Raw genomic sequence first — 60,948 nt, forward strand, 5'->3', positions numbered from 1 at the left:
CCATGAAGTAGAGGAAAGATATTTTTTAATGTATTTAACGAGTATTTGGACTTTTAAAACCCACCCTTTGCATTGAAAAGTCATTCTATAATGTTTCTCAGCTGGAACTACAGGTGATATTCTACCAGTTTCTTTAATAGAGTACAGTGGTACTGTAGAAGAATGTTATGAATTTTTAATGGATTTAAAATTTTCAATGGGTTTAATGGATTTAAGCCCCTTTGAAAACCCGTGAAGTAGCAAATCCGCAAAAGATGAACCGTGAAGTAGCGAAGGATTATTGTAATTCTTAAAAACTAATTTAAGAAGTAATAAAAGTTTGGACTGGGAAGGCCTTGCCTCTCTCTGAGCTTTCACAATACGTGGCCAGACCTAACTGTAGTTTCAACTGGAAAACTGAGCATCTAAGAGAAATCTAAATCCAAAAATGCTAATAAACTGTAAAAATCTATACGCTGTCCACCGGAGATAAATTCCTTCTGTGTCCAATCACACTTGACCAATACAGAATTCTATTCCGTTCCACATGGCACTCTGGACAGATCTGCTATCGACAGATACGTAGAGATAAGCAGCATTTCCTCATCCTTCCGTAGAGGCAATAAACAAGGGAAAAAGGAAACGAAAACACCAGGATGTTTCCTCCATCAGCAATCAACAGCTAGATAAATAGGGCTTAACACAGGACAAATAACCAAGCAGTTAACCATACCCTAATCAAGGAACCGTCAACTCTGACAAACAGTAAATGACAGTCTAATCAAGGAACTACCAAGGAAAAACACCACGCCTCCCACCAACACATGAAGCTGTTGTATATAAACAGAAAGCAAACCCTCCTTCCTTCTAGGACTGAAGATGTTACTTAGTTGGGTCATAAAACGTCTGCAGGAAAACAACCAATCTCAAGAGAGCACCAAGGACCCCATATCCCTCTTCTTCCTCCTTCCTCCTCTCCGCAATCCCCATTCCCTCCAACCACTGATGATGTTACCTAGCTGGGTCATGAAACATTTATTTATTCATTAATTAGATTTGTATGCCACCCTTCTCCGCAGACTCAGGGCGGCTAACAACAACAATAAGACAATATAAGCAAATCTAATATTTAAGTTAATTTAAAAACCCTAATTTAATAAACCAATCATACAGGGGAAAGCAAGTAGGATGCTTGGCTGCATAGCTAGAGGTATAACAAGCAGGAAGAGGGAGATTGTGATCCCGCTATATAGAGCGCTGGTGAGACCACATTTGGAATAATACTGTGTCCAGTTCTGGAGACCTCACCTACAAAATTGACAAAATTGAACGGGTCCAAAGATGGGCTACAAGAATGGTGGAAGGTCTTAAGCATAAAACGTATCAGGAAAGACTTCATGAACTCAATCTGTATAGTCTGGAAGACAGAAGGAAAAGGGGGGACATGATCGAAACATTTAAATATGTTAAAGGGTTAAATAAGGTCCAGGAGGGAAGTGTTTTTAATAGGAAAGTGAACACAAGAACAAGGGGACACAATCTGAAGTTAGTTGGGGGAAAGATCAAAAGCAACATGAGAAAATATTATTTTACTGAAAGAGTAGTAGATCCTTGGAACAAACTTCCAGCAGACGTGGTAGATAAATCCACAGTAACTGAATTTAAACATGCCTGGGATAAACATATATCCATTGTAAGATAAAATACAGAAAATAGTATAAGGGCAGACTAGATGGATCATGAGATCTTTTTCTGCCGTCAGTCTTCTATGTTTCTACATAAAGACATACCATGCATAATTTTTTTGTAAGCCTAGGGGGAGGAGAATATCTCAGTTCCCCCATGCCTGATGACAGAGGTGGGTTTTAAGGAGCTTACGAAAGGCAAGGAGGGTGGGCAACTCTGATCTCTGGGGCGAGTTGGTTCCAGAGGGCTGGGGCCGCCACAGAAAAGGTTCTTCCCCTGGGTCCCGCCAAACGGCATTGTTTAGTCGACGGGACCCGGAGAAGGCCAACTCTGTGGGACCTAACTGGTCGCTGGGATTCGTGCGGCAGAAGGCGGTCCCTGAGGTAATCTGGTCCGGTGCCATGAAGGGCTTTATAGGTCATAACCAACACTTTGAATTGTGACCGGAACCCGATCGGCAACCAGTGCAGACTGCGGAGTGTTGGTGTGACATGGGCACATCTGCAAGAGAAGAACCAAGCACAGAAAGCATCAGGGGCCTCACAATTTTAGGAGCTCCTGCTTAGTCCAACAAACGATGCAATTTAGTTAAAAGAGCATGGAGCAGATAAGTCGTAGTGAATTAAATAGAGACCACTTACTAACTGCAGGGGCAAAGTTGAATTTCAGTCACAGCTCCTTATGAAACAGCTAATGTGGATACACCTTATAGGACATTGCTATGACGATGCACAAAGGTAAATTTTGAGGGGATTTTTCCACTCGTGTAGTAAGGGCCACAAAGCTATGGTGTGAAATTAATAATAATTAATAATAATTTATTAGATTTGTATGCCGCCCCTCTCCGAGGACACGGAGCGGCTCACGACAACGATACCCCATGTACAAATCTAATGTTATAAAAAAACCAATTAAAAACCCTTATTATAAAAAGAAAAACAAGCACACAACCTAACAGACCACACATAAAACCATAATAGCTAGGGGCATATCAGTTTCCCCATGCCTGGCGACAAAGGTGGGTCTTCAGGAGCTTTCGAAAGGCAAGGAGGGTGGGGGCAGTCCTGATCCCTGCGGGGAGTTGATTCCAGAGGGCCGGGGCCGCCACAGAGAAGGCTCTTCCCCTGGGTCCCGCCATACGGCATTGCCTTTCGTAAGCTCCTCAAAACCCACCTCTGTCGTCAGGCATGGGGGAATTGAGATATTCATTCCCTCCAGGCCTATACAATTTATGCATGGTATATTTGTGTGTATGTTTGGTTTTTAATAAGGGTTTTTGGTTATTTTAAATATTAGATTTGTTATATGTTGTTTTATTACTAATAAATAAATAAATAAATAAATAAATTGTTTAGTTGACAGGACCCGGAGAAGGCCAACTCTGTGGGACCTAATCGGTCACTGGGATTCGTGCAGCAGAAGATGGTCCTGAAAATATTCTGGTCCGATGCCATGTAGGGCTTTATAGGTCATGACCAACACTTTGGAAACTGATTGGCAGCCAGTGCAAGAAATTGACTTCCGGTCATCCTTGACTTTATTTCATTGTTGTTGTTGTTGTTATTTACAAAAAACAGTAATATGCAGCAAATGAGATTGATATGCTGGATTTTGTAACACAATATCACAAGTCGAACAGTTCCCAACTTCAGGTCTAGGACTGTGTGATGTATTTTCGTATGATACGCGCAGATCCAAGTACAGTGGCCTTTTGCAACCGACAGATCGTGGTTTTGTCAATGTTTATTGTTTTCAAATGCCGGCTGAGGTCTTTTGGCACAGCCCCCAGTGTGCCAATTACCACTGGGACTACCTGTACTGGTTTATGCCAGAGTCGTTGGAGTTCGGTTTTAAAATCATGATATCGTCTAGTTTTTCTTGTTGTTTTTCATCAATTCGACTGTCACCTGGTATGGCGACATCAACGATCCACACTTTTTTTCTTTTCCACAATCGTGAGGTCCTGGTGCACTGTGTTCCAAAACCCTGTCAGTTTGAATTCGAAAGTCCCAAAGTATTTTGGCATGATTGCCTTCAACTACTTTCTCAGGGTTATGACCCCACCAGTTCTTTACCATTGGTAAGTGGTAGTTGTGACACGGGTTCCAATGGAGCATCTGGGCCACATAGTTGTGCCTCCATTTGTAGCCTGTCTGTGCGGTTTTCTCGCAGCCTCTGAGGATGTGATCAATTGTTTCATCAGCTTCCTTGCAAAATCGGCACTTTGGGTCATCAGCTGATTTTTCAATCCTGGCCTTGATTGCATTTGTTCTGACGGCTTGCTCCTGGGCTGCAAGAATCAATCCTTCTGTCTCCTCCTACAGTATTCTATCAGTGAGCCATAACCAGGTCTTCTACTTACCAACTTTCCCTTCAATCTTGTTGAGGAACTGCCCATGCAAAGCTGTATTGCGCCATCTGTTGGCTCTTGTTTGCATTGCAGTTTTTTATATTATTATTATTATTATTATTATTATTATTATTATTATCATTATCATTATCATTATTATTATTATTATTATTATTATTGTCAATCCAACAAAGCAAACTATGCTGGATTTCGTATTTCCTCATCAGTCGGGCGCTTCCCAAGCACCTAGGACTGCGTGATGTAGTGGCGAATTATGTTTGCTGATCCCAGTAAAGCGGCCTTTGGCAATTGACAGATGGAGATTTTGTCAATTCCGATGGTTTTCAAATGTCCACTGAGATCCTTTGGCACTGCGCCCAGCGTGCCAAATACCACTGGGACCACTTTCACGGGCTTATGCCAGAGTCGTTGCAGCTCGATTTTTAGTTGTTGTTGTTGTTGTTGTTGTTCTTCTTCTTCTTCTTCTTCTTCTTCTTATTATTATTATTATTATTATTATTATTATTATTGCTATTGTTGTTTTGTTGTTGTTGCTGCCGCTGCTGTTGTTATTATATTATTATTATTACTAGTACTACTACTATTATTATTACTAGTACTATTAATATTATTACAATATTACTATTATTATTATTATTATTATTATTATTATTATTATTATTATTCCCAGTCCTCCAATATTTTCAGGCCAACCTCTTTTTTATTTCATTTTTTTAAATGGCAAGAATACTCAAGCGGCTTACAGCTAAGGAATTTTTCCAGGCATTCACCGCACAAAACCTCTGGCTGGAATAAAGGCTTTTTGATGGCCGACTGAAACCCTTCTTTGGTTTTGATGAGAAATGTCCAGTTCTCGGCCATGAGGTGGCACCATAATTCATCTGCTCTGTTTCCCTTTTTCAACCGATCTGGAGCCTTCCTTCAAAAGTGAAGAAACATCTTGAGAGTTGTTTCCTAATTTTAAGACGAAGCCACCCACTTCCTCCTCCTCTCTGCACAGCCCTGCAGACTAATATTTTCTCTCCCCCCCCCCCCTATTCTCCAGCTCCTTGACACTACAAGAAAGCTCCTTAATCTCCTCTGGTGTGTCTAATCCAAGACCAATCTTGGAATGCGTGAAACAGCTGCAGGAAAGGGCATTGGCAGCTGCTTTGATGCCCTTCCCTGCCGAACGGGGCAAAGATCTCCTAGCTACGGATTAAGATGTTATTTGTGTTATTGTTCTTCCATTGCTAAGTTGGGTTTGACTCCTCGCGATCTGGCGGTCCCTAGAGTGCTGGAGCTCCCTTGAAGTCCACTGTCTCCTGGATCTTGCCAAGTTTCAAATTCCTTGTGTCAGTGATGCTACCTAAGATGCTACCGACCATCCTCCGCCATCCCCCTTCTCCTAGTTGCCTTCCATTTTTGCAAGCATGTTGATCGGCGGTGAAATCAGCGGTTTGGAAGTATGCTACAGAGGGCTACAGAAATCCCAGCGGCAGAATCCCACAGAGTTGGCCTTCTCCAGGTCCTGTCGACAAAACAATGCCGTCTGGTGGGACCTAGGGGAAGAGCCTTCTCTGTAGTGGCCCCGGCCCTCTGGAATCAACTTCCCCCTGGTGATTCGAACTGCCCCTACCCTCCTCGCCTTCCATAAAATGCTGAAGACTCACCATTGCTGCCAGGCATGGGGGGATTAATCTCCCCCCTCCTTTTTTCGCTGACCTCTATTATGTTTACGTCCAGTTGGCCTGAGTGTGTGTGATTGTGTAGTAGATAAGGTTTTTTTTATAACAATGTATTTTAAACTAGTTTTTAAAAAATTTTTAACATTAGATTTGTATTTATATTGTATTGCTGCCTTGGTTTTCTGAATTTGGTGTTCTTGGTGCAGCTGGCCTCACTCCACGGAAACGTTCTTGCGTGGCACTTTGGTGGCCTCCCGTCGGCAGCACCGCCTGGGTTTTCTGCGACTTGCCCAACCGGATTGAAGTAGTTGCTGAGTGAGCAATAGTGTTGACTTTGTTGTAGGGCCTGGCGATAATGGTGTAAACCTGGAGTGGCCTCAATTCAGTAACCGGGCGGAAACGGGTCCAAAGACGGGCTACAAGAATGGTGGAAGGTCTTAAGCATAAAACTTATCAGGAAAGACTGCATGAACTCCATCTGGATAGTCTGGAGGACAGAAGGGAAAGGGGGGACATGATCGAAACATTTAAATATGTCAAAGGGTTAAATAAGGTTCAGGAGGGAAGTGTTTTTAATAGGAAAGTGAACCGAAGAACAAGGGGACACAATCTGAGGTTAGTTGGGGGAAAGATCAGAAGCAACGTGAGAAAATATTATTTCGCTGAAAGAGGAGTAGATGGTTGGAACAAACTCCTAGCAGACGTGGTTGGTAAATCCTCAGGAACTGAATGCAAACACGCCCTGGGATAAACACAGATCCATCCTAAGATAAAATACAGGAATTAGTACAAAGGCAGACTAGATGGACCAGGAGGTCTTTTTCTGCCGTCAATCTTCTATGTTTCTATGTTTGGCAGCCAAGTTTGGCTTCATAACCGGCTTGGGGAGTTGAAGGCTGAGCTCCATCATCATCATCGTTATTATTTGGCAGCCAACGTCAAGCAGCCTGTTTGGCATCCGTGCAGAACAGCCAAGGTGCCTCTTGGAGAGGGTCCAAGGGCAGGAATTCATATGTAAACTGTAAACACGTTGGTATAGTTCTGCTCCAACGTTGCAGAACGAGGGACAATCCTCCTGTGTTTTCCAAAACATTGAAGTCCAATTTCTGGCCCTTTGCCAGTGCAATGTCACCCCCTCCCTCCCCCCAGCAGGAAGTTTGTACTCTTTTTTTCCCTATGGATATCCGTAGTTTTAGGAAACACAAAGGGGGCCAAAGGTCTAGGGCTGAAATGATAGCCACCTTCTGGTACAGTGGTGCCTCTACTTACAAACATAATTCGTTCCGTGACCAGGTTCTTAAGTAGAAAAGTTTGTAAAAAGAAGCAATTTTTCCCATGGGAATCAATGGCAAATAAGGCGTGCGATTGGGGAAACTACAGGGTGGGTGTTTCTCCAAAGCACCCGAGGGCAGGACAAAGCAGGGGATGGAATCTTCAGCAATGAGAGAGCCAATCCGGAATTAAGGAGATTGAGAATAATCGAGCAGCGGAACAGCTGGCCACCAGAAGTTGTGGGAAGTTGAAGAAGGGACTGAACAGCCATTTGTCTGAAATGGTACAGAGTCTCCGGCTCGAGCAGTGGACTGGACTAGAAGACCTCCAAGGTCCCTTCCAGCTCTATTCTGATTGATTGACTGACAGTGAGAACAATTAACCAGTGGAACTGCTTGCCACCAGAAGTTGTGGGTTCTCCATCACTGGAGGATTTTAAGAAGAGATTGGACAGCTAGAAGACTTGCAAGCTTCCTTCCTTCCTTCCTTCCTTCCTTCCTTCCTTCCTTCCTTCCTTCCTTCCTTCCTTCCTTCCTCCTTCCCTCCCTCCCTCTTTCTCAAATTTCCTACCTTTCTTCCTCTCTCAAAATATTTTTCTATCTATCTTTTCCCCTTCCCCTTCCTTCCTTCCTTCCTTCCTTCCTTCCTTCCTTCCTTCCTTCCTTCCTTCACCCCTCCCTCCATCTATGAAGGTTTTAAAGAAGAGACTGGACAGCCACTTGTCTGAAATAGTTCTGCTTGAGCAAGGGGTTGGACTAGAAGACCTCTAAGGTCCCTTTCAGCTCTATTCTGATTTTTAAGAAGAGCTTGGACAGCAATTTGTCTGAAATAGTATGGTCTCCTGCTCTAGAAGACCTCTAAAGTCCCTTCCGGCTCCATTGTTCTGTTAGTCTGTTAAATCCAAAGAGGGCCAAATAACTAGGGGGAGGTGACTTGATAGCAGTGTTCCAATATTTAAGAGGCTGCCAAAAAGAGGAGGGGTGTGTGTGTCAAACTATTTTCCAAAGCACCTGAAGGCAGGGCAAGAAATAACAGACGGGAGAGATCCAATTTAGAACGAAGGAGAAATTCCCTGGCAGTGAAGGGCAATTAAACCAGTGGAACAACTTGCCACCAGAAGTTGTGGGTGCTCCAACGCTAGAAATTTCCAAACAGACATTGGGCCAACCCTTTGTCTGGAATGAAATCAGGTCACCTGCTCGAGCAAGAGGTTGGACTAGATGACCTCCAAGCCTGTGACTCTATGCGAAAAGTGAAAAACTCAAAACTTTCGAACTGTCTGAGGTCACTCTAAAAAAGGACAATTGGTGCTTCCTTGAGCCCCTGGATTAGGGCCCAGCTATCCTGTTTGTTTTGTCCCTACTCCTTCATCCGGACAGGTCTCTCTCTCTCTACTCAGCCCCTACTACCCTCTTACAATTTTCCACCACATTGAATGGCCGGAAGTGGCTCATTAAGTCTGCAAGATTTGGTCTCTGTCCTGGTTTGAGGCGACAGGACTGCCCTCTGTCATCGGCTGCTGGTCCCTTCCTGAGATTAATTAGTTGGACGTGATTGGTTTTAAATGTGGTTCTTCTTTTTAAAAAAAGAAAAGAAAATTTAAGCAGTAGACCCAGGCCACCTTGCTTTTAGAAACATAGAAATGTAGACGATTGACGGCAGAAAAAGACCTCCTGGTCCATCTAGTCTGCCCTTATCCTATTTCCTGTATTTTATCTTACAATGGATCTATGTTTATCCCAGTTTAAATTCAGCTCCTGTGGATTTACCAACCACGTCTGCTGGACGTTTGTTCCAAGCATCTACTCCTCTTTCAGTCAAATAATATTTTCTCACATTGCTTCTGATCTTTCCCCCAACTAACCTCAGATTGTGCCCCCTTTTTCTTGGGTTTACTTTCCTGTTAAGAACACTCCCCTCCTGAACCTTATTTAACCCTTTAACCTATTTAAATGTTTCGATCGTCTCCCCCTTTTCCCTTCTGCCCTCCAGACTAGACAGATGGAGTTCACGAAGTTTTATGCTGAAGACCTTCCACCGTTTTTGTAGCCCGTCTTTGGACCCGTTCAATTTTACCAATTTTTTTTTGTAGGTGAGGTCTCCAGAACTGGACACAGTATTATTCCAAACGTGGAATGCTAAATGCATTTAATGCTGACCTGAAATGGAACATTTTCCCTGTGTAGGATCAAATCTTTTGCCATCCAGGATATGCCTTCAGGACTATATCGCTAGCCGCAAAAGGGCGTGCACCCCGTGTTTAAATGGAGGAAGCTTTGATCCAAGTGCAAGGCCCATGCCCAGCCAACACATACACACACAACGAAGAACAAAACAAAGGCACGCCTTCGCCGGACAAACATGTCCCAAATTATGATAATCGCCCCACCAAACACCTGGGTGTAACCTTCCACATAACTGTTTGCTCACCGAATCGTTCCTTCTCCCATTCCCACCCGGTTTAATTCCTCCGCCTTCTTCTTCTTAAGAATTATTTTGCAAAGCAAGCAGCCCAGGATCAAAGCAGCGAAGGTTTCCGTCCAGCCTCCCAATAATTAGGGTCAGCGGCCAGACGTGCTAGCAGCATTGCGCTGAGTGGGACATAGCTAGGATGAGACTCATTGCAGCTTGAGGCGGGACAGCACAGAGTCAAAACAGCTGTTAAGCAGGTGCAGACGTTGGTGATAAATTATCTGTATAGTTGGTGATGCATTATCTTTAGGAGGCCTGATGTTTGATGGGAACTCGGGAGGGGGGATTCGCATGAAGGAACAGATTCTTTCTTTTTTCGGGGGTATAAATGTTTCCTTTATTTTTCTTCCCATATACTGTACCAGTGTTTCCCAACCTTGGCAACTTGAAGATATCTGGACTTCAACTCCCAGAATTCCCCAGCCAGCATTTGGGAAACACTGCCATATACAATAAAACAACATGAGCAATAAAAAATACAGAATCAATGCTTAAAATAATAATTAATGATATTTCTTTGATACGTTAAACATTCAGAGAGAGAAAAATGCTAATAATACTTTCAATGTATACTTTTTATCCTCTTCTTTGCTAAGTTAATTAAAATTAGCTACAGATGAGATATATTTCGTCTACAGATAACCATATAATGAAATCTAGTTCCTTATATTCCCTTTTTCTATTTATAATAAAACATAAACATCTTAACATCTTAATATCTAATTTAATCCTTTCATCTCTGTCTTAACTCCTTATCCAATGCTGCCATCATCAATCCTTATTTCGTCATCTGGGTCTTTAATAGATTAAAATTAAATCATCATGTATTTCTTCAAAAGTAATTGAAAGAAAATACTTCTCAATTATTTTTAGTTTCCAACTATTCATAAAACTTTCCCCAGGTCTTATAGTAATCACATCCACAAAGCATTATTTCGCGGGGTTCAAGGCCATCCTATGCCCACCCACCCGGGCGGAAGCGGGTGGGGGACTGGCCACGCTGGCACAATCTGAGTGGGCAACGGGGCTGTCACTTCCTGGATTACAGGTCTTGGCTCGGCTCTCCTTTTTTCCCCTGCTGCTGCTGCTTTTTCCTTCTTTCCTCCTTCCTGGCCTCGGACGAGCTTCCCTCTCTCCTGCCCCGGTCACAGAACGAATTCAGTCGTAAGTAGAGGTACCACTGTACAGGGAAATTTGCTGGTTCGTACTGGTTTGGTGACTCTTCGTGCTCATGTTTGCGAACCAGTAGAGAAAGTAACTGAACACTAACATCTGGTCTCACGTATGTCCAAGGGTGAGCTACTGCCCAGACCCGGGCGGTGGGGGAAACGCAATGGGGTAGCAAAAATGGAGCTCCACCCTAGAGCCCCCAATTTGGACTGAGAAATGTTGAAAGAAAATGGTAGTAAAAATTTTGATAGCCCTTCACTGCATGTCTCATAAAACATAAAATAAAATAACCTTTATTGTCATTCGCACACACAAAACTGTGGCAACCATTAAAAATGAAATTCTGCTGCCTGCTCTCAAAACATTTCATTCATTCATTCATTCATTCATTCATTCATTCATTCATTCATTCAATTTTTATGCCGCCCTTCTCCTTAGACTCAGGGCAGCTTACAACATGTTAGCAATAGCACTTTTTTAACAGAGCTAGGCTATTGCCCCTACAATACGGGTCCTCATTTTACCCACCTCAGAAGGATGGAAGGCTGAGTCAATCTTGAGTCGGTGATGAGATTTGAACCGCTGACCTTCCATTCTACAAGTCAGATTCAGTGACCTGCAGTACAGCACTCTACCTGCTGCGCCACCCCGGCTCATTAAACATATAAGTATACAGTGTTCCCTCGATTTTCGCGGGTTCAAACTTCGTGAATAGCCTATACCACGGTTTTTCAAAACAAATTAATTAAAAAATACTTCGTGGTTTTTTTTTCTATATCATGGTTTTTTCCGCCTGATGATGTCATATGTCATTGCCAAACTTTCGTCTGCCATTGCTGATTGGCTGAAATCTTGGCCAATCAGCATTGTTATCGCAAAAAAAATTATTATTGTTAATAAATAATTATGTTTATAAATATCAGGATCACTAAGTGTCTTATTCAATGGTGAGTACCAGTAATAATGGTGAGTACTGTATATGTTTGTTAAGGGAATGGGAAATGTTAATTTAGGGGATGAAAGTGTTAAGGGATGGCTTGTGATACTGTTTATAGCCAAAAATGGTGTATTTACTTCCGCATCACTACTTCGCGGAAATTTGACTTTCGTGGGCGGTCTCGGAACGCATCCCCCGCAAAAATCGAGGGAACACTGTACTGCTCAAAACAATAAAGGGAACACTTAAACAACAGAATATACCTCCAAGTCAATCAAACTTCTGTGAAATCAAACTGTCCACTTAGGAAGCAACACTGATGGAAAATCAATTTCATTTTGCCGTCAGCGCATTCAACTTTGTACAGAGCAAAGTATTCAACGAGAATATTTCATTCGGATCTAGGATGTGTTCTTTGAGTGTTCCCCTTTTTTTTTTGAGCAGTGTATATACTATAGACATACAGAGATTTATATCTACACCCTAACATATAAATACATATAAATGTTAATCACTCTCCATCTTGAATACATTGTGGAAAGAGGAAGTTTGAGAGTTCACAAGGCTGATAAAACTGGGGCTAAATCTTGATGTTCCGCTTTGGGGACCACGAAACAAGGGAAATGAAGAGGACGTGTATCAAGGTTGGAAGGGAACCTGGAGGTCAGCTAGTCCAACCCGGGCTACAGCAGGAGACCTATACTACTGCAGACACATGGTTGTCCGATCAGTGAATCCAAAAACATCCAGGGACAAGCCTTGGTAACCCACAGATGGTTAAAATACACTTCCTGGATGTTTGTTTGTTTGTTTTATTATTTATTTATTTATTTTGTCCAATATACCATGCACATTGAAGAGAATAAACATGTAGCAATATATACCAAGGAAAGGATAGAAGAAAAGATTGACGAATAGAGGAGGAGATATATGAAAGGAAGAAAAGATGCATGAGATATAGAAACATAGAAGACTGACGGCAGAAAAAGACCTCATGGTCCATCTAGTCTGCCCTTATACTATTTCCTGTGTTTTATCTTACAATGGATATATGTTTATCCCCGGCATATTTAAATTCAGTTACTGTGGATTTACCAACCACGTCTGCTGGAAGTTTGTTCCAAGGATCTACTACTCTTTCAGTAAAATAATATTTTCTCACATTGCTTTTGATCTTTTCCCCAACTAACTTCAGATTGTGTCCCCTTGTTCTTGTGTTCACTTTCCTATTAAAAACACTTCCCTCCTGAACCTTATTTAACCCTTTAATATATTTAAATGTTTCAATCATGTCCCCCCTTTTCCTTCTGTCCTCCAGACTATACAGATTGAGTTCATGAAGTCTTTCCTGATACGTTTTATGCTTAAGACCTTCCACCATTCTTGTAGCCCGTCTTTGGACCCGTTCAATTTTGTCAATATCTTTTTGTAGGTGAGGTCTCCAGAACTGAACACAGTATTCCAAATGTGGTCTCACCAGCGCTCTATATAAGGGGATCACAATCTCCCTCTTCCTGCTTGTTATACCTCTAGCTATGCAGCCAAGCATCCTACTTGCTTTTCCTACTGCCCGACCACACTGCTCACCCATTTTGAGACTGTCAGAAATCACTACCCCTAAATCCTTCTCTTCTGAAGTTTTTACTAACACAGAACTGCCAATGCAATACTCAGATTGAGGATTCCTTTTCCCCAAGTGCATTATTTTACATTTGGAAACATTAAACTGCAGTTTCCATTGCTTTGACCATTTATCTAGTAAAGCTAAATCATTTACCATATTACAGACCCCTCCAGGAATATCAACCCTATTGTACACTTTAGAGTCATATAGGAAAGACAATTGGACAGGGGATGGAAGGCACGCTTGTGCACTTATGCACGCCCCTTACTGACCTCTTAGGAACCTGGAGAGGTCAATCGTGGGTAGTCTAAGGGGAAAATGTTGGGGGTTAGGGGCTGACACTACGGAGTCCGGTAACGAGTTCCACGCTTCGACAACTCGGTTGCTAAAGTCGTATTTTTTTACAGTCAAGTTTGGAGCGGTTAATAATTAAAGTTTGAATCTGTTGCGTGCTCTTGTGTTGTTGCGGATGATGGAGATTGTGATGATGGATTTGTTGTTGTGGATGATGGAGAGTCAAAGAAAAAAAACCACCCCAGAAAATCCAGTTGCCTTTTGGAAAAAAAAAAAAAGCGCTTTCGGGATATCGTTCCCAGAATTTCTTACCACTGGCCATGCTGGCTGGGAGCTAAACCATGATCTGCTTAGCAGCTATTAGGAACGTATCAGGTAGGAACCAAAGTTCTATCCCCCACCTCTATCCTCACACATGCCCTCCTCACACATGCCTCTATCCTCACACATGCCCTCTCCTTTGCAGAGGTGGAAAGACCAGATCCAAACTCCAATGTGAGCCACAAGAGAAGGTCACGCAAGAGAAGAATGTATTTTCCAGGAACCAAAGGTCACACGCTGGATGCCAGGGCCAATTAATCTTGGCCTTGCGATAAGTTGGGCGGCCAATATATTTGATAAATAAATAAAAAACGTTCACTTCCTGGTGGAGGACAATGGGCAGATACCGTATTTTTCAGAGTACAGTGTTCCCTCGATTTTCGCAGCTTCGAACTTCGCGAAAAGTCTATACCACGGTTTTTCAAAAATATTAATTAAAAAATACTTTGCGGGTTTCCCCCCTACACCACGGTTTTTCCCACCCGATGACGTCATATGCCATCGCCGAGCTTTCGTCTGCTTTTAATAAATATTTTTTTAATAAACTTTAATAAATAAACATGGTGAGTAATAATCTAAATGGTTGTTAAGGGAATGGAAAATTGCAAATATTAATTAAAAAATACTTCACGGGTTTTTCCCCTATACCACGGTTTTTCCCACCCGATGATGTCATATGTCATCGCCAAGCTTCCATCTGCTTTTAATAAATATTTTTTAAAATAAACTTTAATAAATAAACATGGTGAGTAATAATCTAAATGGTTATTAAGGGAATGGAGCAATTTAGGGGTTTAAAGTGTTAAGGGAAGGTTTGTGATACTGTTCATAGCCAAAAATAGTGTATTTACTTCCGCATCTCTACTTCGCGGAAATTCGACTTTCGCGGGCGGCCTCGGAACGCATCCCCCGCGAAAAGTGAGGGAACACTGTATTCATCCCCCTTAGAGGAGGCCAGAAAAGCCAGCTTAACTCCTGGAGCAAACTATTGCACACTTTTGTAGGTTAACTGCTGAAGGTTCTTTAATTTAACCTGGTTATGCAAATGTAACTATTGTAGGCTTATTGAGCACAACAGGTTGGCAGAGCGCGATGGAATCAGAAATGAATTGGCAAGCGGAAGTCTTCAGATTAAATAAGGAAAGTTTTGATGGCGCCTTTATTAAACAAGTATGATGCATGGCTAATAAATATATATCAGGCCAGTGATTGATTGGGCGATTTCTAGGTCAAAAGTAAGGCTGAATCACACCAGCTTTCTGACCGAGAAGCTCAGCATCTTAGCCACCAAGTCCCCATTTTGTGAATATGGACGGTTAAAAAAAACCCATCGTCTTGGGATTTTGGATTATGGAGCATCTGTTCTGTGAAGGCTTCAAAATTCCTTCCGCAGGCATCAGGCAAAGACGCCCCCAAACATTTCCCACACACACCTCCCACCCTTGTGCATCCTGTTTTTCCTATTGATATGTTTCCATAGAACCATTTTAAAACAGGAAGCAAATAAAATGGCTAGACTTTAACCCTGCCGTTTCTTGCACAAAGGCTGTTTTGCACCGGGATGGCAAAATTAAACCCTCTGAGACTAATTTCCCTTTTCATCAGGATGGGTCACACCCTCCTGTGTGGTCTTAAAACCCCCACCCTCCCACCCTGGATCACCTCTGCCTGACCCTCTTGGGCAGAGGTCTTCAAACTTGGCAACTTTCAAGACTTGTGGACTTCAACTCCCAGAATTCCCCAGCCAGCATAGCCTGTGTATTATTCTGTTTCCTGGCTGTTTTCGTGGTCTGTATCAGAGCTCTTCAAACTTTCAAGACTTGTGGACTTCAACTCCCAGAATTCCCCAGCCAGCATAGCCTGTGTATTATTCTGTTTCCTGGCTGTTTTCGTGGTCTGTATCAGAGCTCTTCAAACTTTTAAGACTTGCGGACGTCAACTCCCATAGCTGGCTGGAGAATTCTGGGAGTTGGAAGTCCACAAGTTGCCAAGTTTGAAGCCCTTGGATACATACCATGCAAACATCCTGGAAAGAGAATACTACCTTTTTCGGTGTATAAGACACACCTTTTTCCTCCCTAAAATAGACTGATAATTTGGGTGTGTCTTAGAATGCAGCCCTAACTTGCTGCTAACGCTCTAGCTCTTACCTTGCAGGCTCTTTCATTGTTACTCTCTACGAAGAATGTTTTCCAAGCCCTAAGTCTTTGCAGGTTTTTTAAAATTACTCTAACTTGCTCTGAGTAAGTTTCTTTCTAGCCCTAACCAGGTGCTAACGATGTTCCCAGCTCTTACCTTGCAGGCTCTTTCATTGTTACTCTCTGCGAAGAATGTTTTCCAAGCCCTAAGTCTTTGCAGGTTTTTTTAAATTACTCTAACTTGCTCTGAGTAAGTTTCTTTCTAGCCCTAACCATGTTCTAATGATGTTCCCAGCTCTTGCCTTGCAGGCTCTTTCACTGTTACTCTCTGCAAAGAAGAATGTTTTCCAAGCCCTAAGTCTTTGCAGGGTTTTTTCCATTGTTCTACTTGCTCCGACTGTTTCTTCCCAGGTGCTAATGATGTTCCCAGCTTTTACTGGCTTGCAAGCTCTTTCATTGTTATTCTCTCAGAATAATAATAAAAAAAGTCCTTAACCAGGGGATAAAATAATGTCCTGAAGCTGACTAGACTAAGGATGCTAGCTAGATGAATACCTGGTAAGCAGATTCTTTTCCCTATTTTCCTTTCCTCTTATATTCCAGTGTGTCTTATACTCTGAAAACTACGGTAATGCACAGGGGCTATGCTGGCTGGAGAATCACCACGTGGCTCAATCCAGGCGCTGCCCTGTGCGCGGCCCGCTTGAGGCCCCTGGATTCGACGGGGAAACATGAACCATGGGGGAAACCAGATCTTGATGAACTTTGCCAAAAATTCACACTCCTCATTCCCCCGATGCCTTCAGGCGCCCAGCCAGTCGGCAAAAAAGGACTCCCCACTCTCTCCCCAGTGCTCACCCTGGTAGCCTGGCACTGAAACACTCCGCGCGCGGCGCCAGCTGGGCCGGCAGAGCCCTTGTCTATCTGCACTGGCAGCCCCAGAGCCTGGTCCCCGGGCCCTGAAACCACAAGGCCACCAGGCAAGCCGCTAAAGCCCTTGCGCACCCCCACCGCCAGCTCCACAAGGTGGTGGTGGGGGTTAGATCCGCCAGCCCTCGCAACCCATCTGACCACCCTTTTCCCCAAGCAAGCAAACCGAGGTGAGGAATGAATCTCTGCAGCTCGAGCCGTCCTGCGCGCTGCCATCCTGCACGCTGTCCGTTTTGTGGCGAGCTCGGGGGCAAGAGAAGCCAGGGGGGGGCAAGCAAGCCCTGATAAAGGGCACACGCCCCGCCCCTCGGCTTTCCCAGAATGCCCGAGCGACCACTGATTGCTCTGGGGCGTTCCCGCGCTATCGCGGGGAACGCCCCCAGCTGATGGGGGAGCCGAGTTGGTTCCCGCCATTGGCAATTTTCGCCCGGGCGTTATTTCGCCCGGCCTCTCATTTCTGGGAGTTGAAGTCCACAGGTCTTAAAGCTTCCAAGAGCAAAACCCAATTGGCAAACTGGGTTTTTGCACAAGACTTTCAGCTTCTGATCGAAAGGGTTCTCCTGGCTGGGGAGGGGTATTCGAATGACGCACAGGGAAAGCTTCCTGGGACTCTATCCTAGCAGCAAATCCAAAGAGAAAGACACAGGCCCATAAACAAAAGAATTGAGCAATCTTTATTTCTTATCAAGAGCCTTGAAGGCAGAACACTTTCCACAGACCGTTTCAAAGTTCAGGGTAGTTGCGGCTTCTGGCTTTGCGTCCCCCCCCCCCCAAAAAAGCTGCAGGACTCAACAAAGATCTCACGAAAGGCCAAAGACCAAAAGGCTGGGCCAAGCTGTGGAGGGTGAATAGGGGCAAGGCAGCACCATGGATCTGGGTACTCAAAGGGTGACTTTCCCCTCGTCCCTTTCCTCGACTGATTTAAGGATTTTTGCAAGAGAGACAGAGCAGAACAGATTCAACTGCATGGTTGCCTCCTTTCTGAATGCCACTGCCCCCTCCTCAAACTAAAAGCTGAGCCCAGGAAGCGTACATAGGGGTCTTCCAAGAACCCACCTCCCCGGGAGTGACATATTTTGGAGAAAGGGAACGAATCACTTGATCTTCCAATTGGGGGGTTGGTGAGCGTGAGTGCACGGCCATCAAAAATTCACCCAAAATTATGGAACAATAATAATAATTCACCCAAAATTATGGAACAAGTAGTGCAGCTCTCAATCTATATTCCCCAGCATCTAATGCAGAGGTCTTCAAACTTGGCAACTTTTAAAACTTGTGGGCTTCGCCTCCCAGAGTTCTCCAAACACCATAGCTGCCTTGGGAATTCTGGGAGTTGAAGTCCACAAGTTTTAAAAGTTGCCAAGTTTGGGGACCTCTCATCGAATGGGTCTTTTTGAGAACAAAACAACCCCCTGAAACTTTAGGTAAGACTTTCTTTATCAACGAAAACACACACACACACAAAAAGTGATTATTTTGGTCCAGAAGGGAAGGGTTTCGATTCCAAAGAAGCCGCCTTACAAGGCCTTCGGAGGCTGGAGGCTAGGATCTTTTAAAAATATTTGGAGAAGAGAGGCAGGCAAGATGGTGTGAAACACAACCTCTCATCTTTGGACAGGAATTGGTCCCGAGTGAATGGAAAAGGAAAACATATATCAAGATTTGGGCATCCTTGGAGAAGGGTCGCGAGATGATAGAGAGGCAGGGGTTAAAAAAAAGGGGGGAATTCTCAGTTGAGACGGGAAAAGCAGGAACAGGAAGATATGACTGAAAAACCCACAAAAAATAGGATTCTGGTTTTAATATTTTTTAAAAAATGGCCGAAAGATGTCTGGAGAAAAAAATTGAGAGTCCAAAAAAAAATTGTTTCTTGTAGAAGAAACTTGGAAAGTTCTCTGAGGGGGGGGGGGAGAGATATTGGAGGAGGCGAAAGGGACGATGAGCTCAAAGGATCTGACGGGGCATCCCGTAACCTGTCATGCCGGCCTGAGAAGCCCCTCGGTTTGTCCCCATCTGCAGCCCGATGACGTTCTGTCCCTCTCGGAGTTTGTTGTCTGAGAAGGCCCTGCGGTTCTCCTGGGATTTCCTAGCGACACAAAGGGGAAAGAAAAAAAATGAGGTCAGGGAAATTCCCAGGTTGAAAGACGATGTTGGCTTAATGGTAGTTTAAGAAAGAAACCCCCAAGGGACACCTAATATGCCGTATTTTTTAAGGCACGCTGCTTTCCTTCCTAAAAGTCCGAGTCTGCGGAGAGGGGCAGCATACAAGTCTAAATAATAAATAAATAAAATAAATAAATAATAAAAGAGAGTGAGAACCTGGGTCCAGAAGGCACCCCTTAATTGTGGTTGGTGTGATTGTTGTTGCCAAAGAGTAGGGTTTTAATTGGGGTGTTAATTCCCCAAGCAGCCTGAATGCCATCAGGCAGTCATATCAATTTGGTTAATAAAATAATCAAATAAAATAATCAAATAAAATAATAAAATAATCATTCCTATCACCCTTTCCCTCCCACTTAGGACTGTATGACTGTCACTTGTTGCTTGTATCCTAAGATTTTTATTAATATTGATTGTTTCCTCATTGCTTATTTGACCCCTGTGACAATCATAAAGTGTTGTACCACTTGATTCTTGACAAATGTCCCTTTTTCTTTTATGTACACTGAGAGCATCTGCACCAAAGACAAATTCCTTGTGTGCCCAATCACAGTTGGCCGATAAAGAATTCTATTCTATTCTATTCTATAATCCATACCCCCTTCGTGCCCCCCGCTTGGCTTCCCAACCCATTGCGAAACCTGGGTGACAAGCCCACTACTTACTTCGGGAACCAGTTGGGGTCTCCCGCGAAGAAGCCGTCCTCTTTGGAGACCGCCAACCCCCCCAGGTTCATTAAGGTCCTCTGAACACAGGCCATGTTCTTCCCTGAAGGGTGAAAAGAGGTCAGGAAAAGTTTGGTGGCAACGCTTCCAGTCCACCGTCCCAAAGTTCTTTCCCTGTCCCTACTTCCAGGAGGCAACTGGACTTTTCTTTGGAGAGGTTTTGCTTCCCATCTAAGAAGTTTCTTCAGTTCTGACTGGATGGTGGGGACCCGATTCTGCCTTCTGCTGCATGAACCCCAGTGTCCGGTTAGTTCCCACAGAGTCGGCCCTCTCCAGGTCCCATCAACTAGACAATATCGCTTGGCAGGGCCTAGGGGAAGAGCCTTCTCTGTGGGGGCCCCAGCCCTCTGGAATGAACTCCCCCCCTGGAGATATGTACTGCCCCAACCCTCCTTGCCTTTTGTAAGAACTTGAAAACTTACTTATGCCGCCAGGCTTGGAGTCATTAGATCCAATAGCCACTGAATGATTAGTATACAGTGGTACCTCTACTTAAGAACGCTTCTACTTTTCTAGATAAAAAAAGAACTTTTCTAGATAAAAAAAGTCATTTGCATCCTTTTTAGGGAGTCGTTGAGGCCACTTGGAGGTTTTATCTGTATCCTCAGGGTGGACTCAAGTAGTTTCGGCAGTTCCCACAAGGCTCCAAATCCAGCTGACCCTCAGGACCTCCAAGTGGCCTCAAGGGCTCTATAGAAAGGATGCAAATGACCAGCCGTCTACAAGGAGCATCAATCCTTCCCTTCCCCACCATTCAGTCAGAGCCGAAGAAGCTTCGAGGGTGAGAAGCGAAACGTCTTCAAAACAAAACAATCCAGGCAGTCCTCGACTTACGACCACAAAAGTGCCCCGAATTTCTGTTGCTAAAGGCATTTAAGCGAGTGTTGCTCCATGTCCCGACTTTTCTCCCCACAGTCGTTCGCTTAGCAATTGCGGCTGGAAAAGTCACAAAATGCAGCAACACTCAGCGAAAACAACCCGTCTTGCTTAGCAATGGTAATTTTCCCGGCTCAATTAACGATGAAGGAGGACTATCTATATTTCCCTCCGTCAATTCTCTCACCGGTTCTCAAATTTCCAGTGAATGGGGAAAAAAAGGAGAAATTTTAAGTTTGTATCCGTCCCTCAAAAACAAGTGCTTCATTTCCCCTTAAGCGTTGCAACATAAAAACCAAACAGTGTTGTGTTTTTGAAAACATTCACTAGAATCAGATGAGTTTTGAAAACAAACTAATAGTTTTAGAAAGTGAGTAACAAACATGTATCCCAGCGACCGGTTAGGTCCCATAGAGTTGGCCTTCTCCGGGTCCCGTCGACTAAACAATGTCGTCTGGCGGGACCCAGGGGAAGAGCCTTCTCTGTGGGGGCCCCGACCCTCTGGAACCAGCTCCCCCCTGAGATTAGGATTGCCCCCACCCTCCCTGCCTTTCGTAAACTCCTTAAGACCCACCTTTGCCGTCAGGCATGGGGGAACTAAAACACCTCCCCCTTGCCCATGTTGTTTTGTTGATTGATTGACTGTGTGCCTGTTTTTTATATATACTGTTTTTATGAGATTATTAATTTAAATTGTAACTAGATGGGTGGGCATTGGATTTGGTATTATGTACTGTACTGTTTTTTATTATTGTTGTGAGCCACCCCGAGTTTGCGCAGAGGGGCGGCATATAAATCCAATAAACCTAACCTAACCCATGTAACGCTGATTTTGGGTAGAGAGAACAGGCCTATTTGCTCAACCAACAGAAAGTGGACCAGTTTTTAACAAGGCTGCCTTATCTCCCTTTAAATGTCAAAGAGAAAAAAAAAGAAAAAGAAAGAAGGATTTGCAAAATCAAGATACAGTGATACCTTGTCTTATAAACTTAATTGGTTCCGGGACGAGGTTCTTAAGGTGAAAAGTTTGTAAGACGAAACAATGTTTCCCATAGGAATCAATGGAAAAGCGATTAATGCGTGCAAGCTCAAAATTCACCCCTTTTGCCAGCCAAAGCGCCCATTTTTGCACTGAGGCTCCCCTCCATGGGAAGCCCCACCTCCGGACTTCTGTGTTTTTGCAATGCTGTAGGGGAATCCCAGCAGGGGAATCCCAGCATTGCAAAAATGAGCGCTTTGCTGGCAATGGAAGTCCGGAGGTGGGGTTTCCCAGCGAAGGGAGCCTCAGTGAAATTGCAGCATTGCAAAAACACCGAAGTCCTCGAAACCCCACCTCCGGACCTCTGTGTTTTTGCAATGCTGCGATTTCATTGAGGCTCCCCTCGCTGGGAAACCCCACCTCCGGACTTCCGTTGCCAGCAAAGCATCCGGTTTTTGCGCTGCTGGGATTCCCCTGCAGCATCACAAAAACACGGGATTCCGGAGGTGGTGTTTCCCATGGAGGGGAGCCTCGGGGGAATCCCAGCAGTGCAAAAATGGGTACTTCCCAGCAGCGGTGGTGGGTTTGTAAGGTGAAAATAGTTTGTAAGAAGAGGCAAAAAAAATGTTAAACCCTGGGGTTGTATCTCGAAAAGTTTGTATGATGAGGCGTTTGTAAGACGAGGTATCACTGTACCTCATTATAGGTCAAAACAGAATTTGCATAAAACAGTGTTTCTCAACTTTGACTGCTTTAAGATTTGCACAGCCAGCGTGTTTTAATAGTTCTGGACTTCAACTCCCAGAATCCCCCAGCCAGTGCCATAGAATAGAACCATGTGATTCCTAGAGATGTGTGCTTTTAACAGTACAAATCACCCATCAATTTGAAATAGCTGCTCAAAATATCCACTGAAATCCAACCTGTCTTTTATCTGGCAGCCATTTTGTATGTGTTCATTTGGTATAACTTAAATCCCCACCCCACCCAAATTTCCAGTTTCAGATGGCTGTAGATGAATGAGACAGTGAGCCACTCTTAAAAATAACCTCATGGTTTTAAAATCAATCTTTTTGTGGTGTCCAAGCCAGCTACGATAACTTTTTTAAAGTTCTCTTTTAAAACAAAGAACCCCCCCCCCCCCCAGAAAAACCCAACCTCAAAACCCCAGAAAAACCCAACCTCTAATTGCCCAAATTCAATCTCTAATTGCCCCAATTGCTCTCTAATTGGGAGAGGAGATTTATGAATAGAATAGGGTGTAGAATATAAAATAACATATTTGGAAGGGACCTTCGAGGTCTTCTAGTCCAACCCCCTGCTTAGGCAGGAAACCTTATATTATTTCAGATAAAGTATTGTCTAATCTCTTCTTAAAAACTTCTAGTGTTGGAGCATTCACAACTTCTAGAGGGAAGCTATTGTTCCACAGACTAACTGTTCTGTTAGGAAATTTCTCCTTAATTATAGGTTGCTTCTCTCCTAGATTAGTTTCCACCCATTGCTTCTTGTCCTGCCCTCAGGTGCTTTGGATAATAGCTTGACCACCATCTTCTTTGTGGCAGCCCCTGAGATATTGGCACACTGCTATCATGTCTCCCCTAGTCCTTCTCTTCATCAAACTAGACACACTCAGTTCCTGCAACCGGTTCATTACATGTTTTATTTATTTATTTATTTATTTATTTATTTATTCTTTGGATTTGTATGCCGCCCCTCTCCGAAAACTCGGGGCAGCATACAAATTTTAACCTCCAGTCCCCTAAAACGAAGTACAGTGGTACCTCTACCTAAGAACGCCTCCACTTACGAACTTTTCTAGATAAGAACTGAGTGTTCAATATTTTTTTGCCTCTTCTCAACAACTGTTTTCCACTTACAAACCCGAGCCTCTGAAACTGTAACCGGAAAAGGCAGGGAGAAACCTCCGTGGGGCCTCTCTAGGAATCTCCTGGGAGGAAACAGGGCCGGAAAAGGCAGTGAGAAGCCTCCGTGGGGCCTCTCTAGGAATCTCCTGGGAGGAAACAGGGCCAGAAAAGGTTTGGAGAAGCCTCCGTGGGGCCTCTCTAGGAATCTCCTGGGAGGAAACAGGTCCAGAAAAGGCTTGGAGAAGCCTCCGTGGGGCCTCTCTAGGAATCTCCTGGGAGGAAATAGGTCCAGAAAAGGCTTGGAGAAGCCTCCGTGGGGCCTCTCTAGGAATCTCCTGGGAGGAAACAGGGCCAGAAAAGGCTTGGAGAAGCCTCCGTGGGGCCTCTCTAGGAATCTCCTGGGAGGAAACAGGGCCTCTACTCTCCCTGTGGTTTCCGCAATCGCACGCATTATTTGCTTTTACATTGATTCCTATGGGAAAAATGGCTTCTTCTTACAAACTTTTCTACTTAAGAACCTGGTCACGGAACGAATTAAGTTCGTAAGTACAGGGACCACTGTAGTGTAAAATGTCGGTGGGTTCTCTAAGTCCAGCCATCTTGTTGCTAGAAATGCTTGATGGCATTTGCTAAATTTCCTTTCGAAACATACCTTCCCATAAATCCACGGTTTGGAAAATGTCCGACGCCAGGATGCCGTACTTCTCAGCCGCACGTAAGAACTGAGAGATCTGCTCCATTTGTTTGAAGGCCATGGTGAAAGGCTGAATTTTGGCCACTGGTCCCTGGCCCTTAGGATACAGGCTGTTGATCAGAATGCAGAGAACCTAACAGACCAGGAAGCAACACACATTTAATTTCCTTGTTCCCTTTGCCGATTCTCTGTTCAAGGGTCAAAAACCAGATGGAGTTGGTCTCGTTGAGCCAAAAAAATAACTCTCTCTCCCTCTCCCTCTCCCTATTACAAAAGCATACATCTAAAAATCTTTTCTTTACTAAACGATCGGTCAAACGGTACTTTTGTGTGTAAATGTCAAGGAACAAATTGATTAATAATAATAATAATAATAATAATAATAATAATAATAATAATGTTTATTAGATTTGTATGCTCCTGCTCTCCGAAGACTAATCCCTATTAGAAAAACGTATTTCTAAAAAACCTTTAGTGAACGATCAAATTGCGATTTTGTGTGTAAATGTCAAGGAGCAAGTTGCTAGTCCCTATTACAAAAGCATACATCTAAAAATCTTTTCTCTACTAAACGATCGGTCAAACGGTGCTTTTGTGTGTAAATGTCAAGGAAAAAATTGATTAATAATAATAATAATAATAACAATAATAATAATAATAATAATAATAATAATAATAATAATAATAATAATATTGTTTATTAGATTTGTATGCCGCCCCTCTCCGAAGACTAATCCCTATTAGAAAAACGTATTTCTAAAAAACCTTTAGTGAACGATCAAATTGCGATTTTGTGTCTAAATGTCAAGGAGCAAGTTGCTAGTCCCTGTTACAAAAACATACATCTAAAAATCTCTTCTTCTCTACTAAATGATCCATCAAATGGTGATTCGGTGTCTAAATGTCAAGGGGAAAAAAAATTCCTGGTCCCTGTTGGAAAAACATAGATTGAAAAATCTTTACTCTTCTGTACTAAACGATCAGTCAAATGGTGATTTTGTCTCTAAATGTCAAGGAAGAAGTTGCTAGATTCCCTGTTTAGAAAAGTGTGGCTCTAAAAAAAAAATCCCTCTGTGTTTTTCTCGATTAAAAGATCAGTCAAATGGTGGCTTTGTGTCTTAGATGTCAAGGAATAAGCTGCTAGCCCCTATTAAAAAAAGTGTGGCTCTAAAAAATCTGCTCTACTCTTATGGCTTCAATCCATATAGTAGCCTAGCTAATTTTTTTTAAAAAGATGATTGATTTTAAAAAGCCCGCAAGAGAGTTTCGAGCTATTTATATTTGCATCAACATCTGGAGACTGTTCTATACCTCTCCTCTGGCTTTATATGACTAATATAACAAGAGCTGTTAGAACTTTTTCTGATAATTCAAATTCTTCCCTTTAGGCCCTTACAGTTTCCCAACGTGGGTGGTCATCATTCGTGTACTTTTTTTTCTTTCCCCCTTTAAATTTTCTGACCTTTCGCCAATTCCATGGTGGATTTGATCAAAAATACAGTGTTAGCAAAAACTTCAGAAGAGAAGGATTTAGGGGTAGTGATTTCTGACAGTCTCAAAATGGGTGAACAGTGCAGTCAGGCGGTAGGGAAAGCGAGTAGGATGGTTGGCTGCATAGCTAGAGGTATAACAAGCAGGAAGAGGGAGATTGTGATCCCACTGTAGAGAGCGCTGGGGAGACCCTATTTGGAATAATACTGTGTTCAGTTCGGGACACCTCGCCTACAAAAAGATATTGATCAAATTGAATGGGTACAAAGACAGGCTACAAAAATGGTGGAAGGTCTTAGCAGGAAAAAGTTAGCAGGAAAGACTTCATGGACTCAATCTGTATACAGTAGTCTGGAGGACAGAAGGGAAAGGGGGGACATGATCAAAACATTTAAATATGTTACAGGGTTAAATAAGGTCCAGGAGGGAAGTGTTTTTAATAGGAAAGTGAACACAAGAACAAGGGGACACAATCTGAAGTTAGTTGGGGGAATGATCAAAGGCAACATGAGAAAATATTATTTGACTGAAAGAGTAGTAGATGCTTGGAACAAACTTCCAGCAGACGTGGTTGGTAAATCCACAGTCACTGAATTTAAACCTGCCTGGGATAAACACAGATCCATCCTAAGATAAAATACAGGAAATAGTATAAGGGCAGACTAGATGGACCATGAGGTCTTTTTCTGCTGTCAGTCTTCTATGTTTCTATACCGTCTGAAATAATTTTTGACAGCCGGTTCTGCTTCATCCAATAGAACAAAGCAGCCCCCCCCCAGTAGAAGCTACAGAGCGAATATATGTATGTATGTATGTATGTATGTATGTATGTATGTATGTATGTATGTTTGTTTGTTTGTTTGCTTTGGTTTTTTTTATGTCGGATCACCCTGGTATATTAAAGGAACGTCATTTATTTATTTATTTATTTATTATTTAGATTTGTATGCCGCCCCTCTCCGCAGACTCGGGGCGGCTCACAACAGAATAAAAACAATTCATAACAAATCTAAATTGTAGTTTAAAATATTTAAACACCCCATTTACTAAACAAACATACATACAGACATACCATTCATAAATTGTATATGCCCCGGGGAGATGTCTCAGTTCCCCCATGCCTGACGACAAAGGTGGGTTTTAAGGAGCTTACAAAAGGCAAGGAGAGTAGGGGCAGTTCTAATATATACATATAATATATATATACATCCTCACCGTGCCGTCTTTCAGCCATTTCTGGAAATTGTCTTTCCCTGGTTCAGGCTCCCCAATCTCTGGCCCACACTGGGCCTTGATCCACTGGGTGAGGATCTGTTCCAGCTCTGGATCGTACTGCCGGTCGATCTTCTGTTGAACCTCCCGGCTGAGTCCGTAAGCAGGGCCTCGGTTTGCCATGACGCTAAGGTGGGTGGGTGGGTGATGGATTTCTCAAAAAAACCCACAAGATCTGGGAGAGAGTGGAAGACAACATTAGGATGAATGGACTGGGTTGTCCAGAATTTATTAAGGTCCAACAGAGTGTTTCTCAAACTTAACATCTTTTAAGATGAGTGGACTTCAACTCCCAGAATTCCCCAGCCAGCATTTATTTATTTATTTATTTTATTGGATTTGTATGCCGCCCCTCTCCGCAGACTCGGGGCGGCTAACAACAGTAATAAAACAGCATATAATAATAATCCAATACTAAAAACAGTTAAAAACCCATTATTATAAAAACCAAACAGACATACAGACATACCATGCATAAAATTGTAAAGGCCTAAGGGGAAAGGAATATCTCAGTCCCCCGATGCCTGGCGGCAGAGGTGGGTTTTAAGCAGCTTACGAAAGGCAAGGAGGGTGGGGGCAATTCTAATCTCTGGGGGGAGTTGGTTCCAGAGGGCTGGGGCCGCCACAGAGAAGGCTCTTCCCCTGGGTCCCGCCAAGCGCCAAACGACAGGACCCGGAGAAGACCCACTCTGTGGGACCTAACTGGTCGCTGGGATTCGTGCGGCAGAAGGCGGTCCCTGAGATAATCTGGTCCGGTGCCATGAAGAGTTTTATAGGTCATAACCAACACTTTCAATTGTGACCGGAAACTGATCGGCAACCAATGCAGACAGCATGCTTTAAGAGGGGTGGACTCAGCGATGGGCGGGCAAAAAATTTACTGCCACGCTGTGGGCGTGGCTTATTTTGTGGGTGTAGCTTAATGGTCATGTGACCGGATAGGAGTGGCTTGCCAGCCATGTGACCAGATGGAAGTGGCTCAACAATCATGTGACTGGTGGGGCTTAAAGGTCATGTGACTGGGTGGGAGTGGCTTACCTACCAAGTTAAGTTTTCAGATAGGTGCTTGGACACTTTTTGACTTGATGAAGTCACATTATTTGAATAGCCACAAAAAGGACCCATGATAGACAGCATGATTTGTGGAGGAGCGCAGTAACATTTTAAGGTTTTGTACTGAACCCACAAGGTTCTGCATGATAACAGATTAGGCAAGTAGCTCAATTTTCTTTCATCGCTACAAAAAGTTCAGTTCTAGATAACGATTAAAATGATCAAAGCATTTATTCAAAGTATTTATAATAATACATACTATCATTTCCTGTTTTAAAAGTAATTAAGGATCATACTAAGGTACTAGAGAAGGAAGGACAATTAAAAAAACTGTTAAGTATTAAATAAATAGTACATAAACTTACTACCCCCATTGTGTCCCCCCTCCCGTGGGTGCAGCAGCCCATTACTGGGTGGACTTCAACTCCCAGAATTCCTATCTGGGTCCCGTCGACCAAACAATGTCGTTTGGTGGGCCCCAGGGGAAGAGCCTTCTCTGTGGTGGCCCCGGCCCTCTGGAATCAACTCCCCTCGGAGATTAGAATGGCCCCGCCCTCCTTGTCTTTCACAAGTTACTCAAGACCCACCTATATCGCCAGGCATGGGGGAACTAAGACATCTCCCCCAGGCTTTCTTCTATTTTATGTTTGGTATGTATGTGTTGTATGGTTTTTAATTGTTGGTTTTTTTTAATGTACCGGTAATTCTATTATTAGATTTGTTTCATTATTATACTGTTTTTTATTACTGTTGTGAGCCGCCCCGAGTCTTCGGAGAGGGGCGGCATACAAATCTAATTAATAATAATAATAATAATAATAATAATAATAATAATAATAATAATGCTTTAAGAGGGATGGACTTCAACTCCCAGAATTCCTCAGCCAGCATTATTTACCTCTCAGGTTCACATCCACGCTGGCTAGGGAATTCTAGGAGTCAAAGTCCACAAGTCTTAGAAATTGCCAATTTTTACATTTACATGAAAAATGGCCAATTTTTACATTTGCATCGAAGCAAAGCGAAGAAACTCAAATAAAATTTTCCACGGGGCAAGTGGCTCTTGCTCTTTTGCCGATCATGGGTCAGCAGATGGAGGAAAGCTGTTTTTGCTCTGGGTCTCTTTAAACACCTGTCCCGACGTGCCTCTTTGCACAGTAGCCGGAAATCAGGTGAGAATAGCTCTCTGTACGCGCCTAGGGTCATCTTTCTGACCCCATTCCAGATTGGCATCCGAAGCCAAGGGGATTAAGGGAGACGCTTCCACCAAAGCGGGCGCAAAAATGCTTGAGGCCTGGATTCCTATCTCTGCAGGCCTGGCAACACCCCACCTTCTTACTCAGCAGGATGGGGCGAACCCTCCGCCGAGACTCGAAACCGGATCTACTGACTCACTTCTAGCCCCTGATCAAAAACAGCCGATTCGGACCCAGCTGGAGAAACGAAGCCAAGCCTGTTCTCTTATCCAAGCCTTGATCAAACATAGAAACATAGAAGACTGACGGCAGAAAAAGACCTCATGGTCCTTATACTATTTCCTGTATTTTATCTTAGGATGGATATATGTTTATCCCAGTCATGTTTAAATTCAGTTCCTATGGATTTATCTACCACGTCTACTGGAAGTTTGTTCCAAGGATCTACTACTCTTTCAGTGAAATAATATTTTCTCACCTTGCTTTTGATCTTTCCCCCAACTAACTTCAGATTGTGTCTCCTTGTTCTTGTGTTCACTTACCTATTAAAAACCCTTCCCTCCTGGACCTTATTTAACCCTTTAACATATTTAAATGTTTTGATCATGTCCCCCCTTTTCCTTCTGTCCTCCAGACTATACAGATTGAGTTCATGAAGTCTTTCCTGATACGTTTTATGCTTAAGACCTTCCACCATTCTTGTAGCCCGCCTTTGGACCCGTTCAATTTTGTCAATATCTTTTTGTAGGTGAGGTCTCCCGAACTGAACACAGTATTCCAAATGTGGTCTCACCAGCACTCTATATAAGGGGATCATAATCTCCCTCTTCCTGCTTGTTATACCTCTAGCTATGCAGCCAAGCATCCTACTTGCTTTTCCTACTGCCCGACCACACTGCTCACCCATTTTGAGACTGTCAGAAATCACTACCCCTAAATCCTTCTCTTCTGAAGTTTATGCTAACACAGAACTGCCAATGCGATACTCAGATTGTGGATTCCTTTTCCCCAAGTGCATTATTTTACATTTGGAAACATTAAATTGCAGTTTCCATTGCTTTGACCATTTATCTAGTAAAGCTAAATCATTTAAGCAATGGAAACTGCAGTTGAATGTTTCCAAATGTAAAATAATGCACTTGGGCAAAAGGAATCCTCAATCTGAGTATTGTATTGGCAGCTCTGTGCTAGCAAAAACTCCAGAAGAGAAGGATTTAGGGGCAGTGATTTCTGACAGCGTAAAAATGGGTGAACAGTACAGTCAGGCGGTAGGGAAGTCGAGTAGAATGCTTGGCTGCATAGCTACAGGTATAACAAGCAGGAAGAGGGAGATTGTGACCCCGCTGTATGGAGACCCCATTTGGAAGACTGTGTTCAGTTCTGGAGACCTCACCTACAAAAAGATACAGTATTGATAAAATTGAACGGGTCCAAAGACGGGCTACAAAAATGGTGGAAGGTCTTAAGCATAAAACGTATCAGGAAAGACTTCATGAACTCCATCTGAACAGTCTGGAGGACAGAAGGAAAAGGGGGGATATGATCGAAGCCTTTAAATATGTTAAAGGGTTAAATAAGGTTCAGGAGGGAAGTGTTTTTAATAGGAAAGCGGAGACAGGAACAATCTGAGGTTAGTTGGGCGAAAGATCAGAAGCAACGTGAGAAAATATGATTTGACTGAAAGAGTAGTAGATGCTTGAACCAAACTTCCGGCAGATGTGGTTGGTAAATCCACAGTAACTGAATTGAAACATCACTGGGATTAACATAGATCCACCCTAAGATAAAATACAAGAAATAGTATAAGGGCAGACTAGATGGACTCAGGAGGTCTTTTTCTGCTGTCAATCTTCTACGTTTCTATGTTTGAGCAGGGGGCTGGCCTAGAAGACCTCCAAGGTCCCACCCAGTGCTATTCCGATCTGAATTCTGAGATTTCCCATTTGGAGAGCCCCATCTTACAAGCCGTTGGAGCTGCGGGACTTATGCACACCCTAACTGCCTTTCTCTGCCCCCCCCCTGCCACTTGCAAGACAAAATGGATTCCAAGGTTCAAAGTCGGGCAGGCCTGATGGGTTACGTCAGCCGTTCCCATCAAAGGGCAAATCAAAGGTGTGACTGGAGGTAATAACCCTGTTAATGGCTCCTCTCAGCCCCTCCTTCCTTCCTTCCTCTGGTCCAATTCTTACATCACCAGCCTTGTGGCTTTGTTTAAATTTCCCCCCTGTATCCAGTTCCAAATCTGATAAATGGGATAAACCAGTTTCTCACCAGAGTAGGAAAGCAGAGATGCTTTAGGGCTAATGTCTTTAAAATAATAATAGTAATAATAATTGCGAACGGCAGATCATCTTTCTAACACTCTTAGATTGAGTGGGTAGGTGAGTGGGTACAAAGTCTGAAATACCTCTCTCTCTCTCGACCACATATCACCACGGGTGGATTTCCTACCAGACGGTTCCTGTGGGAATTGCAGGCGGATAGGTGCATCTACACCATTTTACAACCCCTGATGAGCAAAATCAGCCTGTGGGAAAGTTTCCAACATTTTTCCCGGGGGGCGGGGGGGTCCCCGTCAAGGCGTAGGCGAGGGACACTGGGAGGTAGGCAGAAAAAATCAGCCCATAGTCTTCACCGTGGAAATTGGCTGGGTGGCTTTGGGCCGATCACCAGGAGACGGTGAGTTCTAGTCCCGCCTTTGACACCAAAGACTGACTTTGGGCCGATCACCAGGAGATGGTGAGTTCTAGTCCCGCCTTTGACACCAAAGACTGACTTTGGGCCGGTCACCAGGAGATGGTGAGTTCTAGTCCCGCCTTTGACATCAAAGACTGACTTTGGGCCGATCACCAGGAGATGGTGAGTTCTAGACCCGCCTTTGACACCAAAGACTGACTTTGGGCCGATCACCAGGAGATGGTGAGTTCTAGTCCCGCCTTTGACACCAAAGACTGACTTTGGGCCGATCACCAGGAGATGGTGAGTTCTAGTCCCGCCTTTGACACCAAAGACTGACTTTGGGCCGGTCACCAGGAGATGGTGAGTTCTAGTCCCGCCTTTGACATCAAAGACTGACTTTGGGCCGATCACCAGGAGATGGTGAGTTCTAGACCCGCCTTTGACACCAAAGACTGACTTTGGGCCGATCACCAGGAGATGGTGAGTTCTAGACCCGCCTTTGACACCAAAGACTGACTTTGGGCCGATCACCAGGCGATGGTGAGTTCTAGACCCGCCTTTGACAACAAAGACTGACTTTGGGCCGATCACCAGGCGATGGTGAGTTCTAGACCCGCCTTTGACACCAAAGACTGACTTTGGGCCGATCACCAGGCGATGGTGAGTTCTAGACCCGCCTTTGACACCAAAGACTGACTTTGGGCCGATCACCAGGAGATGGTGAGTTGTAGTCCTGCCTTATGCATGAACGCTAGCTGAGTGACTTTGAGCCAGTCCCTCTCTCTCAGCCCAACCCACCTCCCAGGGCTGTTGTGGTAAGGAAAATAGGAAGCGGGTATGTTGGGTAGAAGTGTATGTTCACACAGCCTCACATTATTTGTAAAATAATAATAATAATAAAAGGCAGGATACAAACAAGCAAACCAGTTAATAATATCAACTGCTGTGCAAAGATGTCCCATCCTTTTAGACCTGGGGGTCTCCATCTTTGGCAGCTTGAAGACTTGTGGACTTCAACTCCCAGAGTTCCTCAGGCAGCAAAGCAATGCTTTTCAACTGGATGGATTTCAAGGGGGGGGAAAGGGGGGGATTTTGGTTTTTTTAAAGGAATCCCTCCAAGCAAGCAACTTGCAGGATTGAGGGGAGAAACAGGAGAACGCCATGCAAAAGTTTTGCGTGAAAGGGAAATGGATATATTTAAGGGACAAGGAGAAAGGCTAACTATTTGGACCGGGAGTCATTGCTCACAGTCACTCATGCCCTCATCACCTCGAGGCTCGACTACTGTAATGCTCTCTACATGGGGCTACCTTTGAAAAGTGTTCGGAAACTTCAGATCGTGCAGAATGCAGCTGCGAGAGCAATCATGGGCTTTCCCAAATATGCCCATGTTACTCCAACACTCCGCAGTCTGCATTGGTTGCCAATCAGTTTCCGGTCACAATTCAAAGTGTTCGTTATGACCTATAAAGGCCTTCATGGCACCGGACCAGAATATCTTCGGGACCGCCTCCTGCCGCACGAATCCCAGCGACCGGTTAGGTCCCACAGAGTTGGCCTTCTCCGGGTCCCGTCGACTCAACAATGCCGTCTGGCGGGACCCAGGGGAAGAGCCTTCTCTGTGGGGGCCCCGACCCTCTGGAACCAGCTCCCCCCTGAGATTAGGATTGCCCCCATACTCCCTGCCTTTCGTAAACTCCTTAAGACCCACCTCTGCCGTCAGGCATGGGGGGAACTAAAAAACATCTCCCCCTTGCCCATGTTGTTTTTGCCATTTGACTGATTGACTGTATGCCTGTTTTTTTATATTTATTGGGACTGTTTTTATGAATTTATTAATTTTAAATTGTAGTTAGATTGGTGGGCATTGGATTTGTTATTATGTACTGTTTTTTATTATCGTTTTGAGCCACCCCGAGTTTGCGGAGAGGGGCGGCATATAAATCCAATAAATCTAATCTAATCTAATCTAATCTAACTTCACAGTGGAGTGGTTTTTGTTTTGTTGTTTAAAAAGCAGGTTGGTTCCCACAGTTTTGCCAACTTTCCAGCCCCCGCCCCCCAGGCCTACCGAGACCACCCGCTGGCATCCATTGTCCCTTTCCTCAGACAACACTATGGTCTTTGTGTTTCTCACCCAAACCAGGGGAGGCCCCTACAAGGGTCTTGCAAAAAAAAAAAAAAACACCCCAAAAAGGCCCCAGTTACAAAAACACCCTTTTTTGTGCCCTTATGGAAAATGCCGGCTGATTATTAATTTGTTTATTATTTATTTATTACTTCAATTTCTAGGCCGCCCTTCTCTGGAGACTCAGGGCGGTTTGCAAATACGTAAGGCAAAACAGCAGAAATCGAAGATTAAAACTAAGCCCAATATAAAACTCAATCCATCAAGCATGCTAAAATCTAATTGAATAAACCTAAAAGACCCATGTCGTTAAAACCACATTACAATCACATCCATCCCTGCCTCTATCATAACTGTCTGTATTCAACAGCCCCAAGCTTGCCGGTTTGTCCTTGTAACGTCCTGAAAAATAACTCTATACTCCCCCCCACACCCGTTTCAAACTGGGATCAAATTAGGCAGCGGCTGAATTATGAGAAAACGTCAGGCTGGAAGAAACCACAGAGGTCATCTAGTCCAACCCTCTCCTCAAGCCAGGAAACCCTATGGGTCATTCTTTGTCAAGTGGACTAGGTGTCACTATTTTTTATTTATTTATTCAATTAGACTTCTATGCCACCCAATCCCATTGGGACTCAGGGCAGACTGAGTCTGTTATTTATTATTCTATTGTTTATTATAATATTCTATTATTTATTATTTATTTATTAATTGGATTTCTATGCCGCTCCTCTCCGACTACTCGGGGCGGCTTACAACATATAAAAATAACAGTAAATTACAATAAAATCAATCCAGTTAAATTTAAATTACAAAGCAATCTAAAATCCCTAATTAAATTAAAAATCAATCACACCCATTCGTACAGCAACCATACAATCATTCGTTGGCCAGGGGCTAGGATCTAATCGGCGACATAAATGAGTCTTAAGACTCTTACGAAAGGCGAGGAAGCTGGGGGCAGTACGAATCTCGGGGGGGGGGAGCTGATTCCAGAGGGCCGGGCCCCACACAGGGAAGGCTCTTCCCCTAGGTCCCGCCAAACAACATTGTCTAGTTCAGTGTTTCCCAACCTTGGCAACTTGAAGATATCTGGACTTCAACTCCCAGAATTTGGGAATTCTGGGAGTTGAAGTCCAAATATAATCAAGTTGCCAAGGTTGGGAAACACTGGTCTAGTTGATGGGACCTGGAGAAGGCCGACTCTGTGGACCGCAACTCCCAGAATCCCCCTGGGTTTTGGCCTGGCTAACCGGGTTTGCACATTCAGGTTACCTCGAGGGGGGGAGCAGGGAATAAGACCAGCAGACACTATGCAAGTCCTGTGAAGCCATGGTTTGCTTAATGATGGTTTACCACAGGAGGTCCAGAGAGTGAACATGTTTGAACCAAGTCTGACTTAGCAAGCGCATTGACCCGGCAGACTTAAGTTACACTTAATTTATTATTATTATTGTTGTTGTTGTTGTCAGTACAACACAGCAAACGAGATCACTATGCTGGATTTCGTATTTCATCACCAGTCGGGCGCTTCCCAAGCACCTAGGACTGCGTGATGTAGAGGCGAATTATGTTTGACGATCCCAGTAAAGCGGCCTTTTGCAATTGACAGATGGAGATTTTGTCAATTCCGATGGTTTTCAAATGTCCGCCGAGATCCTTTGGCCCTGCGTCCAGCATGCCAAGGACCACTGGGACCACTTTCACTGGCTTATGCCAGAGTCGTTGCAGCTCGATTTTTAGATCTTCGTATTTCACTAATTTCTCTAGCTGCTTCTCCTCAATTCTGCTGTCTCCTGGGATTGCGATGTCGATGATCCATACATCCTTTTTCTCCACAATCACAATGTCTGGTGTGTTATGCTTTGGAATTCGGTCAGTCTGAAGTCGGAAGTCCCACAGTAGTTTTGCTTGCTCATTTTCAACCACTTTTTCGGGCTTATGATCCCACCAGTTCTTTGCCACTGGTAAATGGTAGTTCTGGCACAAGTTCCAGTGGATCATCTGTGCCACAGCATCGTGTCTATGCTTGTAGTCAGTCTGTGCGGTCTTTTTGCAGCAGCTGAGTATGTGATCGATTGTTTCATCTGTTTCTTTACAGAGTCTGCACTTTGGATCGTCTGTTATTATGTGATTATTATTATTAATAATGATGATGATGATGATGATGATGATGATGATGATGTTGGCTTAGTGTGCAGTGTGAACCCAGAACATGGCTAGGTTTTATTGCCAGCTTCCCTGGGCCACAGCAAGCAAGGTGGGAAAAGAAAACGGAGCAAGCCGTGTTTCAAAGATTTGATTCTGCAATGAGAGGAAATTGCAGAGGCCGTGCGGATGTCAACCAGACCCAAACCGATGCAAAGGAAGATAGGGGGGAAAGAATTGACACCACCGTTTCTTAGAAGAGATAACTTTCCTGGAAGGGGGAAGAGGAGGAGGAGGAAGAAAGAGAAGGGGGCAACCTTGGGTGGCCAAATTGCAATATTGTCCTAATCTAAGTACAGATGGTCCTCGATTTACAATTACCCTTTAGTGACAGTTGTAAAGTTTCGGCGGCACTGAAAAAACGTGACTTTTAGGGATCTTTTTCACACTGGCAGGCTTAGCATTTAGACTTATCTACTGCTTATCTTCACAGCCCTCTCTAAGTGTTTTACAGAATCAGCCTCTTGCTCCCAACAATCTGGGTCTCCTCATTTGACCCACCTCGGAAGGACGGGAGGCTGAGTCAACCTTGAGATTTGAACTGCTGAACTACAGCTAGCAGTTAGCTGAAGCAGCCTGCAGTGCTGCACTCTAACTGCTGGCACCGCCCAGGCTGATGGACGCAACCTCCCAAGGTCAGGTGGCCACACACACACACACCCTTTGGCAATCAAAGGCGGTGGGTTCACTTAAGAACTGGGTTATCAGCTTATCAACCCCAAGGATTCACTTAACAAGGCTGGCAAGAAAGGCCTTAACATCGAGCTTGACAAATGCCTGACGCTTAACAACAGAAATTTTGGGGGTCAATTGTAGTAATAAGTCAAGGATTGCCTGAAAAGCCTCTGCAACAAAGATATTCAGTCCCAAAGCAAAATAATAACAACATTATACAGGAGAGAGAGAGAGAGAGAGAAAGAGAGAGGGAGGGAAGGGTGGAAAGACAGATGGATGGATGATTGATAGATGGATAGGTAGGTAGGTAGGTAGGTAGATGATAGATAGATAGATAGATAGATAGATAGATAGGGTAAGATGATAGAAAATAGATATTTTTTTATAGATTAGATAGGTAGGTAGGTAGGTAGATAGATAAGATAGATAGATAAAGAGATAGATAGAAAGAAACATAGAAGATTGACGGCAGAAAAAGACCTCCTGGTCCATCTAGTCTGCCCTTATACTATTTCCTGTATTTTTATCTTAGGATGGATATATGTTTATCCCAGGCATGTTTAAATTCAGTTACTGTGGATTTACCAACCACGCCTGCTGGAAGTTTGTTTCAAGGATCTACTACTCTTTCAGTACAATAATATTTTCTCATGTTGCTTTTGTTTCCCCCAACTAACTTCAGATTGTGCCCCCTTGTTCTTGTGTTCACTTTCCTATTAAAAACACTTCCATAGATAGATAGATAGATAGGTAGATAGATAGATAGATAGATAGATAGATAGATAGATAGATAGATATGCAAAGAGAGAGAGAGGGAGAGGTGGATGGGTAGAAAGACAGATGGCTGGATGATCGATAGATGGATAGACAGGTAGGTAGGTAGATGATAGATAGATAGATAGATAGATAGATAGATAGATAGATAGATAGATAGATATGCAAGGAGAGAGAGAGGGAGAGGTGGATGGGTAGAAAGACAGATGGCTGGATGATCGATAGATGGATAGGTAGGTAGGTAGGTAGGTAGATGATAGAAAGATAGATAGATAGATAGATAGATAGATAGATAGATAGATAGATATGCAAGGGGAGAGAGAGAGAGAAAGAGGAGTGGGTAGACAGATGGATGGATGGTTGATAGCTATGCAAGGGGAGACAGAGAGAAAGGGATGGAGAGAGAGAAAGAGGGGTGGATGGATGGATGGATGATTGATAGATATGCAAAGGGAGAGAGAGAGAGAAAGAGGAGTGGATAGACAGATGGATGGATGGTTGATAGATATGCAAGGAGAGAAGAGAGAGAGAGAGAAGAGGGAGGGAGGGGGGGGTAATAAGCCCTGAAGCAGAACTTAAGGTATGAACAGGAAACCAAGAATTACCAGCAAAGTGGAGACTGGGGAGCGGAGGAGGGAATGTATTGTGTGCAAAACAGGATGTGTGTGTGTGTGTGTAGCCCTGGAGGTGAGAGATCACAAATGGTAGCTGCTGCTGCTGCTGTTGTTGTTGAAAAGCAATCCACAGGCCTGCTCCTGTCTCCCACCCCTTGACAAACATAAGCCAAGCCTCCATGTACAGTTGCAGTACACCTGTCTTAGACTGCCCACCGTGTTAATCCACAGTGGGCTCTGCTTTGGTTTTGAATTGGTGGTTTAAAAGAAACCCCAAACAAACCAGATTTTGGGGGCTTCGGCCGGTTGCAACCCAGACGGCAGTGTTGTATCCTGAAATGGCTACCTTGTAACACTGTAAATAGTTTGTTCCTCTTTTCCAGCGCTGTCTGAGCCCAAGCAGGAAGTCGCTCCTGATTGGCTCAGACGCGGCCGACTCTCGCTTTGGCGGGAACCGCAAAAGTATAAAAGAAGCGGCTTCTCCCTGCAGAGCCAGTCGGTACTCGCTGAATCGTCACTTTACCTTGCTGAGCTGTCACTTATTCTCTGAGCTGAATAAAAGTACCGATTGCTCAAACCCTGTCTCTGGGTCTACTTCACTGGCGACGAACGAACGGAAGAACTTCGCGTGCAACATGGACAAAATCCAGATCGGCCAGGCTCCAGAACTTTTCGATGCCGAGAAAATGACTTGGGACGAGTACATGGCCACCTTCGAGATATTCCTCGAGGCGGCGGGAATGCAGGACGCCGGAGCCGATCGCAGACGGGCTATTTTTCTAAACTACTGCGGCGCAGAGATCCGTAGACTTGCCCAAACTCTCACCGAACCAGAACAAGCAAGAGCCACAGCGTGGGACGTCCTTCAACAGAAACTAGCGAGCCATTTTAAACCAACCAGACCAGCCGTGGTTTACCGGCATCAATTTCACATGATGGCTCAGAGAGAAACCGAGTCGATAAGCCAATTCACAACGCGGCTTCGAACGGTACTCGCTCAATGCAAGTTTCAAGATCCGGAAGCTCGCCTCACCGACGCCTTGATTTTCGGCATGAAGAACCACACAGTGAGAAGTAAACTCCTCACCGAAGATGAGCCGACTCTACAAACCGTAATCAAATTAGCGCAAACCGCGGAAGCAGCCGACGCAGCGGCAAGAGAATTAAAAGAGCACGGAAGGCGAGAAACCATTGCCAAAATCGACGCCGAGTCTCCCAGCGCCATGGGAACAGACGTCCGCGGCCAGCTAACTAGCAACGGGGACGACTGCCTCCTCCTGCAAGACCAACCGAGACACCCTAGAGCTACTCATCCAGCCCCCTGCGCGGGCTGCCGGGGAAATCACCAGCGCCATCGATGCCCGTTCCGCGACACCACTTGCCGCCGTTGCAACCGGAGAGGCCACATCGCCATCGCATGCAGGGCAACGGCACCAGAAGAAACTTTTGCCACACAACAATACCAGCGACCCCAAAACCACCCCCCCCAATCGCGAGAAAGGAGACCGTTCCGCAACTCGGGTCAAAGGAATTACCCCACCGCTAACCGAGACTACAATAGAGGTAACTCTCAATATTCCGTGAATAACACGGCAACCAAAAAGGGGGCTAAAATTGTTATCTCGTTGTTGCTAAATAACCAGCCTTGCTCAATGGAGCTAGATACGGGTTCGAGATATACCATCATGCCCTGGGAAAAATTTAAGCTATATATGCCTAATGTGTCTGAGGCTGACCTAATTCAAACCTCTTTGGTGATCAGAGACTTCCAAGGGGGGGTAATCTCGGTCCTGGGAACTGCAAATGTACCTATTGTATTTAAGAATGTCAAATGTACCCTTCCCATGCTTATTGTGACGGGGGCCAAACACTCCCTGCTAGGGCTAGCATGGATGGAACCGTTGGGGATTGAAATTTCGGGTGTGTGTAATGTAAACTGTGATATTATGCCTAACTTTGTGAAAGAGTTCCCTGAAGTGTTCAGCCCCACCTTAGGATTGTATAAGGGAACCCCCATATCTTTCTCTATTGACCCCAAGGTCCCACCAGTTAGACTGAAACCTCGCAGGGTTCCCCTCCCGCTTCTCCCCAAGCTAGACTTACAGCTGGACAAACTCATTAGTCAAGGTATCTTGGTCCCTGTGGAACAGGGGCCATGGGAAACTCCCATAGTGACACCCCTGAAGCCAGATGGCTCCTTAAGAGTTTGCGCTGATTACAAATCAACCCTGAATAAGGCACTCCAACACCACCCCTACCCCATTCCGGTTGTGCAACAACTCTTACACTCCCTGGGGGAGGGGAAAAGGTTCGCAAAGATCGACCTGGCGCAGGCTTACCAGCAACTTCCGGTCGATGAACAAACAGCAAACGCTCAAACAATTGTAACGCACAGGGGGGCTTTCAAATGCACGAGGTTACAGTTTGGGGTGAGCATAGCCCCAGGGATATTCCAGAGCATCATGGAACGCCTATTGTCAGGGGTAAATGGGGCCATCCCATATTTTGATGACATCTTAATTGCAGGGGAAAACCAGGAACAAGTGAACAAAAGAATAAGGGAAGTACTTAAGAGGCTACAGGACAAAGGGTTACGAATCAAGCCTGATAAATGTGTCTGGGGAACTAACAGTATTGAATTCCTAGGATATAAAATAGATAAGGAAGGTATCCACCCCACAACTGAGAAGCTGAGAGCAATTAGAGAAGCCCCAGAGCCACGAGATAAGAGTGAGTTGCAAGCATTTTTGGGCCTCCTTAATTTTTATTCCGTTTTTTTAAAGCAGAAGGCAACAGTAGCAGAGCCTCTCCATCGTTTACTCCAGAAGGAAGCCCGCTGGACATGGGGGAAAATTGAACGTGAAGCCTTTGCTCAAATAAAAAATTTACTAACTTCTAAAAGTGTAGTAGTCCAATATAGTGCCTCACTACCCATTAGGCTCACGTGCGACGCTTCGCCGTACGGCATAGGAGGAGTCCTAGCTCACGTTCTACCTAATCAGACAGAGGCCCCAATAGCATTTTTTTCAAGAACCATGACCAGCACGGAGAGAAATTATAGCCAGTTAGACAAGGAGGCTCTGGCATTAGTGGCAGGGGTAAAGAAGTTTCACAATTACATTTTTGGAAGAAATTTTGAGCTAGTCACTGACCACAAACCCCTACTAGGCCTGCTAGCCCCCAACAAGCCCACTCCACCTTTTATGTCTCCAAGACTAATCAGATGGGCCCTTTTCCTCTCTGGGTATCAGTATGAGCTCACCCACAAGGGGGGGAAGGAAATCAATCATGCAGACGGCCTCAGCAGATGCCCCATAGCAGACTTGGTAGAAGACCCTGTTCCAACCACAGACGTGCTAATGATAGAACTCGAGGAAAACCCACTAACCACAGCAAAAGAGGTAGCTGCACACACGCAGCAAGACCAAATCCTGAAACAAGTAGTGAACTGTGTTCTAAAGGGATGGCAAAATGATATTGTTAAACCTGAATTGTGTGATTTTAAGAACAAAAGGCTTGAATTGTCATATGTAAAAGGTTGTTTGCTGTGGGGGGATAGAGTGATCATCCCCAAACGCCTAAGGGAAAAGGTACTCAGAATGTTACACGTGGGCCATCCTGGGATTGTCAGGATGAAGAGCCTAGCAAGGGGGCATTTATGGTGGCCAGGGCTTGATGCTGATATTGAAAGTTGGGTTTCAAAGTGTGACCCGTGCCAAGAGTCTAGGCCCAATCCCCCCAAAACAACTCCGGCTGAGTGGGAACAGCCTGCTGGCCCTTGGTCTAGGATCCACATTGATTTTGCTGGCCCAGTGGGGTCTCAGTATTTCCTAATAGTGGTTGATGCTTTCTCCAAATGGTTGGAAATAATAGCAATGAACAACATAACCACAAGTGCCACTATCAAGGTATTGAGCAGACTGTTTGCATCCCATGGTTGCCCTGATCTATTGGTGTCTGACAATGGACCACAACTAACAGCCAGGCAATTCGAATTATTCCTAGATGGCCTGGGGGTCAGACATGCCCTCATCTCGCCTTACTCGCCCTGGGCTAACGGGTTGGCAGAACGTTACGTAAGGGTGGCAAAAGAGGCATTGCACAGGTCAGGCCCTGGAGATGTGCAACAGAACTTGGACCAATTCTTATTAACCCAGCACATTACCCCTAACTCGCACACACATGTAAGCCCTGCAGAGTTATTGATGGGGAGAAAGTTGAGGTCACCACTAGACAGGTTAAACCCAAGGTTCTGTTTGAATAATAACCAAATGTGCATAAAACCAGAAAGAGAAATGTATTTGGGTCAAAATGTATATGTAAAATGCTTTGATGGAAATGTAAACTGGATGAAGGGAATTATTGTTAAGCAAAATGCACCCAAGACTTATATTGTTAAACTGGAGGATGGTCGTTTGTGGAAACGACACATAGACCACATTCGGAAACGAACTGAAAACCAATTACAACAACCCGCTGACTCGGACTCTCCCCCCTCAACAGACTTTTATACATTGCCCGAACTAAGAAACACGCAGAGAGACTTATCGGGCCAGGGGGAACCATCCAGCGACGCCGAGCCATCCTCGTCCTCCGAGGCCTTCGTTGGGCCCGCCAGGCCTAGTCCGCCGCACCGGGAGAACAGCGGCGAGCCATCCTCCACAGTCAGTGGCGAAGGAGAAAATGGACTGCGCAGGTCAGCGCGAGAGTCTCGAAGGCCTCACCGATTGGACGACTTCGTCACGTGGCTTTCTTGATGGATGGGTCCAACTATGAGGGGAGGGGTGTTGTATCCTGAAATGGCTACCTTGTAACACTGTAAATAGTTTGTTCCTCTTTTCCAGCGCTGTCTGAGCCCAAGCAGGAAGTCGCTCCTGATTGGCTCAGACGCGGCCGACTCTCGCTTTGGCGGGAACCGCAAAAGTATAAAAGAAGCGGCTTCTCCCTGCAGAGCCAGTCGGTACTCGCTGAATCGTCACTTTACCTTGCTGAGCTGTCACTTATTCTCTGAGCTGAATAAAAGTACCGATTGCTCAAACCCTGTCTCTGGGTCTACTTCAGGCAGCTTTTTCTGGAGAAACTTTAATTCTGCATCAATCTAAGGGCGAAAAAAAGGGGGGGATCTCCCCCCCCCCCGGCACAGGCACTTACTTAACCGCATTGTGGCTGTTATGCAAAAGAGCCTTTGCAGTTCTGGCTGGTGGCTTTGGCATCACGCCGAAGCTCGGAAATCACCTGGAACTAAGCCACCATCTTCTTCGGCTTCTGGGTGGAAACAGCCTTCCCGTGTGTGGTTTTGTTTGGAGGGGTGGGGAGACAAAAAAAACCCCTTTCTGTGCATGTTCAGTAGTCTTTCTCAAAATCACAGAGGCTAAGAAGCTGGGGAAAACATCTTGAAAAGCGCCTTCCCGCTTATTAGATCTCTGCATTTTTGATGGCATTTCGACGCATTTTGGAAACTTGAATGTTCATTGCTAAGCAATCGAAATAACTCTCAGCACTTAGTGCCACTCTATAAGGCCACACCTAGAATCCTGCATCCAGTTTTGGTCACCACGCTAATAAAAAAAGATGTTGAGATTCTAGATAAAGAGTGCAGAAAAGGGCAACAAGGATGATGAGGGGAGTGGAGGGGGTAGCCAATACTCTAGAACAGTGTTTCCCAACCTTGGCAACTTGAAGATATTTGGACTTCAACTCCCAGAATTCCCCAGCCAGCATTTGCTGGCTGGGGGATTCTGGGAGTTGAAGTCCAAATATCTCCAAGTTGCCAAGGTTGGGAAACACTGCCCTAGAAGACAGGCTCAAATTACAGAAAGACCTAGACAGACTAACACAGTGGGCCCACACCAACAAAATGATGTTTAACATCGGCAAGAGCAAAGTCCTTCACGTCGGCAGAAAAAACCCTGGACACACATACAACCTGGGAGAATCCCCTCTTAGCAGTAGCGACTGCGAAAGAGACCTCCGAGTCTTGGTGGACAATCAACTAAACATGAGCCAACAATGTGCAGCAGCAGCTAAAAAAGCTAACACCATCCTAAGCTGCATCAACAGGGGAATACACTCCAAGACCAGGGAAGTCTTAATACCACTCTACTACGCCCTGGTCCATCCACACCTGGAGTACTGTATTCAGTTCTGGTCACCACACTTCAAAAGAGACATTGAAACTCTGGAGAAGGTGCAAAAAAGAGCAACCAAGATGATTAAGGGATTGGAAACCAAGACTTACGAAGAGAGACTGAGGGAACTGGGCATGGATAGCCTAGAGAAAAGGAGGGCCAGAGCGGACATGATAGCAGTCTACAAGTATACGAGGGGATGTCACAGAGAGGAGGGGATCGCTTTATTCTCCAGGGCACCGGAGGGCCGGACAAGGAACAACGGCTGGAAGCTGACCAAGGAGAGATTCAACATGGAGATAAGGAGGAACTTTCTGATGGCCAGAGCGATCAACCAATGGAACAACCTACCAGCGGACATTGTGAACTCCAACACTCTGGACATTTTTAAGAGAAGATTGAACTGCCACTTGACTGGTGTGCTATAGGGTTCCTGCTTGGGCAGGGGGTTGAACTCGATGGCCTTCATGGTCCCTTTCAACTCTAGCAATAAATAAATAAATTAAAAAAACATACCATGAACAGTTGCAGGAACTGGGCCTAGCTAGTCTAGTGAAGAGAAGGACTAGGAGAGATAGGATGGCATCTTCCAATATTTGAGGGGCTGCCACGGAGAGGAGGAAGGGGGTCAAGCTATTTTTTAAGGCACCAGAGAAGCAATAATAGATGGAAACTGACCAAGGAGAGATTCAACCTGGAGATGTTTATTTATTTGTTTTGTGAAGTACTTATTGGTGGCATACAAAGATATAACTAAGTTTGTATACAGGATACTAGTAAGAGAGAGACATTAGGACAGGGGGACGGAAGGCACGCTGGTGCACTTATGCACGCCCCTTACTGACCTCTTAGGAATCGGGAGAGGTCAACAGTGGACAGTCTAAGGGTAAAGTTTTTGGGGGGTCAGGTGATGATGCTACAGAGCCAGGTAGTGAGTTCCATGCATCAACTAGTCGGTTACTCAAATCGTATTTCTTGCATTCGAGTTTGGAGCAGTTTATTTTAAGTCTGTATCTGTTGTGTGTTGTTGTGGTTGAAGCTGAAGTAGCCGTTGAGAGGAAGGACGTTGCAGCAGGTGATTTTATGGGCTGTGCTTAGGTCGTGTTTAAGGCGACGTAGTTCTAAGCTTTCCAAACCTAGGATTGTAAGTCTGGTTGCATAGGAGTAATAAGTACTAATAATAAGTAATAAGGAGCAATTTCCTGACAGTGAGAACAATCAACCCATGGAACAGAAGTTGCCTTTGGAAGTTGTGAGAGCTTTCAAGGACAGAGTGGACTGCCATATGTAACAAATGGTGTAGGGTCTCCTGCTTGAGTTGGGGTTGGACTAGATGACCTACAAGATCCCTTCCATCTCTGTTAATCTGAGTCTATCTAAGACGATCAAAGGCCTGGAGGCTAAAACATACGAAGAACAATTGTATAGCTAATCTAGTGAAGAGGAGGACCAGGGGAAACAGGATAGCAATCTTCCAATATTTGAGGGGCTGCCAAAGAGCGTCTGAATTTTGAATCCCATCCTCATGAGGATGCTGCAAAGGTTGAACTGAAAAAACGCTTGCAAGTCCCATTTGGTGGAAGGTCTTAAGCATAAAACCTATCGGGAAAGACTTCATGAACTCCATCTATACAGTGTTCGCTCAATTTTCACGGGTTCGAACTTCGCGAAAAGTCTATACCACGGTTTTTCAAAAATATTTAATTAAAAAATACTTTGCGGGTTTTCCCCCTATACCACGGTTTTTCCCACCCGATTACGTCATATGTCATCGCCAAACTTTCGTCTGCTTTTAATAAATAATTTTTAAATAAACTTTAATAAATAAACATGATGAGTAATAATGTAAATGGTTGCTAAGGGAATGGAAAATTGCAATTTAGAGGTTTAAAGTGTTAAGGGAAAGTTTGTGATACTGTTCATAGCCAAAAATAGTGTATTTACTTCCACATCTCTACTTCGCGGAAATCCAACTTTCGCGGGTGGTCTCGGAACGCATCCCCCGCGGAAAGCGAGGGAACACTATAGTCTTGAGGACAGAAGGGAAAGGGGGGGGGCACGATCGAAACATTTAAATATGTCAAAGGGTTAAATAAGGTTCAGGAGGGAAGTGTTTTTAATAGGAAAGTGAACACAAGAACAAGGGGACACAATCTGAAGTTAGTTGGGGGAAAGATCAAAAGCAACATGAGAAAATATTATTTTACTGAAAGAGTAGTAGATCCTTGGAACAAACTTCCAGCAGATGTGGTTGGTAAATCCACAGTAACTGAATTTAAACATGCCTGGGATAAACATATATCCATCCGAAGACAAAATACAGTAAACAGTATAAGAGCAGACTAGATGGACCACGAGGCCTTTTTCTGCCGGTCAATCTTCTATGTTTCTATTTCCCCTGCCGCTGTAAACTTGGAACCGTCACTCAACAAACCGTTGTAAATCGAGGAGACCACGCCCTCGGTTGTACAGAATTAAGGAAACAATCTGCAACCAGGTTTCAGGGGCTTTAGCAAACCGAGTTCAATTCAGCAAGGGCCAGGAAGGAAGTTTGAATCTGCAAAACGTTTTTTAAGGTTCTCATTTTGGGCGTTGGCAGGCCAGTTAATTGAAGAAAACGCAAGCCAAGGGCAGAATAGCACTCCAGGCTCGAGTAGCTGCTAGCAAGGTGACCTCAGAAAGGTTCAAAATGTGGCGTTATGGGGTGGAAAAAACAAAGGAGCTGGTGCTGGTTAACACCCCAAAACCGCACCACGGGGCACGGTTCTCATTTTTAGCAGGGGACAGGAAAGAGTGGAACTGAGCGATGTGGAAGTTAGAAGCCGCAACTGTTGGGGAGAAACTTCCTGAGTTCTTTTATTTATTTATTTATTTTTTTAAAAAATATTTTTATTGGTTTTCAAAGTAAAAGACAAAACAAGGACCCGGATTGTGGGGGCAATATGCTGGCTTGGTTAAAAAGTGCTATTGCTAACATGCTGTAAGCCGCCCTGAGTCTAAGGAGAAGGGTGGCATAAAAATTGAATGAATGAATGAATAAACAAACAAACAAACAAAACAAACAAACATTAAATTGACAAGACACTGCATTCAACACAAAAAGGAGCTACAATTGCTCCGCTCAGTTTAGAAGTCTTCTTAATACAGAAAGAGAAAACTAATTATAGTTTAGATCAATACAGAAAAGTAAACATATCAATAAAATATCTCTCTATATAGTACATGCTATCATAAAAATTTTAACTTTTCAATACTTTCCACCAACTATATCATTGTGGTTTAAACCAGTTCAGAAAAGTAAACTTATCTATAAAATATCTCTATATGATATATTCTGTCTAGTAAATTTAACTATTTAACACTTTATTTTGATATCTTTAAAAATCTTTTTTTTATATTCCATCCGTTGTAAACCTTCTGAAATATGAAATACGATGAAATATCTCTATAAAATCTATAGTGTTATAGGAATCTTAATTTTCACTATTTTCCAACTGTTATATAAATGTAACAAAGTAATCAAAATCAACCTAAAAGAAATAAACTTATCTTTCAAATATCACTATGTGAAATACTCAATCTGAAGAATTTAATTATTTGATACTTTATTTTATTTTATTTATTTATTATTTAGATTTGTATGCTGCCCCTCTCCGTAGACTCGGAGATAATATTTTTAGGAATCTTTTTTCATATTCCACCAATTATAAACTTTCTGCCGAGTTTTATAAAATTCTGTTTCTACTTGGTTATTCAACCATCTCGTCATCCTATCTACGTAATTCTGCCCATTCCATAATCTTCCTAAAAACCTCTTCTTCTTTGGGAATTTCCTTTTCTTTCCATTTCGCTATCAAACGTGGATTATAAAATTTTTGTATCAATATATGCCCTTAGACTTTAAAAATATTATGAATGGAATAATTCATGAAGACCAAAACGGATTTTTGCCAGGCAGACAAATTAAAAATAATTTGAGGAAAATCTTTTTTTTCTTTTTTAAATATACAAAGCCTTGTTTGTAGCAACGGGATTAAAAAAAAATAATTCGCAGGCTTTTCGGGCTGCAAAAAACCCACACCATGATCCAAGTCCAGTCACCGACTTCCGTTTCGCCAGCTAGAGAGCGTGATGCATTTGGAGTTAGGAAGTTCACATGCAGGGCACAGTTGCAAATAACTTTTTTCAGCGGCTTGCCTCCCCTCCCTGGGGCCTTTGGTAATTGGAGGTAGACTGTGCCTAAGCTGGGAGGTTCCACCGCCAAAGAGCTTCGGCGAAACCTCACTTTACAATGAAACCTTAGTTTAATCCTAACGGCAGTATTCATATGATATTTTCTGTCCTGGCCACAGCAAATGCATGAATTTAAGGACGCCGGAATTTGGGGGATGCAAGATTTTTTTATTTGCCCCTCGCCCCAAAAGTATGCAAATGTAAAATTTTAGGATGCAGCCCTCTGCTCCCCAAAAACTAGGATGCTGTGATGGTCAGAAATGTAAGTGCCTTCTTTAAAGTGCTGTTGTCACTTTGAACGGTTGCTACATGAAATAGCTGTTAAGCTGGCGGCTACCTATATACTTACCACCTGTTTACCTTCGGGTCTCTACTACGCCTTTGCTATGTCATCAGAAAGGGAAGCAAAGCCAGAATAGCCTACGGGACCGCCTTCTGCCGCATGAGTCCCAGCGTCCGGTCAGGCCTTCTCCAGGTCCCGTCAACTAGACAATGTCACTTGGCGGGACCTAGAGGAAGAGCCTTCTCTGTGGTGGCCCCGGCCCTCTGGAATCAACTCCCCCCCCCCAGAGATCAGAACTGCCCCCACTCTCTTTGTCTTTCGCGAACTACTTAAGACCCACCTATATCGCCAGGCATGGGGGAATTGAGATGTCTCCCCCAGGCTTTTTATAGTTTTATGTATGGAATGCGTGTGTTGCATGATTTTTAAATGATGGGTTTTTTAAATGCTTTTTTAATATATTAGATTTGTTTACATTGCCACACTGTTTTATTATTGTTGTGAGCCACCCCGAGTCTTCGGAGTGGGGCGGCATACAAATCTAATAAATTATTATTATTATTATTATTATTATTATTATTATTATTACTACTAATTAATTAATTAATTAGATTTTTATGCCACCCCTCTCCGGAGACTCGGGATGGCTCACAACAACAATAAAACAATGTCCAACAAATCTAATAATTTAAAAGCACTAAAAACCCCTTATTAAAAGCAAACATACACACAAACATACCATGTATAAACTCTATAGGCCCGGGGGGAGATGTCTCAATTCCCCCATGCCTGACGGCAGAGGTGGGTTTTAAGGAGTTTACGAAAGGCAAGGAGGGTGGGGGCAGTTCTAATCTCCGGGACCCAGAGAAGGCCAACTCTGTGGGACCTAACCGGTCGCTGGGATTCGTGCGGCAGAATATTATTATTATTATTATTATTATTATTATTATTATTATTATTATTATAATTATAATATATGACTAATTGAAACACATTTCAACAGGTTCCCTTAACTCCGTGGCAAGGAATGAGGCGAAAACTGAACTTTAATAATTGTCTGGCTTAATAAGTCAAGGACAGACCGACAGCCATTGTGTTGTTTTAACCCATTCAGGAAAGCACAGGAGGGATGTGTGAATGCAACCTACCTGGGCAAACGTGGCTTGATGCAGTGGGGAACCTTGCTTGCCACACCCTTCTGCCAGTAGAGCTGAGTTGGCTCTTTCTCTCTCTCTCACACACACACACACACAAACACACAATAAATTCCCACCTTGCCACAGATAAGGAAGCAGGAAGGATTAAACCCACACCCAGTTTTCTCAGCCTTGCAGCTCAAAAGATTTTTTAAAAGTTCAGGGTGGGCTGATTAGCCACACATAGATTTGTGTGTGTGTGTTTGTGTGTGAAATGAACCCTTCCATGCCTGGTAAGAGAGAGACAAAAGCTACCAACCCTGCCCCTTCCTCAATTCTTCCACCCACCCACCCACCCAAAGCAATTCTGCTCTATTATTTTGCTTTACTGATCCGCTAATATTTCCCCCTAATAATAATAATAATAATAATAATAATAATAATAATAATAATAATAATAAAAAAAAAATAGATTTGTATGCCGCCCCTCAATCTCAGCAAACTTAATATGAGTGGACTTCAACCCCCCAGAATTCCCCAGTGACGCCCCCCATCAACTTGGGTAGTCCTCGACTTACAACAGTTCGCTTAGTGACCGTTCAAAATGAAAACACCAGCGCTGGAAAAAAGGGACTTTTGAACGTTTTCCCATAGTCGCGACCGTTCTAACATCCCAATGATCGCGAGATCGAAATGCAGACGCTTTGGCAAGTGGTTCATACTTAACAACCGTTGTGTCGTCCCATATATATGTTGTGTGTGTGTTATGTGATTTCCCCTTTGGTGACCTTCTGAAGAAGTCCACAGGGGAAGCCAGCTTCGCTTAAAGACCGGGTTACCAACCGATTCACTTAACAACTGTGGCAAGAATCCGGTATCAATTTCCAGTGGTTCCCTTAACAAAGTCCTCAGAGAGGGACGGCATAGAAATTCAATCCATCCATACATACATACATACATACATACATACATACATACATACATACATACATAAATAGCAGCAAGAAAGTTTTTAAAAAACAGTCTCAAAACTCTCTTAACAAACGTCCCAGTCAAGCGACAGCAATTTTGGGCTCTGTTGAGGTCGTAAAGCAAGGACAAGCTGTCCGTGCCAGTTTCCCAAATGTTCAGATTTTGACCACGGGATCCTGGGGAATGCTACAATGGCCGTTAAGTGTGAAAAAAGGGTCAGAAGTCCCTTTGTTCTAGAATAAATGGAGTAACCCAAACTAGATAAGGTAGAGGCAGCACTGGATTATTAGCGTATACTTAAAATGAAGAGCTATAAGTATAGAAAAGCTTTTAAAGAATATGAGCTTTTTAAGTGACACTGACAAGTTAAATACATATGGAAATATATCATAGGTCTGTTAAATATAATAAGCACCAGGATTATAATCACTCAGGGAAAGGTTTAGAAGGTTAAAGAGGAAGTAGAAAGGGAGTGGAGGAAGGAAGGAAGGAGTGAAGGGAAGTAGGAAGAGATAGAGTAAGAAGGGTAGATGAAAGAGATGGAGAAAGAGGGAGGGGAGTGTGATGGAAAAGAAGATATACCTGATAACTAAAAAATAGGTGCAAAATAAGATATTTAGTTTTGTTTGATTGTATAAAGAAAACACGTATATGACTGTAAGGTATTGATGTATAAATGGCAATTTTGGATAAAATTATATCCCTTACAGCAATTCATATCGGCAAATTAACTAATACAATTATATGCCTTATACATTTTCCTATTTATAATTTTTTCCCCCTTACTAATATCCTTTCTTAACATTTTACTTAACACAAATTATTATTTCCAGTTATGCACCCATATACCAAATCTATTAATCAATCAACTGTTAACATTCCTCTATATGTTATTAATGTATTATTCTCATTTAGTTTCCCCCCCTTTCGTTCTAACCATTCATAAAACAGCATTCCAAATTTCATAGCACTCCGAAGTCATCCTTATCTTTAAATTTCTCCCTGTACTTTTCTATTTGTACGGTTCAGGTAGAGCGTGAACAATTTATTACAGGCTTAGGAAGAAGTAGACGACAAACCCATTGGCCTTAGAAAGGGATCGTTTACCTTTGAAATGTTTGTTCAGCCGCCACCACCCTACCTGCCTTCTAACCACAAAGATGCAAAAATGCAGAAGGCAAACAAAAGGTGGCGTCACCCCTATTGTGGGTCAAGCAACAACAACCGCAAGAAAAATCAGTTCAGGATTTTGTCAAAGGAGATGAGAAAGCTGATCATGATCTTTTTTTTCAAAACAGATCCTTTTCTTTTTTTTCTTTTTTGCAAACCTTCAGATTAACAGAGTTGGAAGGGATCTTGGAGGTCACTTAGTCCAACCCCCTCTGCCCAAAGCAGGAGACCCTAAACATCTGCCTCTACCTAGGATTGAACTCACGACCTCTTGACTGTGAGGCAAGAGATCTACCTCTTAGGCCGCAGCAGGCTGTCTCTTTTGAACCTGACTCAGGAGGGAAGATACAGTACAGGACGTCCTGGATTTATCACCGCAATTGAGCCCCAAATTGATGTTGTTAAGCGGGCCAGTTGTTAAGTGAACTTTGCCCCCATTTTACAGCATTTTCTTGCCACCGTTGTTAAGTGAATCACCGGTGTGTGTTTTTAAGTCAGTAACCTGGTTGTTAAGTGAATCTGGCTTTCCCGTTGATTTTGCTCATCGGAAGCTCGCAAAAGCGGATTTGCAGGGCCTCAGGACACTTTGACCGTCATAAGTGCGAAAAACAGCCATAAGTCATAGAAACATAGAAGTCTGACGGCAGAAAAAGACCTCCTGGTCCATCTAGTCTGCCCTTATACTATTTTCTGTATTTTATCTTAGGATGGATCTATGTTTATCCCAGGCATGTTTAAATTCAGTTTCTGGGGATTTATCTACCACGTCTGCTGGAAGTTTGTTCCAAGGATCTACTACTCTTTCAGTAAAATAATATTTTCTCATGTTGCTTTTGATCTTTCCCCCAACTAACTTCAGATTGTGTCCCCTTGTTCTTGTGTTCACTTTCCTATTAAAAACACTTCCCTCCTGAACCTTATTTAACCCTTTAACATATTTAAATGTTTCGATCATGTCCCCCCTTTTCCTTCTGTCCTCCAGACTATACAGATTGAGTTCATGAAGTCTTTCCTGATACGTTTTATGCTTAAGACCTTCCACCATTCTTGTAGCCCGTCTTTGGACCCATTCAATTTTGTCAATATCTTTTTGTAGGTGAGGTCTCCAGAACTGAACACAGTATTATTCCAAATGTGGTCTCACCAGCACTCTATATAGCGGGATCATAATCTCCCTCTTCCTGCTTGCTATACCTCTAGCTATGCAGCCAAGCATCCTACTTGCTTTCTCTACCGCCTGACTGCACTGTTCACCCATTTTGAGACTGTCAGAAATCACGACCCCTAAAGTCACTTTTTCTCAGTGCCTTTTTAACTTCGAACGGTCGCTAAATGAACGGCGGTAAGTTGAGGTCTACCTGTACAGAACACAGAGATGTGGTAGCTATAGAGCAGTGATGGCAAGCCTTTTTTTCCTCCGGTGCCGAAAGAGGGCGGGTGCATACTATCGCGCATGCCCAAGTGCCCACAGCCATAATTCAATGCCTGGGGAGGGCGAAAACAGCTTCCCCTGCCCCAATGAAACAAATCACAGTTTGATTGCGTGAAAAGGCAGCGGCTATATCTTCCCCCCTCCACAAACCACAAAGTAGTTTTCAAAGGGTTTGAAAGGAGAGGGGGAAATTCCTTCATTTCATTTTTTTTTTAAAAAAAAGCTTGCGCAAACAGGCAGATATTTATTTAAATTAACTTCGGACTTTTCTCTGCTGGAAGGACTCCGATCCCTGGAATTGTATGTCAGCAAAAAAAATGTGGGTTTGGGTGTTGGGGTGTTTTTTTTTTTTGCCTTTTGAGGTCAAAAGTTTTATTGTTTTGCTCTCAAACTGTAGTAAGGAAGGAATGCATTTTTATTTTTTTGCATCAAAAAAATAAAAATAAACGACAGGGCCTCCCAGAGATAAGTAAATGCCATTTTTGGCCTGGTTTCTAATACAGGCCTAGACTTGCAAGAGTTTGTTTAGCGTCCGTTACTAACAGCTCTGAAAAAAAAGTGACCTAACGGTCATTTTTCCAGAGTTATGAACTTGGCAGCATCCTCAGGATCGGCAACTGGTTTCATATTTATGACGGTTGCTGTGGCCCAAGGTCACGCTATCCCCTTTGACCACTTCAAAGTCAAGAGAGGGTAGCCATATTCGCTTAACAACCAGATTAGAGTGGTACCTCTACTTACGAATTTAATTCGTTCCGTGACCAGGTTCTTAAGTAGAAAAGTTTGTAAGAAGCAATTTTTCCCATAGGAATCAATGTAAAAGCAAATAATGCGTGCGATTGGGGAAACCACAGGGGGTGGGTGGAGGCCCTGTTTCCTCCCTGGAGATTCCTAGAGAGGCCCCACGTAGGCTTCTCCCCGCCTTTTCCGGCCATTTCCTCCCAGGAGATTCCTAGAGAGGCCCCACGGAGGCTTCTCCCCGCCTTTTCTGGCCCTGTTTCCTCCCTGGAGATTCCTAGAGAAGCCACACGGAGGCTTCTCCCCGCCTTTTCTGGCCCTGTTTCTTCCCTGGAGATTCCTAGAGAAGCCACACGGAGGCTTCTCCCCACCTTTTCCGGCCCTGTTTCCTCCCTGGAGATTCCTAGAGAGGCCCCACGTAGGCTTCTCCCCGCCTTTTCCGGCCATTTCCTCCCAGGAGATTCCTAGAGAGGCCCACAGAGACTTCACCCGCCTTTTCTGGCCCTGTTTTCTCCCAGGAGATTTCTAAAGAGGCCCCACGGAGGCTTCTCCCTGCCTATTCCAGCCCTGTTTCCTCCCAGGAGATTCCTAAAGAGGCCCCACGGAGGCTTCTCCCTGCCTTTTCCGGTGACAGTTTCGGAGACTCGGGTTTGTAAGTCGTAAATGGTTCTTGAGAAGAGGCAAAAAAAAATCTCTTGAACACCGGGTTCTTATCTAGAAACCATTGTAAGTAGAGGCGTTCTTAGGTAGAGATACCACTCTACTAACTTAACAACGGCAGCGATTCACTTCTCAACTGTAGTAAGAAAGTCGTAAGATGGAGCACTTCACCAGTGTCTCACTTAGTGACCGGCTTCCAAGAAACGACTGGACTGCCAGTCGGTCAGAAATATGTTTAGGGTCTCCCGCTTGAGCATAGGGGTTGGACTACAGTATTATCAATTTATTATTATTTATTAATTAAATCTATATGCCGCCTGACTCCCACTCCAATTTGTGTCTCACCAACCAGCTTAAATCAGCTTAACAACAAAAATTTGGGGTCCAATTGTGGTGGTAAGCCAAGAGGTTACCCACAAATTGTGAAGAGGCCTGAATTAGCTCCCCCTCCCTTCTCCAATGTTCCCTGAAAATTAAAAGTTGAAAAGCTTGGAACATTTCCCCCTTGCTCATTTTAAATTCCCATGTCTCCATTTATAGGAAAAATTAACCCAAATAGTTAAAACCTTATTTCCCCTTCTGAATATTCTTTTTAAAAGGGGGGGGGGGGAATTCAGCCTAAATTAAGTTAAGATTTTACCGTTGGAGCGGTCAATGCTCTCTCTGTGGATCCAGAGCCATCTTAAATGTCCTCGACTTATGACTATAATTGGGGCCCTAATTTCCATGGCTAAGCAAGGTTTGTTAAGTGAGGTCTGCCTGGTTTTACGACCATCTTTTTTTTTGCCACGGTTGTTAAATGAATCAGACAGTTAAGCTTATCTGGTTTCCCCCCAATATTTAAGAAAAGGAAGGAAGGAAGGAGGGAGGGAGGGAAGGAAGGAAGGAAGGAGAAAGAAAGGAAAGAAAGGAAGGAGGGAGGGAAGGAAGGAAGGAGAAAGAAAGGGAAGGAGGGAGGGAGGGAAGGAAGGAAGTAGAAAGAAAGGAAAGAAAGGAAGGAAGGAAGGAGGGAGGGAGGGAAGGAGAAATAAAGGAAAGAAAGGAAGGAAGGAAGGAGGGAGGAAAGGAAGGAAGGAGAAAGAAAGGAAAGAAAGAAAGGAAGGAGGGAGGGAGGGAAGGAGAAAGAAAGGAAAGGAAGGAAGGAGGGAGGGAAGGAAAGGAAGGAAGGAGGGAAGGAAGGAAAGAAAGAAAGAAAAGATCCTATTCTTCAGGTATAGAGGGGGATAAGCATCAAAACTTTATTTGCTGATTATCTTAGAAGCTAAGGTGGCAAGAAAACAGGATTTTCTTCCTCCTTCTGCATGCAGCGCCAGCTATGGAACTCCTTGCCACAAGATGGCAATTGTGAACAGCTCAAACAAAAAGGCTTGCGTGTAGCACGCCTGCTCCCTTTCAAAGCTGTCATTAGAAGAACCTGGATGCAGACATTGAGAATCTGCAGCAAGGTAAGGCAGGTTTGCCATTAGCAGACCCCATCCATATAATAAAACAGGCAATAAAATTTAAACTCTGCTGTTCGTTTGCCTGTTAACTCTCTTTTCTCATATATACCAATCCCGGCGACCAGTTAGGTCCCACAGAGTTGGCCTTCTCCGAGTCCCGTCGACTAAACAATGTCGTTTGGCGGGACCCAGGGGAAGAGTCTTCTCTGTGGCGGCCCCGACCCTCTGGAACCAGCTCCCTCCGGAGATTAGAATTGCCCCCACCCTCCTTGCCTTTTGTAAACTCCTTAAAACCCACTTCTGCCGTCAGGCATGGTGGAATTGAGACATCTCCTCCAGGCCTATACAGTTTATGCATGGTATGTTTGTGTGTACGTTCTGCTTTTAATAAGGGGTTTTAATTACTTTTAAATATTAGATTTGTTGTACTGTATATTGTTTCATTATTGCTGTGAGCCGCCCCGAGTCTACGGAGAGGGGTGGCAAAGAAATCTAATTAATAATAATAATAATAATAATAATAATAATAATAATAATAATAATAATAATATAGTAGATGGAGGACAGGTTAAATTTATTTGTTTGTTTGTTTATTGGATTTCTATGCAATTATAAATTGCATAATGAAAAATTAAATGAGTTAGAAGTTTATATTTTGCAACAAGGGGAAAAACTATTATTGCTGCAATAATATACTCATCGTCTTTCAACTGGGCTGGGTGGGGCAATATATGTATACGTGTTTTTGTCTCTCGCCTTCCATAATGCACTTTTAAAAAATGTTTGGTTCTGGGTTTTGTTTTGGTTTTTTTTGCAAAATTTCCTTTTGGTTTGCAGCTTTTAACTTTCTGACTAAAATAAATTATTCTTGGGGGGGGGGGGAGAACAATGCAAGAGGTAGACCTCCACCATTGCAGTGGTTACGACGACCCTGCGGGGTAGACCTGCACCCTCTCCCCAAGCACGGCTGACCCATAGCCAGCCGGCAGGGAGTTGCCCCCCCCGATTCGAATGACGCACAGACGTCGGTAGACTTCTTGTGTCAATCACCTTGTTTTTCCCCAACCCGCTGAGACAAGCCAGGATGCGAATCGGCTGGGTCAGCGCCGCAGCCTCGGGCAAGTCGAAGCAGAAAAAATAAAAAAACCTATCATGTCGTCATCCTTCCATTCCAGACTGTTGCCAAAGATCAGCCGAGGACGAGTCTCGGTGGGAAGAGCCAGCATACCAAGAGGAGGAAAAACTGCCCTGGGAAAATGTCCAAATTATCTTAGCTTTTAGGTCCAGCGGCAGCGAAAGCCGGTTTTTGTAGGGCCATAAATAACCAGAAGGACTCCCGTTTCTTTCTCTCTCGGCCCTTCTCAAACACCACCAGGCCAAACCACATTCTCGTTTCCTGGTTTAGGGAGCTTCGGATTGCTAAATCCTCCCCTTTTCGGTCTCTTTGCAAACTATTTTGCTCAACAAGCAATAGTGTGGCAACTTGGGGGGAAAAAACCTCCTGTGTCCTTCAATTCCCAGAATTCTCTAGTCCAGAGTGGGGGATTCTGGGAGTTGAAGTCCGCAAGTCTTTAGATCAGATTAACAAGAGTCGGAAGGGATATTGCAAGTCATTTGGTCCAGTGTTTCCCAACCTTGGCCACTTGAAGATATCTGGACTTCAACTCCCAGAATTCCCCAGCCAGCGAATGCTGGCTGGGGAATTCTGGGAGTTGAAGTCCAGATATCTTCAAGTGGCCAAGGTTGGGAAACACACTGATCTAGTCCAACCCCCCAACCCAAGCAGGAAACCCTTACATCTGCCTCTACCTAGGATTGAACTCAAGTTTGGCCAAGGTTGGAGACCTCTCGTTCATTTATTTATTATTTATTTTTCCATATTTTTATGGATTTTTAAACACATCTTAATATTTTTCAACGTGGGTCGACATCCATATATTTACATTCATATCAATATATTATATGTTTATACACTATATACACAATCCTTTATACTGCATTGTTCTTTTCTTTTCCACCCGTCTCTTGCTGTTTATTAAATTAATAAATAATTAAATTATTGATTGATTGACTTATATGCCACCCCTCTCCGAGGACTCGGGGCGGTTTGCAACATATAAAACATCAGCCAGAACATCCTAATCCAATTAATTTTAAAACTAATTAGTCTGAAAACCCCAATAATATTTTTAAAAAAATCAAACATCGTAATCCAATTAATTTTAAAACTAATTAGCCTAAAAGTAATATTTTAAAAAAATCAAACATCGTAATCCAATTAACTTTAAAACTAATTACTCTGAAAACCCCAATATTTTTTTAAAAATCAAACATCTTAATCCAATTAATTTTAAAACTAATTAGCCTAAAAATAATATTTAACAAATCAAACATCGTAATCCAATTAATTTTAAAACTAATTAGTCTAAAAATAATATTTTTAAAAAATCAATGGTTACTCTTCACACAACAGACGTACATACAAGATTGTTCTATAATTCTTGTTTCTGGTCTGCAGAAATATGGCCAGGATAGGGATGGTTAAATGGAAGCATTATTCCTTTTTTAAAAAAAAATATACTTTTGAATGTCTTTGAAGGAGCATGCTAACCAATTTAGGTTGATGGTGGTGAGGAGATTGGTGGCTGTACAGATGTTCACAAACCACAAGGCCAAAAGTAGGCTGGTAGTAAATGCACACCCAGGAAGGGAGATAGGATATCCTAGCCCCCCCCAGCCTTCCCCTTCAAAGGCAAGGGGTACATATAAAGTTATCGGACTCTTGAAAAGACAGCTGACCCCCATCCAAAGAGCAGTTTCAGAGGCAAAGCTGGGTTTTCGCTCCATCGTAGCTTGTTCAAGGCAACCCTTGAACTGCATAAACCAACATTGGCTTGAGGGTTCAATCAGCTATAACAAGTGGCTATCAATGGGATAGGGAGGGCAGCAAATCAAGTGTCCCCTGGAACAGCGGCCAAAGAAAGCCTGCAAATATCCCGACGGCCATCAGGTGGCAGCCAAAACCGCATCCTTATGCGGCCACCTAGTGTCTAAAAGGGGAATCGCAGCCCAGCGATTCTCACAGCTCACTTCTAAAAACTCGCTTTTCTTTTGCCAACTTGGGAGCGCAAGAAGGAAGGTCTTGACAAAAGGGGGTCAAGGAGAGCCACCCAGCGCGCAGGACTACCAATTCCATCATCCCTTTTAAGCAGCCACATGGGACTTTCCGTCTCAGCCGAGACAGTAACGCTCCAAAAGCGAACAGAAATGGGAGAGAACGGGAAAGGGAGGAAGAAAGGGGGGAGGGAGGGAAGGAAGGAAAGGAGGAAGGAAAGGAGGGAGGGAAAGGAAAGAAGGGAAAGAAAAGAAAGAGAAAGAAAGAAAAAGTGGGGACAGAGAGAAGAAAGGAGGGGACCTCGAGCGAGGAAGGAAAGGAAGCAAGGGAAAGGAAAGAAGAAAGGAAGAATGGAGAAAGAGAAGAAAGGAGAGAGGGAGGAAATGAAGGGAAGGAAGGAAAGAAGGAAGGAAAGGAGGGAGGGAAAGGAAAGAAGGGAAAGGAAAGAAAGAAAAAGTGGGGACAGAGAGAAGAAAGGAGGGGACCTCGAGCCAGGAAGGAAAGGAAGCAAGGGAAAGGAAAGAAAGAAAGAAAGGACGGGACCTCGAGAGAGTAGAAGGGCGTGGGAACCCTGGAGATCATCCACGCGGCCAGCTCCGCTTTGCAAGGCCACGTGCGACCAAGGAGAACCCACCCCGCCACTCCGCGTAGAGGGGAACTAAAACCCCAGGCTTCTTGGGCGTTTTTCCAGAGACGCCCCCCACCCCGCCCCAAGATCACCTGGGGGTCCCCTTTTTCTCCCCTGATCTCGCGCGCCTTACCTTCTTCCGCGCGGAGAGTAGCTGCGAGCGCCGCCGGATTAAGCAAAAGCCGCGCCTTAAAACTCTCGCCTCCCACGCCCGGCGCTGGCTTTTTAAGGCTGATGTCAGCGCTCCTCCGAGGGGAGGCGGCGACGCCTCCCCCGGGGGCAGGAAAAAGGGGGAAAGAAAAAAAAAAGAGAGAGAGAGAAACTCAACGGGAAGGATTGGGAGAGGCCTTAAAGGCGCAAAGAGCCAATTCGGAGTCCTCGTGCTGGGTGGAATCCGGAGTCGATCTTCAGCAGCGCCATTCCTGGAAGAGTTTACTGTACTCCGGAGTAAGCCTCAGGATTTGAACTGGGCTCCCGATTCTTGAGTAGAGGGAGAGGAATAGCGAAAAGGACACCCACCACCAACGGTATATGGGGCGCCCTGTCTGGAGCAGGAGGGGTTGGACTAAAAGACCTCTAAGGTCCCTTTCCAACTTATTATTCGTGCTCTGAAATCGCTCGACTACAATTCCCATCGTCAGGAGGGGGTCTTCTTCTTTGGGGAGTTGGGGCAAGACCTGGATCAATTACATGTGGAAGGGGGGGTGGGATGTGAAACCGCCGCCCCCCCAAAAAACCTCAACATATACCTTTGCTGT

The 60,948-nt window shown here is 43.9% G+C and overlaps 1 protein-coding gene across 1 annotated transcript; it reads right to left on the bottom strand.

Annotated features, from left to right (window-relative positions):
* Positions 1-17,514: 17,514 nt before the first annotated feature.
* Positions 17,515-60,495, bottom strand: TAGLN2 (transgelin 2). Its single transcript, XM_070766373.1, has 5 exons — positions 60,324-60,495; positions 26,870-27,101; positions 24,122-24,296; positions 19,687-19,789; positions 17,515-18,947 (listed from the first exon to the last, which is right to left on the bottom strand). Exons 2-5 carry the CDS (start codon positions 27,047-27,049, stop codon positions 18,806-18,808), a joined length of 600 nt encoding a protein of 199 aa, XP_070622474.1. The 5' UTR covers positions 27,050-27,101; positions 60,324-60,495; the 3' UTR covers positions 17,515-18,805.
* Between the last annotated feature and the right edge of the window lie 453 nt (positions 60,496-60,948).

Source organism: Erythrolamprus reginae, chromosome 13 (assembly GCF_031021105.1).
Source record: "Erythrolamprus reginae isolate rEryReg1 chromosome 13, rEryReg1.hap1, whole genome shotgun sequence".
NCBI lineage: Eukaryota > Metazoa > Chordata > Lepidosauria > Squamata > Dipsadidae > Erythrolamprus > Erythrolamprus reginae.

Coding starts and splice junctions, on each gene's coding strand:
- TAGLN2 (XM_070766373.1), bottom strand. CDS start 27,049: ATGGCAAACCGAGGCCCTGCTTACGGACTCAGCCGGGAGGTTCAACAG. Junction 19,790..24,121: donor AACCGTGGATTTATGGGAAG/GTATGTTTCGAA, acceptor TTCACCCTTCAG/GGAAGAACATGGCCTGTGTT. Junction 18,948..19,686: donor GACCCCAACTGGTTCCCGAA/GTAAGTAGTGGG, acceptor TTGTGTCGCTAG/GAAATCCCAGGAGAACCGCA.